Source organism: Acomys russatus, chromosome 3 (genome assembly GCF_903995435.1).
Source record: "Acomys russatus chromosome 3, mAcoRus1.1, whole genome shotgun sequence".
NCBI classification, from domain to species: Eukaryota; Metazoa; Chordata; class Mammalia; order Rodentia; family Muridae; genus Acomys; species Acomys russatus.
The window spans coordinates 59,160,794-59,230,856 of record NC_067139.1 but is presented as its reverse complement, the minus strand read 5'-3'; the positions used below and the strand labels follow the sequence as shown (position 1 = coordinate 59,230,856).

Below are 70,063 nucleotides of genomic sequence, written 5' to 3'. Positions count from 1 at the left end.
CTAGGCACATAGAATAAGCGTGTTCCACAAATACAAGAGATTGTCATCATTTCGTCATATTTACATCAACAGAGCTGACATTATTTCCTCCCTTGGATGTTGAAACACATTTAATATTTTTGAACCTCTGGGTTCCATTCCCTCAAGATTGCTTTTTTGTTTTTGTTTTGTTTGTTTGTTTGTTTGTTGTTTGTTTTCTTCTTTGGTACAGGATCTCAGTATGTAGCCCTGGATAGAGTGAAACAAACTATGTGGATCAGGCTGTCCTCAAACTCAGAGATTCGCCTGCCTCTGCCTCCTGAGTGCTGGGATTAAAGGCGTGCGCCACCACCATCTGGCTAACCAGCCTTTCTTTTCCTCCTTCCCTCCCTCCTTCCCTTTGCCCTTTCCTTCTCTTCCTGTCTCTTCTTTCTCAAGCTCATTTTGCAGGCATATAGTTTTTGAATGGCTGTTCCACATTCATGGTTGATGGACTTGTGAGTTGTTCCCACATTTTTACTGTTATGAATAATGTTGTGTTATGAATTTCTGTGTACAGGTTTTGATGTGGACATCTGTGTTCAGTTCTCTAGAAGTGGGATAGCTAGGTCTTATGGTGACTCATGTTACTACTGAGGAGCTGCCAAGTTGTTTTCCACAGTGGCTGTGCAATTGAAATTGCTATTCACAAAAAAAAAAAAAAAAGAAGAAGAAGAAGAAATTGCTATTCACAACGCATAAGGTCTCCAGTCTCTCCGCAGCCTTCCTATTACTCACCCCTTCTTTGTGTTTGTGTGTTTGTGTGTGTGTGTTTGTGAATGCACATGTAAGTGTTTGAGTGCATGTGGTAGGTATTTTTATTCCTCCATTGCTCTCCACCTTATGTACTGAGGCAGTGGTGTCTCTGGATGAGCCCAGAGGCCTCTTGCTCCATTTCCGATAGTCTGAGCAGGCAGCTTACTGTGGTGCTGGGTAACGGCAGGCCACCACACCCACCTAGCTTTTTTGTGGTTTTTAGGGATCCAAATTCTTGAGTGTGAGTGGCAAATGATTTCCCTGCTGAGTTATCTCTCCAGTCTCCTACTTTCCATCTTTTGGCCACAGACATCCTAGTGGGTGTGAAATGGTATTTTATTATGGTTTTGATTTGCATTTCTCTAGTGACTAGTGAGGTTTGGGCACCTTCTTATGTTCTTATGGTCATTTGACTATCTTGTTTGGATACATGTACATTTAAATTTTTAGTACCCATTTAAATTCTTCTGGTTTTCGCCAACACTTACTAAGTGGCTGATTATGTTGCAACCTGCCGGGGAATGGGAAGGGAGACACAAAGCCAGGACCCTGCTTACTGCGTGAGGGCTTGCCCTACTCCGCTTTCCTGGGCTGCTGTACGGGGAGAGACAGTACGCCTAAAAGGAAAGACGTGCAGGGAGCTCGGGTTTCAGAGGCTCTGTCTGTACAATCAATCCACCGTCCCTGAGGTCCGCCTCACCACACCCGACCCTGCTTCGATCAAAACCTGGCCTTCAGAAGCTGATCGGGTACAGCAGCTACCCATGGAAGCAACAGGGCAGGCATCCTCCATGCATACATCCTTGAGACAGCTTAATTCCACCACCACCAACCAGTCAGTCACACAACCCTTAGCCATCTCCCCGCGTCGATGCAAGGGGAGGACTAGAGATCGTGGGGTGTTGGAGAATGGAATGGCAGAAGGACCCCATCCTGCCCTGGCTGGCGAGTACCTACGCATGCCCCTTGGTCACGCTGAGCCTCGCTTGGGTTTCTAATCTGTGAAACTGCAGAATAATGGTATAACCAGCCCATTCATTACGAAGCTGAAAGGAGAAGGGGTTACATGCACAGGTCCTCAGGTATGTTAGAGCAAAGGAAATGATCATGAAATACAACTCTTATTTTTAACCATCTAAAACTTTAGAGAGACCAGAAGATCTACAATGCCTTATTTAAAAACAAAACAACAACAAAACCCAAACAAATGAACAAACAAACAAAAAACAAGGTGCTAAGTGGGCAGGAGCGACCCCAGGTCGGATGGAAGGAAGGGGGGGGGCTGGGGGGAGTGCAATACTTCCTTCAGCTATAGCTGCTTCTGTGAGGATGAAGTAAAGTGTTTTACACACACACACACACACACACACACACACACACACACACACACACACACGTGCCGTGCCGCCAGACCACCGGAGGGAACTTTCCTGCCTCCATCGTAGACCTTAGGCCTCCCAGCCCACAACATGGCAACTAGGACTCTCTCACTGAACTGCCAAGCTCATGGCCAAGGGGAAATATGTTTCCAGATAGGGTGAAAAATAGATCCCTCTCCAAATATGCTCATCATAGCTAAGAAAAATAAATAGAACCAAGAGGGAAAAGAGAGCAGGGGCAAGCTGCCCATGGGAGGGGCTTGGGCTAATGCAGTAGAAGAGGATGTGCATGTGCAAATGTGTCTGTGAGTGTTCCAGTGTATAATTGTGTGTGTGTGTGCATATGACCAAATGAGTTTATGTGTTTCTAGATGCCTGAGCATATGCAATAATAAATGCATGTATCAATGTATATGTTCATGTGTAAAAGGTGTGTGTCCTGTATGCATAGTAGTGTGTGTGTGTGTGTGTGTGTCCCAAGTCATATGCTATGGCTGCCCCAAGGGAAGGGAAAATTCTCTGGGCTTAGTCACTGATGGCCCAGACACAGACATTCTGAGAAAATATTTCAAAATAAATACACTTGTATTTGTCATGGCAACTTCTGCCTCACAGTAGCCAACAAGGCTTCCTAGAGTTACAGCCTGGTAGGGGCCTCTCAGAGGCACAGAATATCAGGACCTAGGAGGTCTTGAAACCCATATCCCCAAAGACCTAATGATATCAATGGAGAGACTGAGAGCGCAGGTCCCCTAGATATCGAAGGCAGAGCTAGGCCTGGAATCCAGGCTGTCTGCGTTCCTACCTGCTGTTCTTGTACCTCCATCCAATGTGAACCTTCGCCCCTGCCCCACTGTTTACCATTTGCTCATTCAGCAAATATTTGTTAGTGCCCATTAGGTAATAAGCACCAACCAGACTGCTCTAAGATACACTCAAGGAGCCTGAATCAAGGCACTTTCTACAGGTGCTAGAAGTCAGACAATAAACTAAGAACTATCACCAAGCCAATACAGTAATTACAGGTCCAGATAAGTGTCTTGAAGCAAGAAGGCAGGTGCGGTCTGGAGGAATACTTTAGCTGGGGACTCCATGAGTGACTCTGCAGATTGGCAATGGAGCTGAGACACGATAGAAGGAGCCAAGGCCTCACAACTGGGTGTCCTGACCCACATCCTGATTGACCTAGTGAAGGAAGTGGTAGCATTGGCCAAAGAGCCAAAGGTCAGGAGGCTCTGGCCACACCCCTAATGCTATTCAGCAATGAAGAAGCTCTCTTCCCTGGGAGTACTAGAGGAGTTTTCCTCCAGCAAAAACAGAAGCTGGGGGCATTGGTCTCTGGACCAGCTCACAGATACTATAGTGACCACAGGTATTAAATCATCATCATCCTTGTCATTTGGTATGCAGAAGATAGCCCTGTGTGCCTGGGTGACACTTTTAAGAAGGAACAGAAATGGCTTTCATACACAGGCTAGAGCCCCTGAGCCTGTCCCCAGTTATTATGGTCTGACCTTCATGTCTCTCTGACATGATACGAGTACTCGTGGCTGCCCTAGCCCCTTGGGATCACCTTTGTTGTCGTCCTACCAACTTGGCCTTCAGGACCTGCCGAGAAGTTTTGAATCATGCCTCATTTTTTTTTACAGGCCCTTGTCATTTTCTTTGTGTACCTAACTATGCTCCAGGAGTATTTGGACTTGTACATGTCCAATCACGGTCCTCACCAGAGTCCTTCAAGGTCTGTCTTGTGCATCTCCTCTTACAGCTTAGGAGGTGACACAGTTAGCTTAAGGCTACGTGACTATAGAAAGGAATCAAGTGACCCAACCCCAGAGCTTGACTGTCCCCTATGCCTTCCCAATGACCAAGAGCTCAGCCTTTGTTCTCTTCATTTAAGCTTCGAAATATGTGACTCTTTCCCAGCACCAGCCTTGACTTGGGCAGGACTCAAATTCTGCCTCAGTGATGCTAAGACAAAAAAAAAAAAAAAAAAAAAAAGCCTGATCTTTGAAGTCATTCTCAAACCCTTGAAACCCTAAATGTTGACATGGCGAATGCCAAGGGCTCTCCGTGTCTGTACTTTAGGGCTGTGAGAGAAGAAATATAAAATTGCTCAGCTCCATCCTAGTGTAACTTGACTCTGTAGGGCCTCTGTTTTTCTGTATTCAAAACGGAGTTATATAATAGTATTCACCTTCCAAGATTGGAATCAAGTAAAACTGTAACCAGACTTTGCTACTTTATGAGGTCTTTTTTCCACCCTTCCCCACCCCTTTCCTTTCTTTCTTTCTTTCTTTTTCTTTTTCTTTTTTTTTTTTTTCGTTTGTTTGTTTTGCTTTTCGAGACAGGGTTTCTCTGTGTAGCCCTGCCTGCCCTGGACTCACTTTGTAGACCAGGCTGGCCTGGAACTCATGGCTATCCGCCTGCCTCTGCCTTCCGAGTGCTGGGATTAAAGGCGTGCGCCACCATGCCTGGCCCCCACCTCCCCCTTTTTTTACACCCTTTCAACCCCCTAACACTAGATAAGAGAGAAAAAAGGATAGAGAGGAAAAGAAAGAGATCCCTGAGTAAAGTCAGGGGCCGGAAAGGGGGTGACATTGTAGTTAGACTACTTCCTGCTGATTAGGGGCATTGAGTTCCTTGGAACAGCTTGTTTTTCCCTGTCAGGATATGTCATTTCTTCTTGTTGTTTCTTCTTTGTGCGACCAACAATGACCAACAACAGCCAACCAACTAACAACCCCCTGAACAATCAACACCCAACAACGAAGCCTTTGAGGACCCTAGCATTTACACACCCTCTGGAAAGTTCTCCAGAATTCCAAATGTCACACAATTGCAGAAACTATCTGCAGCTGGCAAAATCACACCTATGTTAGAGCATCAAGCAAATCATAGTCAGCTGCTGTGAAGCAGCCCCATAGCCCACAGCTGGGATTAAAACAAAAACATATCCTTATAATAGTTATGGTTTTTGTTGGTTGGTTGGTTAGTTTGTTGGTTGGTTGGTTGGACACGGTTTCTCTGTGTAGCCCTGGCTATCCTGGATTCGCTTTTGTAGAAGTTGGCCTTGAACTCATAGAGATCTGCCTGCTTCTGCCTCTGAGGGCAGGCACCACCACACTCAGTTTCTGTGTGTGTGTTTAAACACCAAAATTCCACAATTCTTACTATATAAAACTAAGACACTAATGCAGTACCCGGCACACTGCAGACTCTTAATAAAGATCTGTGGGTCCTTTGGATGGCTGAAAATTGGCCTAAAGACTGAGTAGGGTGGGCATGGTGGTGCATACTTATGATGCCAGCATTCCGGAGGCTGAGGCAGAAGAATGGTAAGACCAAGACCAGCCTGGGCTATACAGTGAGACCCTGTTTCTACAACAACAAAAAGCAAAAAGTCTGGGTGACTGGTGTTGTATTTCACAGGGTAGAGATTTTGATTCCCTGGGTTTCAAGAATTTTGCTCAAAGGGTCATGGTCCTCAGCTATATCCTTGAGTTCTTGGTGTTAGAGTTCAGCAGACCCTGCTCTTCTTGGGCATAACAGACCAGAGGGGCAGTGACATGGGGCCCTAGTTTCTCCAGCAACCCTGCAGGGGAAGCAGTGGGCTTTCCAGCTAGTTGCACCTGCAGGGCTACAGCCATGGAGGGAAGTGAACCCTCAGTGCAGGAAGTTCCTGCCGAAACTGCTGCTGAGAAACGTGGCAAGAAAACTCCCTAAGCTGCCATTGCAGACCTCCAGGGTTAACTCTACACACACACTCTCTCTCTCTCTCTCTCTCTCTCTCTCTCTCTCTCTCTCTCTCTCTCTCATTTGTTCCCTTCAGCTTCCTCTCTGGGCCTTTCCATTTCTCAGAGTGTCTCCACTCTTCTACCACTTGAACAACGGGTTCCCTATATTCAACTCTATCAAAGTATAAAGTGTTGAAGAACGGCTTCTCTTCTGCTGGCACCTGGTGTAGTGGTTGGGAGCCCTGCCATAGACAAAGACCAAAGCAGGGCAAGGACATGAGTGACTTGTGGCAAACAGGCTTGGAGGGGGTACCTTCCCTGCTGGCTAACTGGGCTGGAAGACTGCACGGTCTTCTAACTGGAAGTCCACAAATCAAGAACTGTTAGAGCTAGGACACAACTTACCCAATTTTTGGTCCCATTTTTATATGGCCTTACGATCCCTCTTCTCTCTGTCCTTAGTGTTCTCAGTGGAGATGTTGGTGAGGTGGTCCAAGATGGCCTGGGAAAAGTCCCTGGGTGTGTGGGCTGACTTCTTGGCTACATCCAGAATGGGAAGCTACTTTCAGGACTCTGCAGACCTCATCATCCTTGTCCTCCTGACATCGGCTCCATCCTGCTGCCCCATGCTGGAGCCCTCAAGTCTTGGGCTCACTTTCCCCCTGGTCTCCATAAGCCTGTGAGCCAAGGGTCTAGGTCCCCACTTTCTGGAGCCATCAATTCCAGCTGCACAGAACTCCAAGTCTGCCTGGACTGAGAGGCCCTCTCCCCTCAGGGAGTTAGATACACCTCATGGCCCATGCTTCCCCTTGCACCCTTAGATTCCTGCCTTTCCCTGGAGTGAGGGATACAGGTATGTTCGAAGAGTCTGAGGGCCTGGCCTACTGGTCCACTTGAATACCACCCTCTCTCCCTTCTCATGAGTGGATTGCAAGTTCAAGGCCTGCCTGACCTATAGAGTGAGTTCAAGGATAACCCAGACAATTTAGTGAGACTTGTCTCAAAAAATGGACTGTGGTGTTGGGGAGTGGTACTCAGTTGGTGCCGTGTAAGCCAAGAAGCTGAGTTTGAATCTGTAGCATCCTTATGAAAGCTGAGCACAATTGTAACTCCAATGTTGGAGGACAAGGGAGTTAGGTGGATCCCAGGAGCTTGTTGGCTAGCCAGCAGAGCCAATAGGTGAGCTCCAGATTCAATGAGAGTTCCTGTCTCAAAATTCAAAAACTGAGGTGGAAAACAACTAAGGAAGACACTTGACATCAGCTTCTGGCCTACACACACACACACACACACACACACACACACACACACTCATACACACTCACACACATACACACACCACACTTACACATACACAGGCACATACATAGGCACATACTCACACATACACATATACTTACACGTACACACACACTCACACACATATACACACAGACACATACACTCACACACAGAAACACACAAACAACAAAACAAAGAAGTTACCATGTTGTTGTTAGCCCCATTTTACCATATAGAAACCAGAAGCTGGGCATGGCGGCACAGGCCTTTAATCCTAGCACTCTGGGTGGCAAAGGCAGGTAGATTCCTGTGAGTTTGAGGACAACCTGGTTTACAAAGCGAGTACAGTACAGCCAGGTCTACACAGAGACACAGAGAAACAAACTGTCTCAAAAAACAAAACAAAAGGTGAAAGAAGAAGAAGAAGAAGAAGAAGAAGAAGAAGAAGAAGAAGAAGAAGAAGAAGAAGAAGAAGAAGAGAAGAAGAAGAGTCCAGCAGGCTGTCCAGGACCACATGGCCAGGTGATGCTGAGGTGCCATTTTGTCTTTGCTCTGCAACAGGCCTCTCCCCACAGCCTGACCTTTGTCTGTGCTTTCCATTGCACTCTTAGATTCTTGGCTTTCCTTGGAGTCCTTTGGGTGGGAACCTCAGACCTGCTGGTACCAAGCCTCCCTCTGCCAGTGCCCTGGGTCCCCTCCCATGGGTGACCTGCAGAGCTCACAGTTTACCTGGCAGGAGCCCAAAGATAAGAAAACAAACATTACAGATGATCAGGAAGCCATGTAAATATTTTATAGCCAGGGCAGTAAATAATACAGCTCTCTGGCTACGCCTGACCCAGTTTGTCTGTTCCATATCCAGGACAATCTGCCTGGGTTCCTGCCTTGGATTGATTATTTATTTATTCTTTATTTATTTATGTTCTTTGAGATACAGCCTTACTCTAAAACCAAGGCTGGCCTTGAACTTGCAGCAATCCTCCTGCTTCAGCCTCCTGAGTGCTGAGATTACAGGTTTGGGCCACTGGACTGGGCCTGACGTATAGTTTTTAAATATATGCTCTGTATAGGACTAAGTGCCTTCATATACACCAGCAGTTCTCAACCTGGGGGCGGGTCACATATCAGATATCTTGCTTTTTTGTTTGTTTGTTTTGATTTTTGGTTTTTCTCTTTTCTTTTTCTTTCTTTCTTTTCTTTCTTTCTTTCTTTTTTTTTTTTTTTTTTTTTTTAGCTTTTCAAGACAGGGTTTCTCTGTGTGTCCTTGGCTGTCCTCGACTCGCTTTGTAGACCAGGCTGGCCTCGAACTCACAGTGATCTATCTGCCTGCCTCTGGCTCTCAAGAGCTGGGATCAAAGGCGTGCGCCACCACACCTGCCCAGATATCTTGCATAGCAGACACTTACATTATAGTTCATAACAGTGGCAACACTACAATTATGAAGTAGCAAGGAGAAGAATTTTATGGTTGGGGGGTCACCACAACATGAGGAACTGCATTAAAGGGTGGCAGCATTAGGAAGGCTGAGGACCACTGATATACCCCATGGTCACCCCCTCACCTTTGCCGGGGCCTGGGCTACCCTTCTCCTTTATCCTTTTGGAGCCATTCCTTCAGAAGTCTTCCTTTGACTTCCTGGGTGGGAACAGAGTGTCTCATGATCCTAGGGTGCCCCACCGGGGCTCTGCTCACTCTACGTGGTCATTTCCTGCCTCTTATGATGTGATTCCTGGTGACTTGTCTGCTCTTTTTCTTTCTCAGCTCCAAAAGAGTAGTCACCTCCCTGGGGGCTGAATGCAAAGGGTGTTGTGTCATGGGTGCTCATCAACAATGTGGATGGTAGAAGAGATTGCCTTGTTTAATTTAATTTTTCAATTTTTGTGGTGCTGGGACGAAACCCAGGGCCTCACATGTGCCAGGCAAACAGTCTACCACTAGGAGACAAGTGTTATTGTGTGAATCTTTATTTTACAGGTCAGAAAACGTAGGCCCAAGTGACAGGGCAGGGCTTGAGCTTACTGGATCCAATCCAAATCTAATTCTTTCTCAAGAATCCTTCTGAGAAGACCGGGCAGTGGTGGTGCACGCCTTTAATCCCAGAACTTGGGATGCAGAGTCAGGCAGATCATTGTGAGTTCGAGGCCAGCCTGGTCTACAATGTGAATCTAGAACAGTCAAGGCTACACAGAGAAACCCTGTCTCAAAAACCACACACACACACACACACAAAAAAAAAAAAAAAAAAAAAAAAAAGAAAAGAAAAGAAAGAAAGAAAGAAAGGAGAATCCTTCTGAGAGAGCTGGACATGGTGGCACACACCTCTAATCCTGGCACTCAAGAGGCTGAAGCGGGAGGCTTGCTATGACTGATGTCTACATGGACTATATGGGGAGTTCAAGGCCAGCCTCAATAAAACAAAAGAATCCATTTGAGAGCTTGCTTCTTTCCCTTACAGACCTCTCTCTCTAGGACCTTGAGTCAGGCCTCTCTGCTTCTCAGGGAGACTTGAGCCCTGCTTCCCCACCCCCACACATGAGTAAACAGTTGAGTTCTGATTCACATATTTGAAGGGTTGAAACTGCAGGGAAGGGAGAAGGCAACTGCCGGCTTTTCCTGGGAGCAAGCCGGTTGCTCTGCTTTGTTCAGGTGGCTGGTCCTCCGGGCGGTGCTATCCTCAGGCCCCAGAGCAACTCTGTGAAGATTTGCATCAGCCCGAAAGCCCAAGATGGAGACAGGGCAAAGGCTGTGAAGGCTCTCTGACACAGTTGTCTAAAGGTACTGTGCCACTCTGGGGCCCTGTCCCCAAACCAGGCTATCATAGCCTTACAGGAACCTGAGTCAAGAAGACAGATGATCCTGTCTGCCTTTCCCCGTCCTGGGTCAGGCAGTGAGAATGAGGACAGAAATCAGGGCACCGGCACTGTGAGGTGGCCCAGGACAAGGACAGCATTACACAAGAAGCCCTGGCCGGAGCCTGGCCTCAATTCTTGGTAGGAGGTGGGGTATACAGAAGGGAGGGTAAAGGCTTTTATTTTCATGTGTGGCACCTGGAGCTGCAAGAGAAGGATGCTGAGCTATATTCCTGAAGGATTGGCAATAAATGCAGTAATCAGTTAGCATGGGTGCCCATGTAGACATTTAGACCCCCTTTCTTCCACTCAGCAGCAGGCCGCACAGAGTAGGTACTCAGCAGGAGTTCTGTGTCCCTTATTGATTGGTAACAAGGTCAGTGCGGAGGTCATTTGGAGATACCATTTAGTGTGGAGACAAGAAATATGAACACGGGCTCTTTTTACTCTAACATTACTGTGAGCCAGGAAGGGAATCGGGAATAAGAGGATGGAAGTCAATGTCATGCAACAAGGAGTCAGTTATTAATAGATGACCGGAAGACTCTCCCAGCATTAGGGACTGAAATCCTGAGCCCGGAGTCAAGGGCGGTCAGAGCTTGGCCCTCACTCGTCAGTGGGGACCAGGAGTACTTCAAGGCAAATTCCAAAGATAAATCTTGGCAGAGGCTGAGGCAGAGAGTCCTGTGCCAGAGGAGGCAGGCCCTAAGGCTCTATGCCCGTCAGACTTAGGCATCCCTGCTAGGCCGCCCAGGTAATGTGAACGCAAAGGTGTCCTGGATAGAGACTCTCTCACAGGAGACAAACCAGGAGGAGGCTCCTGAACTCTGGGGCAGGCTCAAAGGAGGTGGCACAGCAGGGAGGGCAAGCAATAAGGAAGCCAAACAAGTTGTTTTGTTGTCTCTGCCACTCTGTCACCTCCTCCAAACACTAACTCACCGTGCCACCTAAGCCTTTATAGTCAAGGTGCACCCCTCAAGGCCAACAGTTCCATCTGTCCCCTCCAGCTATGGATACTGCTGGGCCACTCACTTGTCTTCCTCCATCCTCCCCAGGTACCTGTTCACATTTGCCCCTGTGGCTTCAGAGACAAGCTAGCCTGGTGGTTGTGAACTCTGGCCTGAAACTCAGCACGGGTTAGGATGGGAAGCCCACTCTGACTCTGGCTATCTACCAGATGTGTCATTTGGACTCCCTGGACCTCAGCCTCTCCTCTAAAATGAGGCTAATGATAGTACCTACAACACAAGGGTTTTGTGGGCAGCTTGTGAACTCAATGGCAGGTGTAAGTTGAGAGACTGTCAGGTAGTAAGCACCCTGTCTGTGGTGCTCACAGAGGGAAGTTGGAATTACTGGGTTTTTAAAAAAAGATTTCTTTATTATTATATATACAGTGTTCTGTCTGCATGTATATCTGCAGGTCAGAAGAGGGCATCAGATTACATTATAGATGCTTGTGAGCCACCATGTGGTTGCTGGGACTTGAACTCGGGGCCTTTGGAAGAGCAGGCTGTGCTCTTAACTACTGAGCCATCTCTCCAGCCCGGGAATTGCTGTTTTTAGTAGGGATTCAGAACTCATATTCTGGGGTTAGGAATTTAGCTCAGTGGTAGAGCGCTTGCCTAGCAAGCACAAGGCCCTGGGTTTGGTCCTCAGCTCTTGGGGGGGGGGGTGGGGAGGGGAAAACAAAGTAACAAAACTCACATTCTCCATATCTTCTTCAGAGTTTAGAGTTCACCCAGACACGCAAGGGATCCCTGACAAAATGCAGGGCTGGGGGAGGTGGGGCATGTGAGCTGATAGAAGGCATCAAAGCTGAGGACTTTGGATGCTTGGATCCTAAAGGCCTGAAACAGAATAGGAGAAGGGAGGGGAGAGCTCCATACAGCCCTTGCCCTGGGCCCAGGAAGCTCAGAACTGTGGGTAGAGCTGGCCATCCCAGGCCACCTATAATTACCTTTCAGCAGAATTCTGCAGTACTGGGCAGGGCCAGCATTTTTCAGGTTTTATTTGGATGCCCTAAGGCAGCCATGTGCCAGCTAGCTGCTCCCACATGGGAACAAAGGCTGGTGTTTTGTTTGTTTGTTTGTTTGTTTTTGTTTGGAAGACTATCCTTCCAAAGAGGCTGGTCTGCATAGAGACCCTGTTGTCCTGTTCTTGCCTCTGCTCTCCTCTTTAGAGAGACAAAGGAAGCCTGAAAAGCCAGTAAGAAACACTCCAGGCTTTGTAGGATATAGCACAAAGCAAGTAGAAAAAGCCAGGAGAGAGATAGTGGGCTGGGCTCTCTATCCTAGCTGTCCCTAATTCTGTCCCTTTCCTTCTTCCCTCAAATGCACAGGTCTTGGCTAACTTTGGCCTTTCTTTCTTTCTTTCTTTTCTTTCTTTCCTTTTTTTTTTTTTTTTTTTTTTTTTTTTTTTTTTTTTTTTACAGCATCACTAGCCCTGGCTGCCCTAATACTATGTCACTGAAGATGATCTCAAATTGAGGATTATTCTCCTGCCTCAGCCTCCCGAGGGCTAGGATGGTAAGTGTACATAACATCTGGCTGGCAGAGGTTTCACTGGGATGATATAGAGCACCTTAAGGGCATTTTTAGGGCCATGTTTGCACCTGGCCTTTCTCCTGCCCTCCTGCATTGCTGTCCTCAATTCTCTCTCCCACTAAGAATGCATGAACAAATGCGCTCGCTTACCCATCCATTACGCCAAGGAAGAAAGAGACGGTAGGCAGGAAGCCCAGGAGTCAGATTCCAGGGGGACAAGTTCTCCATGTGTGCCTATGTGGTTTTGGACACTCACAGACATTAACACCAACAGGCCTCATGTATTGTTGCTCCCCCAATTGCTTGAGTAAGTAAGTACCTGCTTGCAGTATCTGAGCCCTTGGCAGATCCCTGATGTTCCTGGGTCAAAGAGGCTTCCAGGACAAGGCCCTCCTCCTGCACAGCTCAGTGCAGAGAGCCACAGAGATGCAGACCAACCCCATCCATTTTAACTTCCATGATAAGACACTCATTGGCACTTTCTGCACAACACCCAGCACGCTGGAGAAGACAACAAACATGTTGACAAATGTTACTGGGAGGCCAGCGTGGGAAGCTGGCCGGTCTGGAGCAGCTGCTTGTATTCATCCCATATAGGGTGAGAGACAAGTGGATGGTGGCAACGGGAGTGATCAGGAGGAGAGGACAGGACACTCAGGCATGGGGTGGGGGTGAGGCAGCTACAGCTGTGGAGGGAACAAAGGCAGCTGGCAGGACATTGGCCCCTGAGAACCCAGAGACACATAAACTCAGTTTTAGAATTGACAGCAGCCTAAAGATATATAGCTCAGCGGTAAAGTGAGTGCATGGAGGTAAGTTCCATCCCCAGCAAGGGAGGGAAGGGGAAAGGGCAGGATGAAGAGGAACAAAAGGAAAAAAAAAAAAAAAAAAAAAGAATAGACAATAGAGAAAATGGAAAGAATTGGTAGGAAAGGAAAGAAAGAGGTTTCGAGGCAGTCCTGGAACTCCACACACATGGTTCCCTTACCTGTTAGTCACCATGGGTCTCCTTGCCAGACTCCCACCGGTCCATCGTTAAGGGCTGAGCCAGCTAAGCTCTCTGAGCAAAGGTCAGAAGGGCAAAGACTGAAAAAGCCTCCCTGGACTCACTCATGTGTGCCCTTTTATGTGGGCAAGTGTGCTTCCAGAACGGGCTGTGGTCGCCTTAGCACTTCCCTTGGCAAGGGCAACTGGATGTGTGTGTGTGTGTGTGTGTGTGTGTGTGTGTGTGTGTGTGTGTGTGTGTGTGTGTAGAGGTGCGCAGGTAGAGGAGTCAGCTGTTAGTTTCCAGTCTTGCACTGCCTATGAGGGAGGGCACCCTGTCCCAGCTCTGGTGGCTGTGAGACCGTAAGTTGTAAAGGCTGTGCCTAACCACTCCCTCAGTCCAGGGCCCAGCACACTCACAAGAGCTGGGTTTGCCCTTCTTGCAGCTTCTGCCTGGAAAACCCCTTTTCCATGGTTTCATTTCTCAATCTTTTCAATGCATACCCGGGCATCTGTGTGGCATTCTAGGTCACTGAGGGTGCCCTCCTCACTGTCCACTGGGTGAAACTCAGGCCCCAGGCCTCAGTCTACCCAATCTACCTCCACCCTTCCCCCTGGTATCTAGAATGGGCAATTCTACAGCTGCTGTATTGCTCTCAGGTCTCTGCCTGGGCTGTTTCTTCCACATGGAATGTTTTCTCAGCTTTCCCACCCCTGCCTCTAAGGAATTCCTTCCTGCTGGGCATGGTGGCACATGCCTTTTATCCCAGCACTTGGGAGGCAGAGGCAGGTGTATTGCTGTAAGTTAGAGGCCAGCCTGATCTACAAAGTGAGTCCAAGACAGCCAGGGCTACACAGAGAAACTTTGTCTTGAGGAAAAAAAGAAAAGGAATTCCTTCCAGATCATCCTGGCTAGTGCCAGGGTTACCCTTCCCCAGAGCCTGCCCAGCTTGGTTAGCCCTAGCACAGAAACTGGTACCCAGTGGGTACTTATTCTTGACTCCACTGAATGAAGTCTCCTATTGGGAAGTCACTTTGCTTCTTGGGGCCTTAATCTCCCTAGTTTGCAGGAGGTTCTGATGGAGACTAACCTGTCAGGATTTTCAGTCAGCATCTACAAGCCTGACACAAAGGGCTTCAGACAGTGTCTCACTTCAAAACGTACCTTGCTGATAACTATACAGAAGCCCAATAACAGAGCCAACAGCAACTATGGAACATGTACTCTGAGATAGGCACTAGGCTAACCCCTTCTCTTCCGGGTTCCTGGGACTTATGGGGCAGGGGGAGGGGGGATACTAGTAGCTTCATCTGCAGATAAGGAAGTTGAAGCCAGAGAGGGAAAGTGACTTGTCCAAGGTCACATAGCTCTTCAATAGAAGATAATGTTCTGCTCTGCAGTCCTAGGAGACTCCTGGCCTTGGCCACTTCCTTTCAATAAAACCTATAAGGCTGGGACAGGCCCTCACATACCTTCTTCTGACTCCTTCAGGAAGCTTAGGCTCCAGGGCGTGGGAAGGAATGAGGGAGCCCCTGGAAGATAGTGAGTGAGTCATGGAGAAGAGTCCAGCTACAATGCATACAGACAGAGGAGCAGGCCAAGGAACGCAGACAAACACAGAACCTGGACTTTAGCCTCTGTCCCCTGTAACAACCTGTGTGGCCTCAGACAAGGATTTACCCAGGCCTTGCTTTCTTCACCTCTGGCATGAGTGGGAATGCCCCAGGGGTAGGCCATTAGTTAGGCAGCAGTTAGGTCTCTTATCTAGCCATCTGCAGTCCCCTCTGCCCGGGACACTGCCTAGATTGCCCTCACGGGGCCTGGGAGAGGCTCCTTGCCGAGGGCCAAGAGGACAGAGGCAAGAGGAGCTGCAGGCAGCTGCGCAGCTCCCTCCTGTCAGGTTCCAGCACTAACTGAGGAGGGAGGGAGAGGTAGAAAAAGGATGTGGCTACCCTCCTCCTTCCCACCCTCACTCTGTTCTCACCTCATGAGCACTCAGTTGAGCCTCTCATCCTCTTCGCCTTTAGAGAAGCTACCGCCTGAGGTCACATAGTAAGGGGTGCTGAGCTGGGAGGGAGGTTACACATAGACTGGGCATCTCTGCCTCTGAAGCCAGCGGGTCTCTGGTCTGATATCTGGGAAATGTGGCCTTCACAGACAGAAGGGGATGTGGCTGGGCCACCTGACCTACAGAATGGCCCTGAACACAACTTTCTGTGCCTTGGGGTCTTCAAGGCTACTCTGACTGGGCAGGTTGTCCTGAGCACTAAACCAGCTGAAGAGCCTGGTCAAATATCCATATCTACTGCCCTGTCATCTGCTAGCATGGTCCTATAGGTTACCCAGAATGCCTCTTGTGGGAAGCACCTCAGGCTCTCTGGGAATGCCATGCCTTCACTTTTTCCTGGATGTTCACTCTTTCTCAGTAACCTGGGGTGGAGCGTCAGGCTGGGGCTTGGCAGCTGGGCAGGGATGTTGACAGAGGCAGAAGTGGGAGGCCTTGGGCTGTGCTGAGGGATGGACAAACATTTTACCTTCTTTGACCTGGAGGAGTCATCACTTAGCTAGCACCCAGTTAAACACAAAGAAAGGCTTAGCTAGGTGTTATATCACAGGTAAAACAAATGCCGAGTGCAAAGGCCCAGAGGTGAGGCGTTGTGGGGTCTGTGTGTCCTGTCCCTGGAGTTTGGAGGCTGACTGGAGAGGAAGGAAAGATTAGGTCACATGGGCTAGTGGCAGGTCAGAACTTTGGACCTCTTTATAAGAGCTCCAGGACCAGCCTCAGGACCAAAGAGTGAGTCCTGAATGCTTTATAAGATGACCACATAGCTGCCATGAGGAGAAAAGATTGTCAGGCCTGAGGGAGGAAGTCTCTTGAGTAGATGGGGCTGCAAAGTGGCCAGACATGAGATGAAGGGCACTGTGGTGAAAGTGAGGACAAAGGAATGAACAGAGATACTGAGCAAGAGGGTGATGGAGATTCGTACAAGCTCCCACAGTGAATGGGGGTTGACTCAGGTAGGGTCCATTGTGGGGGTTAAGGTTGAGAATATGGGCCAGGGCAGAAGACTGACCAGTGTGGGCCTATTGCTGTCTGGCCAGGGCCTGGGAACCCTGGCCACGGATGCCCTCTGAATTGTCGAAGGCTTAGGTCTGAGGGAAGACAGTCCATCCTGTATTGCTCAAGGTTATAGCTGTACTGTGCATCCACGTGTGGTACCCTACGGGGGCTGTGATGACACTGAACCTTTTTGAATGTTTGAGGGAGGGAGAAACTGTCTTGGGGCTTCAGTGTCTGATTTGGATTGTGTGGAAGGGGAACTTTTGAGACCCAAGGGGGAAGGTGGGGTGCTCCCACAATCTCTCTTCCTGCTAACTCTGCCACACACAGACACCTGCAGGCACCTCAGTACACATGCATGACCTCACTTCTGCTGCAGCCCCTGGAGGCCAGCCCTGGGGCCCACTGGTCCTCTTCTGTGGTCCCTCCTCAACTTTCTACCCTCCAAATAATACCTCAATCCCCACCACAGCCAGAAGTAGTCCACACCCAGGGAATCATCCTTACCCTCTGCCAAGCCAGCAGGGTTGTTCTAGGAACATGAAGGAGCTAGGGCAAACCTCAGCATGAACTTCCCAAGCATCTAGGTTATAAAACCAGAGGACAAATCAAAAGTTTACTCACCACCACCCCCCTCCAGCCCAGAGCTTTCAACTGGGTCCTAGATCTCTTCTTCATCTAGAAACTTCCATGATCCTGGGTCTGGTACCTGTGGCTGAGGTCTCATTTCCAAAGCTCACCTTGAGGAAGCCTGGTATGGCTCAATGTCAGAAACCAGCTGAGTCCATATCCTCCATGTGGCCTACTTGAAGGCTTTAAATTCTGTACTCCAGCCCTTGACCCAAATTCTACCCTGTACCCAGAAATGATAGCTTTCTCACCATTTGCTCTGTTGTCATAGGTCCTGAGATGCTGGCCTGGATATTGACTCTGTGTGTGTTTTTTTGTTTTTGTTTTTTTTTTGTGTGTGTGTGTGTGTTTTGTTTTTTGGTGTTTGTGTTTTTGTGTGTGTGTGTGTGTGTGTGTGTGTGTGTGTGTGTGTGTGTTTTGTTTTGTTTTGTTTTACCTCAAGGGCTTACAATTCCTCCTGCCCAAGCCTGTTCAGCAGGCTGGCTGGCTGCCTGGCCTCTGTGGCCAAGATGGTCACAGCCTGTGCCCACAAAAGGCTGTGGGCAGAGACTTGGCCCAGACCTGTGAAGGTGATGGGTTGGGGCTGGGTGGGCAGCAGCTGGTGAGTGGGACACATTCTACACTATGTGGGCTCCTCCCTGCTTACCATAAGCTGCTGGGATTGGCAGATGGGGCAGTGTGGGGCACAGGGACAGACAATCTAGCTGCCTGTTTCTAGTGCTGGACACAGGGCTAAGCTCTCTGTGGCTAATGTTAAGTTAGTCTTGAGGCAGTCTTGGGGAGTGAAGATCTTACAGCTGAGGAAATGGAGCCTGAGAGGGGGCTGGCACTTGCTTCAGGTCACACAGCCAGCCAACCTGGTGGCTGTGTACTGGTTCTTCCCTGCCTGGGACCTCTGCCTGAGGTGGGGCAGGGTCAGGGTATGCTTCAGAAGAGTCTGCGAAGGCTGTACTTGGGGTGAGCTTATGAGAAGCAAAGGCTCTCTGCAAAAGGCCTGTTTGTGTGGGGTCTTGTTAGATACTAAGAGCTGGATAGAAAGACATTCTAAGGGCAAAATACAAAGCAAGCAGAGACTGGGATGTGGAGAGAGGGCAGGGGCATGGCAGAAGTGCCCCAGGGCCTCTCATACCACTGGAGGCCTTGACTGTAGGCTGCTGGGTCGGGCTCTGCTGGTCCAACTGGCCCAACCACTTCTCTTGGGCACAACCCACTGCCACTGCACAGAGCCCTGCCAGGAGATGCCAGTTGAAGTCTGTCAGGGGGCTCAGCGCCACTTGCCAGTGTCAAGACAAAGGTAAAGAGATCCTAATCTCTAGGCTGCTCTGTTCAGTCTGCAGGGGTAGGAGGCAGCCATTTCCTTCTGAGGAGAGGTGTGGGCAGATCTGTCTGTGGAAATCTGTGCAGTTACAAAAGACTTGTACTTTCTTCTGCAAATGGGACTGTTCCATTTACTTTAAAGGACACATCCCTTTTTTCCATCAAAACAGCCAATGGGTCTTTATATTTTTAGGTTTCAGTGGCTCTCCCTGCCTGTCTGCCATCTCCAGCTCTGGGTCCTCACCAGGCTCCATCCTCATGATCACGGGCAAGGCAATGCCAGGGCAGGTGTCGGTGTCTTGGCAGCCTCCAGGTGGCTATACGACCCAGGAATAGAGCCAGGTCTCTTATAGTCAAGCCAGAATCACGTGGAAGTTCTGGCACCTCTCCATCCCTGCTGTGAAATACTTCCCTAGGGCAGGGCGGGGCAAGGCTGCAAGCCTGTTCTTACCAGTGCGCAATGCCAGTGAAGCTAGGGGAGGGTGTCTGCCAAGGTGGTGGTGGTGGTACAGCAGAAGGGTGCAGGGGAGGGAGGGGGGTTGCTGTTGTCAGTGAGAGCTTCTGTGGCTTGGGTCCCCTGGAGCGTATGTCTATAGCCCTTGGCATCTCCAAGGACCTTCTTTTATCTCAGGGCTACCTCATCCCCTGTCCTCAGTTTCCAGTAGGCCACAGAAGGTTCAGTGAGCCATCCTCTGAGGGGGACTGAAGCACCTACGCAACAGCAAGTGAGGGGTTGGTGAGGCCATCCCTGCCTCACTCTCCTGGCCTTCACCCTCTGTGGTAGGACACTAGTGTAAACCCCAGCAGAGGCAAATCAATTTGCTTCTGGGGAGATCAGCACAGGAGACCTGGTTTTTCCTTCATGTCTCTAGCTGTCACTGGTGACCAGCCCTAGCAATTCTGCCCCTCCTTGCCACTCCCAGGTCCCTGTGAGGAACTGGGACAGAGGAGCCTGCTCACAAGACAGCCCGGCCATAACTGTGCTAAGGTCAGTGTTGAGCCGGGACAGTCTAGGGCTGTACTCATGAGAGCCACAGGAAAGCCCTGTACCCTGCTGTCCCCAAGCGCTTTGCCCATTTCTCTCCAGGAATTCCTCAAGTTTCACTAAACAAACTTAGGGAAGAGGGTTCCCAGCCTTGCTGACTTTGTGCTGACAGTTGGAACCCACCCAGACTGAGCTTGCTTCTCTGGTCTCAGCAGCTCCATCTCAGCCACAAGATGTCCTCATTAGCATCTCCATTCCACAGATGAGGAAGCCTGTGCAGAGTAAAATCGTGAGTCCAGAGCAGAGTGGAGCAATAACCTGGCCCTTTCCACACTTCCATGCCATGTGGCATTACCCGTGAGACCTTCTGAGCTTCACTTTACTTGCCCTTCACCTAGTGCCAGAGGCTGAAATTTTGGTGGCAGCCTTTGTGGCCTGAGGCAGAGGCATGCCCCTAGTACCCTTCTCACCTCACTGCCCCCCAAAAAACACTGCCAGGCTCCCCTGTCCCCAGCAGTTATCCAAATATATCATTCCTGCTGCCTGTGTTTCCTGTTCCAGAAACTTGAGTCCATCTTCTCTTGACCAGGCCAATGCTCTGGGTGTGGTAGAGATGGCTACCCTGGGCCAGAATGGTAACACAGGCAGAGACAGAGCGAATGGTACTGAGTCTAGGACAAGAACTAGCTACAGGCAGAGATCACATGCGAGATCCTGTCCTGTCTTCAGCTGGTGGGCCTCAGGGAAAATGGGGGTTGGGTGGGTGTCTTTTCAGGTTGCTTGCTTAGATCCCAGACCTCTTCTTCAGAGGTTTTAGGACTCTATTTTACTCATGGTTTTGGACAGTGCTAGGGTGGCAGGAGTCTTCTCTGGACAAGCCCTCTAGAGAACCACAGAGGACCAGCCCTGAGCAGTTGCTGCTCGGTTCCACCCACATCTCATCCCTGGGCTTTTTGTTAACTAGGATGAGGAGAGGAAAGAGAGGAAGGGAAGGGGGAAGAAAGAAAGAATCACTTCTGGTGGCTGCTTTGAGCCCAGTCTTGCTCGAGGATTGAAACTCTGTGTCATGAGAGACAGTCCAGGACCCTTTCGATGCTGAGAGCCTGTGGCTTAGCACAATGGTCATGCCTGTAACCCTGAACATAAAAACATACAGACCAAATCTTTAGAGATATCCACTCTGGCTGGGACTCTGCTATATTCTCTCTCTCTCTCTCTCTCTCTCTCTCTCTCTCTGTGTGTGTGTGTGTGTGTGTGTGTCTGTCTTTCTGTCTGTCTGTCTGTTTGTGTCTGTTTCTCTTTCCTTATGCAGCCTTTTTCATAGGTGAGAACTTAGTCTGGGAGGGATGTGGTCATGATACAGTCAGTTCCATTGAGTCAGCATGTGGTACGGGCAATGTTTCCTTCGAGGCCTCAGTAGGCATTAGAGTGGCTCTAGACAACCTGAACCTGAAGTCCCTGACCCCCACACAAGCCTGTCTTCTCTGAGGCACTTGGGCCAGTCACTAAATAGAAGCATCTCTCTTCTTCTCCTCCTCCTCCTCCTTCTCCTCCTCCCCTCTTCCTTCTCCTCCTCCTTCTTCTATACAAAAACAACCAACATGTTTTTATTTAATATACATTGTTAAGGGTTCAATCAGACTTTATTTATTTATTTATTTTTAATATTTCTTCTTTTTTTCAGACTTAAAAAAAAAAAACAAATAAAACAAAAATATCACCACAACTTAGAAATAAGGAAAGGACAGACCATCTAAGAACAAAGAGGACCACACAAAGGAGAACTGCACAGCCTGCATCAGGGCTCCTGACTGGAGAGCTGCTTTGAATAGTTTTCTTGCGGGTACTACTTAAATACTGTGGGGTTTTCCTAGAGTTAGGCAGCATTTGTGTTCAAAGGGCTATCGATGTTGGGTTCTCCTAGCAGGCTCTGGATAGAGAGCAAAATGGTCCTGACATCATATAGCGTGGACCACTTATCCTTGAGAATGTCCAGGCAGATGTTGCCCTGGGTGTCCACATTGGGGGTGGTAGCAGGTGAGGAACTTCACTGTGGGTGCGTTGTAAGGATAGCCGCTGGGGAACTCTAGGGAGAGTTTATACCTCAGGTCTTCATATACTGTGCCAGCTGCTCCGTGAATGGTTCCTATCCATTTGAACAGGTTGTCTGATTCAGGGAAGGCGGAAATTCCTTTGTCACCAGACGTCATGAGGGTCACCAGCTCCTGCTGTAGCCTCTTGCCCACAGAGCCCTGGGCGGCTCCCCCACTGGGCTCGGCTCCCTTGTCAACTAACGGCAAACGGCGATGCTGGCAGCAGCTGGGTTGCGGTTTTAAGAGGTCATCCCAGGAGCGCTGGCACCGAGACAGAGTGCGGAAACTAAAGGGCAACTGCGGGGCTGGGAGCCGCCGCCCGCGTTGTTTGAATCCTTCTTCTTCTTCTTCTTCTTCTTCTTCTTCTTCTTCTTCTTCTTCTTCTTCTTCTTCTTCTTCTTCTTCTTCTTCTTCTTCTTCTTCTTCTTCTTCTTCTTCTCTTTCTTCTTCTTTTTTTCTTCCTCTTCCTCTTCTTAATATTTATTTTTTTAAATCACTGTGTATACAGTGCTCTGTCTGCATGTACACCTGCAGACCAGAAGAGGGCGTCAGATCACACTATAGGTGGTTGTGAGCGGCTCGCTTGTATGCTTGCCAGAGCATGGCCAGGTCTGTCTTAGCCGTTCTTCATCTCACGACATCACAGTTCCTCTTGCTAGTCACCAAAGTTGGCACTCATGGTGGTCCTCACTCCTTGGGTGCTTGAAGACCAAATGCAGGATACATACATCTGGCACCTACGACGGACCCCAACACACAATGGAGCCCAGGAGGCACCGGTGGGGCTTCCCCAACTACTTGCGCCCATGCCCAGGACCGTAGACCCCCGTCACCAATCACCAGTATTCTTCATCTCCTTTTTTCATGGCAGGAAGCAGCATGTGGGAAGACTGGACCTCGAGCTCCCGGGCTGCTGCTGGCTCTCCCTCTGTGGTCCCTGGCACAGGGTAGGTCCATTGTTGATGTTGAGGGAGAGGCTGGGTTGGCTGCTGTGGTTCTAGAATAAGAATCAGATAGGGTGAAACCTGACTCCAGGTGGGCAAAGGTCACCTAAAGCTCACCTTGCACGCCTTTTCCTTCTGCTCAAGCAGTTACCTTTCCCAGGTGAACTAAAGACTAGGATCCTTTAGCTGAAGGAGAGGCCATGGATTACACCTGGAGCATCAAGGAGGAGAGGCCTGGGAGGGGACAAGTAGAGAAATGTTGGTGCGCAATGACCCAGGAAACAGCATGCTGGGAAGCCTGAGGTGAGGAGAAAAGGGGCTGCCTTTCCAAGAGGAACCAATTGGGCCAGAGTCAGCTTTGTGGGAAGAATCCACTGTTGCAGGATGGGGACAGTTATCAGGACTAGGGACCTACATGCTAACTTTCAAACTGGTACCCCCCTTCTTCCAGGGTAGGGGGAATCAGGAGTCTTCCTCTTTCTATAGAAGAGCGAGTCATTGTGGTTTTCGCTCCCTAGCTCAATCCCCAATGTGTAGTTAAAATGAGGTTTGGGGTTATACATTTTCGTCAGGGTCCCCCATTCCTGGAAATCTCAAACCTCCATGGTAGGAGGGGGAGCACTTCTCTTGAGCCTCAGATGGCAAAAAGCTGTCTAGACTTTTATTCCTTCTAGGTGGGTCCCCCAGAAATACCTCAGGAACCTCAGGATTCTAGAACCCTCTTTTAGCCTCCTGGGAAGGGCCATCTTTTGTTTTGTTTTGTTTTGTTTTGTTTTGCTTTTTGAGACAGGGTCTCAAATGCCCAGGCTGGCTTCCACTTGCTAAAACTGAACTTGAATTCACGATTCTCCTGCCTTCTCTGCCTGAGTACTGGAGTATCGTTCAGAGTCTTCATCTGTGCTTTACTCTGTGGTGGGGATCAAACACAGCTTTCTGCATGCTAGACAAACTATCATCTGCTCAGTCCAGGAAGTGATTCTTTGGCTAAGTACAACGTAATACCCTAGTGTTCTGGGCTTTGGGGACAAACGAATGGGCTCCTTGGCTCCCATTTGGTGCTCAGACTTTGGGCCCAGGGACCCTTAATGAACGGATGAATGAATGAGTTACAGCTGACAATCAAGTTCCTTTTATGTTCCTGACTGAGGCAAGTGGAGCTCTGGACCGTGGGGCACAGGAGAGAGACTGGGAAGACTTGGGGTAGCGGTAATTCCCACAACTGTCTGAGAAGCAGTGCCGAGACAGACTGGCTAGAGCCTTTTGCCCTGGAGACCTCCCAGCTCCTTCTCTCGGCCAGGGTTGGACCGGGCAGGCCTGGCGGTGGGCACTGAACCCGTCCGTGGCCCCACTCAAGCCAACAGGAAGAGGAATGAGGCCAGGCGAGGCGGGCCAGCTGGCCAGTGGGGAGTCCTGGGCGTGGGCGCAAGTAGTTGGGGAAGCCCCGCCAGTGCCTCCTGGGCTCCATTGTGTGTGCTGTGCCCCCCAACTTGGCCTCGGAGTCCTCCTTTATAAAATAGTCCCCTGAGATGGGATGGCTAGCGTGCTACTGGCAGGAGGGCCGCGACGGGAGCCAGGAGACAGCTAAGAGATCTGGGGACAGAGAGACCAGCACCGAAAGAGGCGGAGTCGAACTGGACCCCTAGCTCTCGTGGGCGGAGCTTCTAAGGGGGCGGGCGTCCGTGGGGCGGGTTCTGGGTGGGGGCGGGACCGGGGCCGGCACCTGGGTGAGGTCGCGCAGCCCCGCCCCCTTGCACTTCCGTGTGCCGCGGCGCCAGAGCAGGAGGCGGCGGCTGCGGGATCCCCCGAGCGGCCCCTGGACATCTACCCTCCGTGCCGGGACCCGGGCGGTCCTCACTGGCCGCCGGTCCTGTCCTGATCAGACCCGTGCCGACCTCCCCGTCCACGCGCATCCGGGAGAGCCGCGCCACTAGACAGACCCCGGCCCGGCCCGCCGGGACCCCTGGCGCCTGGCCCTGTGTCGAGAGGTGAGTGCGAGCTGGGCCCGGGCGCGGGGTCTCAACTAACTCGAAGGCGCAGCGGCCTTTCCCCCCCAGCCCCTTCTTCCCCTGGTAGCCTCCTTCCCCCTCCTTGCTTCCTCGGTTCTCGGTTCTGAAACTGAGAAACTGAGCCTCGCGCAGCCAAAGTCCTGCGGAGCACGGAGACCCGCCGGTGCCTCGGTCCCCGGGTTGGTCTGACCCTCTCTTAGACGGCAGGAGCCCACGCCCGGACTACTCCCGGCATCTTTACCCCCCTGTGTGTCTTCAGCCCCTTCGAGGGTCCGTCCAATCTTCTTGAATCTTCCTGGGGCCTCTGCACTTTCGTCGGTCCCCACCCCTTTCTTGTCTGATACTCCGCTCCTAGGCCAGGTCTGTCTGCCCTTCTCTGTCCGAGAACTCCGTCTCCCCACCCCCACCAGGCCCTCCACCCCCTCGACCCAGTCCTCCGAGAGCCGCGCCCCCGGCCCACGCTCGCCAGCCCCTGCCTGTCCAGCCTCCTCCGGTCCTTTCCACCACCGACGGAGGCTGGGCCGGGCCGCCGGTAGCCCTAGCCTCCTGTGCTTGAGTCCCCGCGCGCGGCGCCGCCTCCTCCTCGTACTATCTCTTCTTTCAGTCTCGGTGTCTTTCTTGGCTCTCCATCTGTCTCTGGGCTGGGCGTGGCTCCAGCCTCCACCACGCTCCTGCCCTCTCCACCCCTCTGAGCCCCCTATCCGGGTAGCCTCTGCCTGGTGCTGTCAGTCTCGGTCCCTCTGGAGAGCCGCACCCCCTCTGGGGGCCCAGTGTGGTGATGAAGGCAGCGGTGATGGGAGTGCCCTGGAGTGGAGAGGGAGGCCGAGAGCACCAGCACAACTGCTGTTACTTCCCCAACTCCCTTGGTGGAGGGGAGGGGAGGGGAGGGGAGGGAAGGGAGCCTCATTAAGCACCCTACTCCAACCTGGTTGGGAGGATTTAGACCGAGTGAGGGAGATTTCTTTCTCCTCTGGCCCCTACCCTGGCCCCTCAGAGGAGCCTGGTGTCTTGCTGTGGTATCTGCGGCTGGTCCTGTGGGTAATGCTATGTCTCCTTGTGTGTTGTTCATCACAGCGGGACTTCCCCTGTGAATGTGTCCTTTTTCACATGTGACTTGTTTGTACATATACGGCTCTCTGAGTGTTCTGAGGCTCTTTGCATGCCCCTTGCAACTTCATACGTCATGTCTTGGTGAGTTGTCACTGGTCTCCCTTCTGTATTTTGTGTTTTTACTTGCTCATGTATCAGTGACCTTGCGTGTCCCAAAAGTCGTATGTGTGTTGCATCGTGGTGATCAGCGGGCCATGAGTACATTAGACCCTTTAATTGTGGGGGCTCACACTATTGGTGTGCCAACCCATTTAGGTCATGTGTGAGTGTGTCTGGGTAAGTGTGCATGTGATCATATTTGGCTCTTCTTCCTCAGCTGCTGGTCTTCTGTGACCAAGCTGATCTTGTACAGAGGGGAGGGGACCGGACCTAAGGTTTCCTCATTCCTGGTATGGATTAGGCTGGGGTGTGGCAGACAGGCCAGCAGAGGGCAGCTGTGGTGTGCCCGTGGTGGTGGTGGTGGTGGTGGTGGTAGTGGTGGTGGTGTGTGTGTGTGTGTGTGTGTGTGTGTGTGTGTGTGTGTGTGTGTGTTTTCTCGGTGATAGTATTTTTGATGTTTGTTGTAAAAGCTCTGGTATATGACAGGACTGTGGGGAAGGTGACACTGGCAGTACATAGCTGTGGTGGGAGAGGGTGACTGGTAGGAGACTTGCAGTCTGACAACATGAAACTGTAGGTGTATGTCTAGGAGTGACAGTGGCTGAGGGTGGGTGACAGCAACAGGAGGGGCGTGAGAGGGTATGTGGTGGTGGGACTGGGAGGGAAGGTGAGTGCCTAGCTGCGTGCGAGCTTATGGGAGAACAGGAGGTGCTGGGTGTGTGCTCAGCCCGGCCCCTGGCTCCTGGAGAGATGGAGAAAGCTAGGGGCAAGTTCTGAGGTTGTGGTGATAGGATTGAGACCTCAGGGTCTGGACCAAGAGAGCATCAGATCTTTACCACACCTTTTAAGAGCAGGTGTCCTAAACCCGGCTTCTGTGGGGAGTTTGCTTTGTGAGGTGGGCAGTGAGGGCCCAGGGGTCAGTGGTTCTTCAGCCGTCTTGGCACATACTGAGAGTGGTGCGAAACATGTGAACTGTTATGTGGGGACTGTCCCTGGCTGTGTGTCCCACTCTTCTGGACTCTAGGATGAATGAAAACCTGGAGAGCTCCCAGGCCATATTTCTCACATACAGTGTGTTTGTTGCCTCTCCTGTTGCCCTGACTCGGCTCCCTGCCTAGTTTCTTCACAGAGTGCCAGGCCCCAGTCAACCCCACTCTAGTCTCTGCAGCTGTCATGGGGGATAAGGGGGGTGACTCAGAACTGTGACTACGGCAGGGCTCTGACACCCTTTAGCTGGCACAACGAATTGGAATTTAAATTTAAACTAGAAATGATTGAAGAACTGATGGAAAGATAAAGCCCGAGGCTGCTGCTGCCTGCAGGAAGTAGCGGTGGGGGGACTCTTGGGGAGTGGGACCTTTTGAGGAGACCTAGCTTGCAGTGGAAATGCCTAAGCCAAGGCGCTGGGCTGCGTTTGCCATGCCTCCTGTTCAGGATGCCTCTAGGCCTCAGTGTTTCCAGCTGTATAATTGTGCAGCAGTAATGTGAGAGCCACCTGAAATGACAAAACAGGGACTAAGATGGGTCACTAGGGCCACTATCTCCTCCCCCTTGCATTTTTTGGTAGCACCAATGATTAAACCCAAGGCCTTGCTTGGAAGCGCCGCTGAACTGCATTCTAAACTCTTTATTTATTTATTTATTTATTTATTTGATTTTTGAGACAGTGTCTCATTAGGCTACTCAGGCTGGCCTTGAACTTTCCATGTAGCCCAGGCTAGCCTTGAACTTTTGCTTTTTATGCCTTAGCCTTACAGATATGTTCCACTGTATCCCGGTCACCCCTTGCTTTTACTGTGAAAGCCTTGGAGCCACCTTGGCAGTGGAGCAGCAACATTTTCCTCCACTTAAAAAAAAATAGGCTTAGAGGCCAGGCGTGGTGGCGCATGCCTTTAATCCCAGCACCCAGGAAGCAGAAGCAGGCAGATTTCTCTAAGTTCGAGGCCAGCCGGACTACAAAGTGAGTCCAGGACAGCCAAGGCTACACAGAGAAACCCTGTCTCAAGAAACAAAAACAAAACAAAAAGACTTAGAGCTGGGCCCAGTGACACATGCCTTTAATCCCAGCATTTAGGAGGCAGAGGCAGAGGCAGGCGGATCACTGTGAGTTAGAGCTCAGCAGCTCAGCCTGGTCTACAAAGCGAGCCCAGGACAGTCAAGGCTACACATAGAAACCCTGTCTCAAAATCCAAAAAACCAAACCAAACCAAACCAAAAACAAAAAAACAAAACAAAACAAAAAACCCAGCACCCAAGAGGCAGAGGTAGGTGGGTACACAGAGACCCAGCCCCCCCCCCCCAAAAAAAAAGGCTCAAAGGAATTGTCTGAGGTTTGTGCTTGATTGATTATAGCCTGGAACTCCAAAACCTTTAGGGCCACCTACTTGACAGAAAGGTCAGAACAGGTATCCACTCCCCCCCCTCCACTGTGTTCCATGACCTCCCTGACATGCTAGAAATGTCATTCTAAGGGCAAGGACACAGTGTTCTAGACCCTAACATGGAAGGGGACACAAAGCTGGTTCCCAAGAGAATTCACAGAAGAGAAAGTCAAGCCCAGGGAAGCCCGAGCCCCTTCACCCAGCAGAGCGGCCTGTGCTGGCCGTGCGGGAGCTGCTGGTGCTGGCGTGGCCATGCTTCCCAGCTCCACTGTTTTCTCCTGTTCTACAAGTCTATGGGGAATTGTCCCAGGCAAGGGCATCAGGCCTGCTTACTTCTGGTGGTTACTGAGTGGCCGCAGCTCAGCAGGAGCCAGGAGCTGGGAGGCCCAGGTAGGATGGGTATTTCTGGCAGATGGGCATTGTGCCAGGGACCCTTCCTCTTCAAGATTTGTCCTCTTCCACTAGCACTGGCTGGTTCCCGGGGTACGTTCAGAAGCTGTATGAAGTCCAGGGGAGGTGCCCTCTGCTTTGTACATAAGGGGTTTGCCACCTGATACCTGGCTGTGGCTTTGGCCTTGGAGCTCAGAGGATGATGACGCTGTCTTTGGTCAGTTGGAGGGAGCATAGTGTGTAAGCCAGGGGTTAGGGTGGAGGTGTCAGCTTTTCCGTGGTCCTCAAACTGAACTCATGTCACATGGAAGCAGGGCCACCTGTGTCCCGTGCTGGGTTAGATGCTGGGCTGGGAATAGAATGGAGACTCCCAGAAGGACTGAAGCTCTCCCTCTAACTCCTCAGCCCCCTGACTCAGGGCGGGGCTTGGCTACACATTGTTTTTGAGGAATGCCCGAGGAAGGCAGCCAGTCTCTTCCTTGAGCCCCTGTTGCCATAAAGTCTTGTGACCCTGGTGTTGTAGCACTCTGTGCTTAGCCTGTGTGAAGCCCCAGAACCCAAAACAAACAAAAAAGAAGGAAGAGACACAGAGAAGGAGGGAGGAAGGAAGGAAGTAGCTCTGTGTGTGGCTAGAGGCGCTCCGGTGATCAGAGGTCTGCGTGTGTGACACACACACATGTATGGATGTGTGTATAGGGGGTATGGATGTATGTAATGGAATCTGGGGACAGGCTGAGACAGGCTGGCAAGGATGGTCTCCCTCCAGGAATCCCCCATGACCAGTCCCCCTTCCTGCCCTTCTGGTTGCTAGCCACAGTTAGTGTGGGGGTGTTAGAAGCTTCCTCAGTGGGGGTAGGACATGGGCTTTTTTTTTTCCCCCTTTGGTTTTTCGAGATAGGGTTTCTCTCTGTGTAGCTTTGACTGTCCTGGGCTCACTTTGTAGACCAGGCTGGCCTCGAACTCACAGCGACCCACCTGCCTCTGCCTTGTAAGTACTGGGATTAAAGACGTGAGCCACCACACCCGGCTTTCTATACATCCTACCCCAAACCTGGTGGGGTTCTCAGCTGCCTGAAGTAAGGGAAGCCAGCTCTTCCCCATTGCCTAGCCTTGGAACCCCGCCTACTGCAAACTCTCAAACATCACCTGTCCTCCAGGCAGAGGCAGGCACACACGTGCTCACACAGGCAGACAAAGCCAGGCTGCACTAGGCATAGTCGCCCCAGGCACACACAGCCTACACATAAGCACACCGTGTTCACATGCATCTCCTTAAGGGACACACTCAGACACTCATACAGAGGTTTACTTCCTTCTATGAATGCTCACACGCCATCACATTGTGCCCATGCCCGGTGAGGATCATTATCCACTCTGGCAGCCAGAGTCTGTCACCTGATGATGAGGTTCCAAATGTAGCTAAGCTTACCAGGGCTAGCTGGGTGGTAGTGTCACTTTAATCCCCGGCACTCAAAAGGAAGAAGCCGGTAGAGCTCCATGAGTTTGAGGCCAGCCTGGTCTAAAGAGTGAATTCTAGGACACAGAGAAACGCTATCTCGAAAACAACAACAAAAAAACAACATCAACAAAAACAAAACAGAAGGGGGAAAAAAAAAAGATTACCAGGGTTGGAGGAAGTTAGGCCACACTGATCCACATGACCTGGGCCCCCAGGCAGACAAGGGTTTGATGTTGGAGATAGGGGTACAAGTGTGGAGGAGGGGTCCTGTCAGCTGCTGCAAGCTGTGGCTGCTGCCACAGAAGAGGAAGTGAGTGGGCTGTTTGGTCCTGGGGACAAGATGATCATAGGCCAAGGTGGACCTACAGCTGCGCTGTCTACCCACTATGCCTGAAGAGAGTGGAGTTGCCTAGCCCTGGAGCCTGTCTGGTGGGGCATTTTTCTCCTGGGGTCCACTCTTCATGTCTTGAGCCCAGGGGAGAGACCCTGCTGGTCTAAGATGTTTCCAGAGACTGACTTCCTCTAGGCTACCCAGGAAGTGGTTTCAGAGGACTGACCAGCTCCGCCTGTGGCTTGCCTCACCCCTCTCTGCCTGTGAGGGAAGCAACGGCTGGCCTGTGGGTTAGGTCCATTGACCAGGCTTTCCATACCAAGACTGTCCAGGCTTGTCTGAAACTCCAGTGGAAGACAGGGGTCTGAGGCCAATAAGTCTCCTGCAACCCCACTACCCCAGCTTCTCCCTTGTTCCAAGCCTGTAAGCTAAAGCACAGGAGCTTTAGCACCACTAGGCACAACCCCCTTGGGGGTGGCAGTGACTCTCCTGCGGTCCAAAAGCACAGAGCAGCTGGATGGATAAATCTGTGTAAGTGTTTTTCACACTCAGTTCCTTGGTTTCCCTACCTGACAAAATCAAGTTTAAATCCACTTTTATGAGTCATTTGGGAAACAGAAGATAATATATGCAAAATAGCAGTAACATGCCTTTAATCCCAGCACTTGGGAGGCAGAGGCAGGTGGATCTCTGTGAGTTCGAGGCCAGCCTGGTCTACAGAGTGAGTTCCAGGACAGCCAGGGCTACACAGAGAAACCCTGTCCTGAGAAAAAAACAAAAACAAAAACAAAATAGCAGGAACTGAGAGCATTTAAAACACATAGTGCCTGATGCAGAGTAACTATTCAAACCTAGCAAGTGATGCTGGTAATGTGTCATTATTGATGAGCTGGCACTGGCCTGGTGTCACGTGGCTATGGAACCCAGCTGAGAAGTCGGGCCCCCTACTCCCTCCATTCTGTCGGCTCTGCTTCTGCCCACAGCACTAGGCACTGGGGCGGGCTCTGCTGATTCAGTGAGTCCCGTGTTCTGGTCAGGAGCTCAGGGTAGAGTAGCTGTGCGCAATCAGCAGCCCAGCCCGCTCCTACTTGTGTCCCCTTCGCTCCCTTTCACCGTGAGGCAAATAGATCTCAGAACAGTGGGTGAAGAGAGGGGAAAGGCAGCACCCTCCCGTAGTTGGTTGGGGCTCCCTCCAGCTCCTCTCTGCTTGCCCCCCGACCCCGTAGGACTTTGGGTTTAGCTTGGGGAGGTGGGTGGCAAGCCCTCCTGCCAGGCTGCCCGTCCTTGGGACCCCTGGAGTCAGGGAAGTGTTGGGTATCTGGGACTCATTCGGTTGCAAAGTGGGACAAGTCTGTCTATCCATGTTGCATCACTGGCATGTGGCAGCTGGTGGGAGGGGCCTTCGTGTCCCAGGAATACAGAGAAGGTCAGCTCATCTGTGCCCACTGCTGTTTGGGACCAAGAAGCTGGGAGTGTCTGGTGATGAAGAATCGTGGTGTAGCATCCAGGCCCAGAAGGTTGGAGGGCTGGAGATCAATGCAAACCTGTATAGAGTGTGAGGGAGGACATCCGGAAGGTTCAGGGGCAAGACCTCTGCAACACCAGGCATTGTCTGAGGTAGTTATTCGTACCCAAGCCAGAAACTAGACTGCTCTCAGCCTCTGATGCCTCATCTGTGAAATGGGCAGAGCAGGGGTGTCCATGTGAGACTTGAATGACGGGAAGGTATTGGGGGTAGTGTGTAGGAAGACAGAACACTGCCCACAGAGGCTCCCTGTAGAAGGAACTTAGCTGTCAGGGAAGTGAAAGGGGTCCCTGTAGCCAGGGCACGGGAGTGAGGAGAAGGCAGCTGCCTAGGTCAGGGAGGCCAAAGCTTTAGGCTGATGGACCTGCTGTGAAACGCTAAGAGCCGAGTCACAGATGACAGGGTTTGCTTTACTGTCTTAAAAGTCTTCAAAGCCCTGTTTGGAGCTGGGGCAAAGTAGGAGAGGGTGAGCAGTAGGCAGGCAGCGGTTTAGTCTGGGCGCAGCAGTAGGAACCATTTTTGGGTAGGAGGCAGAGACAGAGGCAGGAGAGGCCTTGAGGCTTGCTACAAAGGTGGCGGACTTGGGAGTGGGCTGCGTGGGGGCCAAGGCAGGCAAGCAGAAAGCAGGCCCCAGGTTTCTGGCCTGATGGCTGAGCGTGGGTGCTCCTGGTAGATGCAAACACATGGAAGCGGGACATCAGTAGGTTGTTGTGGGCTGATCTGAGTATTTTTTGACTCACTCATGTGGTGAGGTTGGACAGCCAGGTGGGCACATAAGCCTACAGTGCAGGGTTCTAGGTCCAAAGTGAGACCTGACGATCCAAAGCTAGCTTGGGGGAGGAGAGGACCTCCCCTTGGTGGGGAAGCTTGAAAGACCTCCGATACAAGCTAGAAGAGCTGTCCCTCAAAGGTCCCTGCCTAGGGGCCAGGAGGGTAGGCCTGTGGTCACTAAGCTGCTTGTTTTCACAACAGCCCCGGAAGCTTTGGATCATATCTGTAGCCATGTTGCATAAACAGGCCAGTCATTAGGCCGAGGTCGGATCAGATGTCTATGTGGTATAGACTGGGTACATGGTAGGAGGCTCTCTGGAGTCCATCAGTGGCAGAGCCAGAGAAAGCTTAGGGGGCTAGATTATCAGGAGACTGTTAGGCCATGACCTGGTGCTGACCTGGGCTTTTTTGCCCGTCGACTCATCTATACTGGCCTCCATGGGATCCTAGAGTAACAGCAGCCTGGGGCATCCCACAGCTGGATTAACCCCAAGAGGACCAAGGATGGTGGATATGGGTAGTGGGGCAGGTAGGAGAGGGCCAGGCTTGCGGATAGCAGGGTTGACAGCTTCTGAGTATATCACTGCCTCATCCCAGGCCCTGTGTTCAGCACGGTCTATGAGTAAGGTCATTCCCATTACAGATGGGGACACTAGAGAGGCTTGGCCACATCTGAACTGCATTCACCCAGCCCGCTTAGGCCAGAGCTCACCAGTTTCTCCACTTATTAGTTGTGAGGTGATGGCACACCTTTGAGGATGTTCCTGATTCTTCCAGCTTTCTCTAGATCCCTGAGGTCCTGGGTGCACTGCCCAACTTGGAGGTTATAGACAGATAGCAAAAGACCGAAGTGGCCATTTTGCCTTCTCCCAGACACAAAACAGTTTATGGTTATAAGTCTGAACATTCTGGGGACCCTCACTGAGGACAGGGGAAGGAGAGAAGGTGTAAGACATGGGCTTAGGACCAACAGCTAGGGGCCAGTGGAGCAGTCCCCATCTACCAACATAGCCCCTCCCTCTTAAAAGTCTGATGGGCAGCTCTAAGACTCTGGGAGACTGTTTCTCCCTCCCCCTCCTGGCCACGTTGGCTTTGTGGCTTTGGTTTAATTGCTCAACCTCTTGGTCATCTTCTGTGAGCCTAGGGCTCATAGAGGTCATGTGTGGGCAGCCCCCAACACAGCGCTTAGAGCCCTTCCTTCATTTGCCTGGCCTGTGACTGCCACCTGTGAGCTCTATCTTCAGCATTGGCTCACTTCCCCTCAGGGCCCTGCAGGCCAGTGGGCAGGCTGAGGCCTGCCTAGGGATGTGCCTGACCAGCCTGTCCCTTCTCTTCCATATTTTGAACTTCTCTTTGGACCTCCTGAAGAGGCAAGTCCATCTTGGCCTGGTTCCCTGCTATCCTTTCCAGTCCCTCCTTTTCTTCCCAGCCCTTGTGCCCAAGGGTCCTGTGACAGGAAAAACTATATTTGGTACCAGAACCTAACCATGTATGCAAGGTCCTTCCAGGCCTCTGTGGTCATCTCTTTGTCTAGAGTGTGTCTGTTGTCCATATGTATATTATGGCTTATCACACCATGTGGTTGTTGTATGTGTGTGGTTGTATGTGTGTGGTTGTATGTGTGTGGTTGTGTGTGTGCAAGTGCACATGCCTGGCTCTGTGTTGACATGTGACAGTTGTGGTTGAGTGGGAGAAGTTCCTCTGTGTATCATCCTAGGGCTGTGTGTGCACCTCTGTGTGTCTACCTTCTAAGGAGTCTCCCCATGCCGGACTTTATTCAAGTTTGTTGGCGCACCATATGTGTACATGTGTGTGGTTGTTTTTGGAGAGTCCTGGATGTTCCACCTCCCCCTGGTTCCTTACAGAGAACCTCTCATCCTCAAAGGAGCTGCTGGCTCCTGGCTGGCTTGGCCCGTGATGGGCCTTCATTTCTCCCTCATGGGTACCTGGAACTCTCTCTCTCTCTCTCTCTCTCTCTCTCTCGCTCGTCTCTCTCTCTCTCTCTCGGTCTCCTCTCTCCTCTCTCTCTCTCTCTCTCTCTCTCTGGCTGAGCTCAGAGATCCCTGATCTGGGGGCCAGCTAGATGACTACTATTCTGTGCCTGATGTAGGCTGTGCCCTTGAAGAGTTCCTGCCTCATGTGTGTTGGCCAAGGGCTTGCAAGCCCGTTGACAGCCAGGAACCCTAGTCCTGGCTCTAACCCATCTAGACCCTCTGGCAGGGTTGGCTGTGATATCACTCAGGCTAAAGACTCTCCCACCACCCCAGCCAGGAGCCCTTTGTTGCTCCATTTTTACCTCAGCCCTCTCATTCCTGATACTCAATGCCTGAGCAAAGCTTACTTTCATCCTTAGTAATCCTTGGTCCTCCAGCAGCCTGCTGTCTCTGTGCGACTCACCATGTGGGACTCATTGACCTGGGGCTGGGACAGATTTTTGTGGCCCTAGCTTCCTCCCTGTTTTGTGCAGAATAATGGGCAGACAATAAGCATGCATGTTTTCTTGAGCAAAGACACCAGCTTTCACTTGGTTCCTAGGGTAGCCCGAGTCTTGTGTGGTTAAAGAGGTATGATTATGCCATGCGGTTCCACTTCCTATGCCTTTGGACTGTGTTTGGATTTTTTTTTTTTTTTTTTTTTTTTTTTTTTTTTGAGGGAGGGTCCTTCTGTAGCCCAGGCTAACCTGGAATTCCCAATTCTGCTGAGTGCTGGAATTGCCAACAGGGCCCATCACCCTTGCATGCAATTAATCCTGGTTTTCATGTTTTGTGATTTTGTGTGTGTGTGTGTGTGTGTGTGTGTGTGTGTGTGTGTGTGTGTATTCGCTAAGGAGTCAATCTGTGGTCTTATGTATACTAGCAAGTATTCCACACTGAGCTCCACCAGCAGCTCTTAGTAGTGGGATTACTGAGTGGCCATCATGTATCCAGGACTGAGATGACTAAGCTAGAGACCAGGGGACGCCACCCCACCTCCCACCTACAACCACCCCAAGTTCTCAGATACCAGATGGCACAGGTTACCAGCAGGGAAGCAGCTGCCTTCCTCGGGAGTGGGGAAAGATTACCAGGGATGCTTTTGGAACAATCTAGATGGATATATTAGAAGGCTGCCATTCTGGCTAAGGGGACATGTACAGGTTTATGGGGGGGGGCTGGAAAGTGAGGTGCTAAACATCCAGGGGGATTTGAGGTGGAGAAGAGGATGGGGCCAGGATGTGGGGAGCCTTAAAGCCAGGTTGACGCCTCTGGCTTCTTCTAGAACAGTGTTAGCCGAGAAGGTTCCATGCTGTGGCAGAGTCAGAGCTGGGAGAGGGCTGAGAGGAATGGTATTGAAGCGCTGGGGCAGGGGAGTACATGGGCAGTAGCTGGTCCCATGGAGGGAGGGGGAGGGGTAGGAGGAGGAACCGTGGCAAAGACATGAGTGCAGTCCCATGGAAGACATTCCTGTTCTGAGGACCTGGCTATGATGTGAGACGGTAGGCTCTGGTAGAGGCTTTCTCTCTCTGCCTGCGATCCCGGCTGGGCCTATTTCCTAAGCTGTGAAGGTCAGTGGCCTCCTTGACTTGGTTCTGTCTGGGAATTCCACCATGGAGGTCAGCCTCCCAACCAGATACTTCCTGCCTGGGTCACAGGCCTGGCCTGGTTCTTCTTCATCCTACCCCTTGTTCTTTACGAGCACAGGACCAGCATCCTCTTCACCTGCTTGTCACATCACCTCTCAATCCATCCTATGGCTGCTCTTCTCTCCTTCACTCATCCCTCCAAGACCCGTGCACCAGGTGGAGTGGCAGCCCCAGGAGGCACCATTTTGCTGCCATCTGCACCTAACCTAGTCTTGGCAGCAGATGGCACCTTCAGTGGGCAGGCAGTGGATGCCAGGCAGGTTGGGCAGGTGTGGGTAGGAGAGGGCTAAATGAGACCTCTGTTCCCAGGAATCTGTTGAAGAAATCAGATTGACCCACCAGGGCCCTCAGCTCATGTTTTCTTGGGCCCGTTCACTTTGCCATAGAAGTCTGACCTTGGTTCCTCTTTTCCACCCCCAGCCCAAGCTTTCCCCTTTGTCCAGTGGACACAACCCTGTGGCCTTTGAGGCAGAATCAGACCAAGGTAGAGGGAAATCTATGAGAGCTTGGGACCCTTCGTGCGAACCTTGGCCTTAGTTTTCCCTCTGTCCCGTTAGGAGGTAGACATGTCAGCCTCTGCTCCCTTCCTCACCATATGTGGAGCCACCCAGGGGGACCGCCAACACTGCCTCCCTGGTCACCTTGAGGCTAGCCTCTCTCAGCGCTCTGGGCTGGCTGCAAACAGGTTTTTATTTGCTCTGGAGAAGGTGACCTGCCTGCTGCGGCTTGGCCACTGCCTTCTTCACCTCAAGGCCTCTGGTCTCTGGCAAGGATAGAGACCTGGGCCAGTTTCCCACGTTTTCAGAAACGGAGGAGAGAAAACAGTTCAGGGGTCTGCACTACCCTTGCGCAAGAGGAGAGGAGTGCCCTTCAGGATGAGTGTAGGTCAGGCACAGGGTTCTGCACTCTGACCTCGCTTTTCTGCCTTCGTAAGTGTTTGTGCTAGCTCTGCTATATTTATCTGCCTCCATTCCCACCTCCCTTCCTCTTCTTCATCTTCCCTCGGCAGAGTCTACTAGAAAGACCATGGACTACAGCATTCTACAGGCCTACATTCAAATCTCCCGCCCCTTTCCTCACTACTTACTGACTGTGTGACCTTGAGTAAGTCACTTACCTTCCTTGGACCTTGATTTCTTCGTGCAGAAAACACTTCCTGGGGCTACACAGGGATGAAGTGAGCTAATGTAATTACAAGGCTTAATGCAGTAATGTTGTCATCTTGGCCAGGACAGTCTTTCTCAGAAGTGGGTGAGCTGCGATCGACAGCTTGGCTGTTTGACTCTTTCCCCAGCTCTCTTCCTCATAGATAGACTGGAGGAGCAGGAATAGGGAGACTCAGTGCCCCCAACAGTGGGGAAGGCCTGCCTACTCCCTGTGGAGTGCTGTGAGGATAGCTCAGCTGTCCCCTGGGTCTGCAAAGCCCAGGGCCAAGCCATTGTCCTTCTCTTGGGGCCTGTGGACCTGGACCTATTTACATGGGGCTTATAAATGCTGTGCTTCCCAGCATTGCTCGGACACAGCAAGGTTGTGGGGCAGACTGACTTACTTCACTGTGCAGATGGACGCCGTTGCCCAGAGTCTATCTCAGGGTCACACTGAGATGGAGGTAGATGCTAGCTAGCTCTTGTGTCTTGTTTCCCTCCTGGGGTCTAAGTGCTGCAAGTGGGTATCTGCACCAGCAGGGCCATAGTTTTCCTCATTTTTGGCTCAGGAATTTGGAGCAAAGTGATCTGACCCCTGAATGATGGTTGGGTAGTCCCATGGCAGCCCACAAAGACCACGGCTCCCCTGTGCTGGTAGCACTGTGGCCTGGATGCAGGTTTAGGGCTGGGGCTCAGACCTGCTGTGGTTGTGGTTTTCCCTCCAGTGGCTTATAACAGTAGGCGGCTGTGAGTGTGATTGAGCCTAAGCACAGGCCTCGAGGGCAGCCCACGGGTCAGGTCCTGAGCCCTGCATCACCTTCCTGTGGTTGCTCTGACCCCTTGTCTCTTTCACACAGCTCTGAGAGCCCTGGACAAGCTAGGGGCCAGGAAAGCTGTGGGCCTGCAGACAGAGCTAGACACCAGAGGGAGCTGTGAGGAGAGGCTAGCCTGCAAGTGCCTCCCAGAGCAGGATGACTTGCCACATGTTCCTGCAGACATGATTTTCCTGTCTCAGAAATAGTGACCGTTTCCCACCTCTCCCTAACTGGTGGGCAGGTAGAGGAGACACGGTGGGATATGAGTGGACTCAGAGAGGGTGTGCTGCAGGGCATGAGGGCAGCATTAGCCAGAGGGTATGACCTAGGCCTGTCAGGGTGAGGCTGGCCCTTATCCTAGTGGGCTGCTTTTGTTTTCCCCCTCTGAGACAGGGTTTCTCTGTGTAGCCTTGGCTGTCCTGGACTTGCTTTGGAGACCAGGCTGGCCTCAAACTCACAGTGATCCGCCTGTGTCTGCCTCCCGAGTGCTAGGATTAAAGGCGTGCGCCACCATGTCCAGCTCCTAGTGGGCTTCTTATCATTATGACAGCCTACAGACCAGGGACAAGTCCTCATCTGGAATATGGGGTTCAGAGACTCAGAGTCCAGGAGGCCTGCAGAGCCACATAGCCAAGCAGCGGTGGCGGTCAGGGATCCACATCCAGCCAGACTTGCCATTCTGCTGCCTGGATGGCTCTAATTTCCTGTCCCCAAGGAGCCTAGGCCCCTTCTCTTTTTTCTCTGCCTATTCAGCTTTACTGTCTGAGTTACTAAGGAAAGCTGACCACTGCCCTATTTTGTTTCTGGGTTATCTCATTGAGAGGCAGGAGGCGGAGCTGTGGCCACTGTGATCTGGCCTTTGGTATGTGGACACAGGCCCCATGGCAAATGTGTGCTGTGAGGGGCTCTGCTTATCTCTCCAGTCCCTGGAAGCACTCACTGGGGCGCTGTATGCCTTGGATTCTGAGGTCACTAGGAGATCCAAGATGCCTCCCCACACACACACACACTTGGGGATTTGGGACATCCAACCAAGACTGCTACATGTGACCAATGCCAGGCCTATGTAGCGTGCTTTTTATTGCACCATTTGCTGACCTCCCATCATGCTGTGCCCTCCCATGGCCTCACCTCACAGGCACACACACTTCCATGATGGTGTAAGTCCTTATGCTGCTTAGGTTTAGGGTTTTGTGAGCTTAACACAATCTGGGATCCTCTGAGAAGAGGGAACCTCACTTGAGAAAATGCCTCCATCAGATTGGCCAGTAGGCAAGCCTGCAGGGCGTCTTCTTGGTTGATGTGAGAGGGCCCTGCTCACTGTGGACAGTGCCACAGTGGGAGGTGTAAGAAAGGAAGCAACTTCTCTGACCAGCTCCTGCATCCAGGTTCCTGCACTGGCTGCAAGCTTTAAGATGAAATTAACCCTTTCCTGCTCAGGTTGCTTTGGTCATGGTGTTTATCACAGCAACAGAGAGCAAACTAGGATAGGACTCTTGTAGACCTATCGCCCTGCACTACCACACAGGCTCATAGCATGCTGCAGGCCAGAAGGAGCCCACAGCTGCAGCTCCTTTTTTGTCTGGGTTGAGCACTCAGCGTTTGCCCACCTGCTGGTTTCAGGCCGGACACGTGGGGACTTGAGCGCAGGCTGAGAATGCACACCTGCTTTCACTTTTACTGAGGAGGAACCAGACCAGGGTAGGTTTGGAGGGATGGGCCTCTCTAGTCTGCCTGCTCTACTCTGGCGTGGGCCCTGAGCTCTGGCTGGGCACACTGGGATGGCCGCAGGCTGAGGTCAGTGTTTCCTCTGAGCTCATCTGGACTTGGAGCTCCAGGCAGACCTGGCAGCTGTCCTGGCTGCCCTGCTGAGGAGCTGGAAGGAGCTGCTTCAGGCTGGCAGCTGTGTTGTTGTTGTTTGGTGGTGGTGGTGGTGGTGGTGGTGTGTGTGGGGGGGTGTGGGTGCCTTGGGTCCAGCTTTATATATTACACTCAACATTAAAATAGTTTTATATTTGGAGAAAAATATGAAACTGCCTCCCCTTTTCACATCCCCCCCCTACTGTGTTCCTCCCTACCTGCTTGGTTACTGCCTCCATTCTCAGTTTGAAAGGGCAGGAAATCTAAAGAGACAGGAGTCATGTGACCCTGAGGGGCTTTTGTTCAGAAGGATGGGGTATGCTGAGCAAAGTCTGGGCAGAGTTGGCAGAGCTCTAGCTTTCAGTTCTGGCTCAGCGTGAGGCTCAGTTTCCCCATCTAAAGAGTGGGGAATCCTTGGCTGATGAAACAGGATGGTTTGACCATCCTCCTGTGCCCTCGTGATTATGAGCAAAATCATCAGAGACTCAAGGGCTGCTTCAAGAGCCCAGTAAAAGGGCAGCTGTTGCCACTGAGGCACTGAGCCCAGCACATACTAGGTCCCTGGCATGCAGAGGTGTCCAGTAACTGGCCATGAGCAGGTTACTGAGTGACTCCCCAAGTGACTGTCTAAGGATCACAGGTTCAAATGCCTCTAGGGCCCAGTTCAGGAATGGGGACAGTGCCCTGGCCTGATAGACTGACAAAAAAAGCAACCGCCACAGTGGCAGTGCTCAACAGTCTGGTTTCCCATCTTTTCATTTTACCAGAGGTACCCCAAGTCCAGACTTCTGTTAGACTGCCCCTCTTTGCCCATTGACCCTAGGGACAAGTACATTTGGTGTACCATGTGGGTCAGGTCCAGTGGTGCGAGCTCTGTGGGGGCTGAGTGCCTGAGCATCCCTGGCAGCTGCATCTCTCTCCACTTCCTCTTCTCTGCCACCTTGACTTCATCCCTTCCTGTGCACAGTTTCACTGCAGGCTTCACCATGGCGCCATTCCTGCGCATTTCCTTCAATTCCTACGAGCTGGGCTCCCTGCAGGCCGAGGACGAGGCAAGCCAGCCGTTCTGTGCTGTGAAGATGAAGGAGGCGCTCAGTACAGGTACGGTTGGAAGCTAGTCCCTAGAGGGGCATGGGGCTCAGAGTGGAAGGAGGCTTCCCTTCTTCTCTGGACCCTTGTCTCCCTAAGCAGCCCAGCAGAGGACGCAGGAAGCCAGGAACCACCCAGTTCTCCACACTTGACCTTGGTTAAATTGAGCCTCCCACAGCTTGGGTTTCACCCTACGATTTCCACATGTCTGCCTGGGCCAGGCTCTGAGCTGGACACTGAGGCTATTGTAGTGGTCCTGGACTGACTCAGCCTTGCCTTATTCCCCAGCAGGGGGAGCTGGACAGGTCACAGCAAATGAGTCCTGTGCTGAGGGAGCCTAGGGAAGGCCTTGTCCCAGCCTAAGGTCAGGATGGTTTACTGGAGGAGGCACCTTTCACTCTAGTCTCACCTTCTGCTCCCTGCTGGCTACCGCCTACAAACCTCTTAGGTTCTAGCTGAGCTGCCCCTGAATCCTAGGGTTGGGCCACTTGATTTAAAACACATCACATCACAGCTGCAACTTAGTGGCTACCTGAGGAATGCAGTGGTTTATGTCTCTGTCTGGGACTTGAGACAGGGCCAGACGATGTCGCTTGCCACCAGTCCGTGGCTGGCATGTGGCAGCTCTTACAGATCGCAGGGTGAATGCAGACAGAGAGGGGAGTTGAAATGGAGCTAGAGCAAAAGGGTTACAGGAAAGGGAACAGTAAAAGGACTAGAGGTGGGACCTACCAGAGCACCCAGAAGGCACTAGAGGCTGCTGGGTGTCCAGTAGGATCCTGAAAGCCATAGCACATCCTCAGGGCCAGAGAGAAAGTAGACTGTGTAGATCTGAAGGGGTGAGGAGGTCCAGGAAGGGGGCATTAGTCCCAGCCTGACTTCCTGCCTGGTCCTGTCGCAGAGCGAGGGAAGACCCTGGTACAGAAGAAGCCCACCATGTACCCCGAGTGGAAGACAACCTTCGACGCCCACATCTATGAAGGCCGTGTCATCCAGATCGTGCTGATGCGGGCGGCTGAAGACCCCATGTCTGAGGTGACTGTGGGTGTGTCAGTGCTGGCCGAGCGCTGCAAGAAGAACAATGGCAAGGCTGAGTTCTGGGTGAGGCTTGTGATCCAGGGTCTTGTATGTTAGTGGGTGGGGACTTGGTGAGCGAGCACTTCAGGACCCATCATCACCAGGACACCTCTGTAGCCACTGGGCCTGGGCTTGAATCCTCAGCCCCTTTGAGCTATTCCTACTTCCATTAAAAGGAGTAAAAACATCTTACTTCAAGGTCCCTTGTTAGATAAAATGAGCACTAATGACAAATGTCTATTGCAAGTCAATTGTGGTGTCCCAGGTTTATAATCCTATGTCCTTGAGATGGTCACAAGTTCAAGACTTGCTGGGTAACTTTTTGTTGTTGTTTCTTTGTTTTTTTCTATAAGTACCATGTACTAACGAATTGTGCTACTGGAGCATTCACTGTTGTTTTTTGTTTGGTTGGTTTTGGTTTTTTTTTGTTTGTTTGTTTGTTTTTCAAGTCAGGATTTCACTTGTATTCCTAGCTGTCCTGGACTTGCTTTGTAGACCAGGCTGGCCTTGAACTCACAGATATCTGCTTGCCTCTGCCTCTGCTTGGATTAAAGGCGTGCATCACCATGCCCAGCCCTGCAGGGTAACTTAATGAGATCCCATCTCAAATATTTTAAGTGTAAAGTTAGAGTTGGGGACGTGGCTCAGTGGTAGAGTGCTTGTCTCCAGCACCACAGAGTCTGGAGACCCTGCAGACGCTGACACCGTGCAGATGTTGAAGGAAGTTATCTTGATTATCGCTCCGACTTCTCCCCACCTGTTCGCTTTGAAAAGGCAGAATATGCATCGCAAAGTGGTGTGATCCTGCCCTGGCTCCAGGCTCCCTTCTCAGAGGCACCCATTTTTCCTATTTTGGGGTGCGTTTTGAAGATATTACAGGTCTAGCCAGGCATGGAACCAACATTATGACATTTAGCGGCAAAGAGATAGAAGAAAGCTGGCAGTGGGTCCACTCACTAGGCTGGAACTAGGACTCTGTGCACATGCCCATGGCTACATGCATCTGTGGTAGTATTCTTGGTGGCAGCAGAATGCCAGTGCCAATACAATCCTGTAGACTTCAGCAGCTAAAATGTCTTCCTAAAAAGGCTCAGAGACCGTTGGAAGCTCCTTCAATGAGGAATGAAGGAGCCCAGATGGAAGAGAGGATAACACAGGGCTGCTCAACTCTTAGTTGAGCAGGGATAGAGGAGCCTCCTGGCCGTTTGTTCTCCCTGAGGAAATGTCACAGAATCTAGATCCTGCTAGAGGCTTGGGCCCTTCCCTCTGGATTGTCTAGGCTAGCAAAGAACCTGTCACAGAGTGCACAGTGTGCGTGTCTCAGGCATGGTGGTGTGGCGTCTGCATGTGCATATGGGGGTGGGGTGGGGAGTTTCCCTCCTCACTACTCCTGGATATGTGGCCTAGCAGGGTGTGGGCTGGATCCTTTCACTTCCCCAAATGTAATAATACCCTGGGTGCAGAGTGGGGCGGGGCCTGGGCGGGGCCCTGCCCATCCTGGACAGGCAGGTGTCTGGCCAGGCTCTAGGGTCCCTGCCCCTTGGCCTTGGGGGAGAGCCATGGGGTGGGTTCTGAGTCTCATCTGGCCCAGGCCGATTTGACACCCGCCTCCCACCCCTGCAGCTGGACCTGCAGCCTCAGGCCAAGGTGCTGATGTCTGTGCAGTATTTCCTAGAGGATGGCGGTAAGACTTCCACTGGGCATGGGCAAGCTCATCTGCCAGATCAGAGGCAGCGCTTGCAGGAATATGGAAGCGACTCCCATGGGGATATGTCAGGGCCATCTTGGGAGGGAATGAAATGGGGGCTACCTTTCACGGACTGGGGCTGACTTCACCATATGGCTTGTAGATTGCAAACAGTCTATGCGTAGTGAGGAGGAGGCCAAGTTCCCAACCATGAACCGCCGTGGAGCCATTAAGCAGGCTAAAATCCACTACATCAAGAACCACGAGTTCATTGCCACCTTCTTTGGGCAGCCCACCTTCTGTTCTGTGTGCAAAGAGTTTGTCTGGTAAGGGCTGGCGACACCTGCTGGGGGTGGCGCAGGGAGGGAAGGACCAAACTGCAGCACCTTCACTCAATCCACTGGCTTTGCCTTCCAGGGGCCTCAACAAGCAAGGCTACAAATGCAGGCGTAAGTCTTTCCTCTATTCAGTGTGTGCACCCGTATGTGCTGACGCATGCTGTTGCTTGTGTCCCTGGGTCTGTATAGCAAGTCTGGATGAGAGCCCTGTGTACATGAGTGTGTGCGCTCAAGTCAGTTAGTGCCAGGCTGGCTTGTTGCAGCTGGCCAGAGCCAGTTCTGCGCATGCCTTCCCAACTCTGTGCATATTCTCAGGTTGTGGCCCAACGTAGGCTGTTGTAGAGATTTACACAGAAACCAGCCACAAACTAACCAGGGACACACATGAGGTCTCTGGCCCTGGGGCTTGGGGTGAGATCGTCACTAGCTCTCCCCTGACTTGGTGTGCTTGCCTCGGAAGCAAGTGTCTCTGGTGCCCAAGTGCATGCACACCTTTCACCATGACAGGAAGTAGGGAGCGGGCTCTGCAGATTGTAGGTGTGAGCAGGCACAGGCCACTTCACCATTCACTCACTGTACAGCCTTGGTCAAGTGCCTCTGTTTCCTTGTCCATAAACTAGAGATAATATTAAGATTCAAGTGTGAAGAGCCACTGGATAAGTTATGTAAGCTATGTCTTAAGGGCTTAGTAGGTGGTAAGCGGTCAGTAAAAGACATTTATTGTTATGATTATATGCGCTTTGCGCTTTACGTGGATGGAGAGTGTCTTCGTCCTGGGTTGTGTCATGTGTAAATATGAAAGAGAACTTAGCAGCTATTTGCTGGCCTGGAATAAAGAAATAGGAAATAGGGGCTCTTCTACCCCTACAGATCCTCTCTTATCCCACCCCTACCCCCTTAGATTGGCCCACCTCTTGCCCATGCTTTCCAGGCCCCTCTGTAAGAGCTAGCAGGAGGAGGGAAAAATAAAACCCTAGGCTGAGGCCTGTGTAGGGTGAGGGTGTGGGCGGCCAGCGAGAAGGCTGGCTTTGTGTAAAGGGCTGTATTTGGCCAGCAATGCCAGCTCAGACTCTGCCTCTCTTGGTGCTTCCCCTCCCCGTACTGGGCCTGCGCCCCTTCAAGAATGCAATGCTGCCATCCACAAGAAATGCATTGACAAGATCATCGGCCGCTGCACTGGCACTGCTGCCAATAGCCGGGACACCATTGTGAGCTGGGCCCAGGGATTGGGGGTCTGGGGATTGGACAGATGGGAGGGCCGTGGGTACCCTAGACTCTGGGTGGGGCTCATCCTCTTTTCTCTCGTTCTTTCACCTTTCCTTGCTTGGGCTCCTTGGGCCTTTGGGCTTCCCAGCCCCTGGTGGAAGCGCTGTTATGAATCTGACAGCTATTTTGGGGAGAGCTGGCACGTGATCTCTGACTTTTAATCCCCTTCCCCTCCAGTTCCAGAAAGAACGCTTCAACATTGACATGCCACACCGGTTCAAGGTTTACAACTACATGAGCCCCACCTTCTGTGACCACTGCGGCAGTTTGCTCTGGGGCCTGGTGAAGCAGGGGTTAAAGTGTGAAGGTGTGTGCTACCCAGATCCCAGCTGCCCCCAAGCCTCCTCAGCCCCTGTACCCTCCATGATGCCTTCACTCCTTACCCTGAGACTTCTTGCCCTGACCCTTACTTTCTGTTTACCCTTCACTAGCTGTCCTGACTGTCAGGAGGCCTAAGGCTCCATCCCTCTGAGCTATGTGCTGAGGAGCAAGTGGCCTGAAGTGCTTACACAAGAGTTGGCATGCATTAGTAGGCCCTGCTCCCAGGCTCCCCTTAGGAGAAGCTCAAGGCCCCGAGGAAAGCTGCCTATCTCGCTTATCCCAGATGTGAAAGAGGCTATGGTTAGCTGCCTTCCTCCCTCTCCCTCTCCCTCTCTTTCTCCCTCCCACCCTTCCTCCTCTTCTCTCTTTTTCCTCCCTCCTTCCTTTCCTTCCTTCATATCTCTTTACCCCCATCTGTCGCTCCCCCCGCCCCCTTTCTCTTTCTTTCTTTGACCAGGGTCTTACGCAGTAGTCAAGGCTGGTTTGGAATTCAGAGCAGTCCTCCTGCCTCAGCCTCCCAGTTGCTGGGATTCTGGCTGTGAGTTACTATATCCAGCTATTTTCTTTTTCTTTATTTAAACCATGAAATATTCAAAATGCTCACAATAGTTTCAGATGCCCTCATCCCCAGAAGCTCAACAGCCCAAAAACTCCTCTTGTCTCCTCTCCTCCCTGCCCGTTTTTGAGACCTAACACTTCCGGCTCTGCCTCTGCAGACTGTGGCATGAATGTGCACCACAAATGCCGGGAGAAGGTGGCCAACCTGTGTGGTATCAACCAGAAGCTCCTGGCTGAGGCCTTGAACCAAGTGAGCCAGGTAGGCATTCGCCTATGGGATCTGGACATAGGGCAGTGGAAGCCGAGGGTATCAGGGCTGAGAGCATGCCAGGGGAGCCTCAGGTAGGTGAGGCTTCTGGAAAACAATCGATGAGTGTAGGCAGCAGAGAGAGGCGGTCCTGTCATCTTGGGAAATTCATCATTCAGGCAGTTTGTTACGTGAGAGGAGTCAGGGGCTGCAGAGGTGACTGTTGGGACATCTTGAGCAAGGCCTAGATTTATGTTATGTATGTATCATATATGGTGTGTTTTGTGTGGTATGTGTGTATAGGATATGTAGAGTATGGGTGTTGTGTATGTGAGACATGTGTGCGTGTATATGTGTGCGTGTGGTATTTGTGTACACATGGAATTTGGTATGTGGTATTTAGGGGTGGGTGGTGTATGGAGTATGCAGTGTGTGCATGGGTATACTGTGTGTGCATGGGTATACTGTGTGTGCATAGCATACATGTTTACACTGTGTGTATGCAGTGTGTGATATACAAGGATGAGTGCCGTGTAGGTTATGTGGCATATGGAGTGTATGCTATGTGTGCATATCTGTGCTGTATGTGCGTAACATATATGGGGGTGTGTGTATGTGTGTGTGTGTGTGTCTGGAACTGAATGGATAATGCAAAATTTTAGAGTGAAATTTTAGAGTCAGAACTGAAGCTACTGGCTGGCAAGATGTTTCAGTGGGTAAAGGCACTTTCCACTCAGCCTGAGAGACTGAGTTCCTTCCATAGAACCCACAGAACAGGAGAGAGACAGATCTCACAGGTTGTCCTCTGTTCTCCACGTGCGCCCTGTGGCATATGCATGTGTACACATGTGTGTATACACATACACAGAAATACATGTAAACACAGTTTTTGTTTTTAGATTTATTTATTTATTATTTATACAGTATTTTGCATGCATGTGTGCCTGCAGGCCAGAAGAGGGCATCAGATCTCATATAGGTGGTTGTGAGCCACAATGTGGTTGCCGAGAATTGAACTCAGGACCTTTGGAAAAACAACCAGTGCTCTTAATCTCTGATCCATCTCTCCAGCCTGCAAAAACTGTTTTGTTTTTGCTTTTGTTTTTGAGACAGGGTTTCTCTATGTAGCCCTTTGCTGTCCTGGACTCGCTTTGTAGACTAGGCTGGCCTTGAATTTGCAGCAATCCGCCTGCCTCTGCCTCCCAAGTGCTGGGATTACAGGCGTGCGCCACCACGCCCAGCTCATAAAAACTGTTTTTAAGAACGAGGTTAAATGATTTATTAAATGCTTAGGAAGGAGCTGGGCGTGGTGCTGCACACCTTTAGTCCCAGCACTTAGGAGGCCGAGGCAGGTGGATCACTGTGAGTTTGAGGCCAGCCTGGTCTACAAAAAGCAGGTTCAGGATAGCCAAGACTGTTACACAGAGAAACCCTGTCTTGAAAAACCTAAAAAGAAAAAAAAAAAAAAAAAGCTTAGGAAGGTATGGTTCAGTTTGCTAGATTTCTGCTCAAAGAGTGTGCCTTTCAGATCTCCGGGCCAGGGGAAGGGTGGAACGAGGCCTGGAAGGCCTGGGCTCTGCCCTTCTGACATCATTGGAATTGAGGGTCCTCTGCCTGGCCTGAGACTTCTGACAGTGGTTTTACCATTTGGCTTCCTTCTTATGCCCTTTCCCTAGAGATCTTTGCGGAAGCTGGACTCGGGATCTTCAGAGAATGTCGGAATATACCAGGGATTCGAGAAGAAGGCAGGGATCTCTGGGGACGACATTCCAGGTGACGCTGGGTCAAATATCCCCTTTAAAGATCCTATCCCCCAACAGGGCCAGGAAAGGGGACAGTCTTCCTTGCCCAGTGAGTCCTGGGATAAGGTACTGAGCCCCTCTCTCCAAGGCCCCTTCCTTCCCCAGCCCACCCTTGAGGCTCCAGTAAGTCCTTCTCTCTGCCTGGTAAGTCCTAGAAAGAGCTGCCACCCTCACCTAGGCAGTGGGCCCTTTCTCTCCTCTCCAAGGCCCCTTGCCTAGTCCGCTCCTGACCCCTGGGGCGGGGGTTGTGTCGACTGAGACCTTAGTCTCTCTTTCTCTCTAACAGACAACAACGGGACCTATGGCAAGATCTGGGAAGGCAGCACCCGGTGCAGCATTGAGAACTTCACCTTCCACAAAGTGCTGGGCAAAGGCAGCTTTGGCAAGGTGAGGGCGGCCTGAGGACCAGGGGTTTCCTGTTAGAGGCTGGGTGCTGGTACCCTCCTGGGCCTTTGCTCAGCATCCTGCCTGTTGGTAGGTACTGCTTGCAGAGCTGAAGGGCAAAGATCAGTTCTTTGCAGTCAAGTACCTGAAAAAGGACGTGGTGTTGATCGACGATGACGTGGAGTGCACCATGGTGGAAAAGCGGGTGCTGGCGCTCGCCTGGGAGAATCCCTTTCTCACCCACCTCATCTGTACCTTCCAGACCAAGGTTCTTGGACTCCCCCCATCATTGCCTCTGCCCCAACCCTGTCATCTTCCCCATGGTGGGGCTGTGTCTGTTCTAGTCACCTCTCCTAAGTTGTCCCCTTCAGCCCAGGTTCTGTGCCCTGTGTTTCCTGTTGGAGCGCTGTGATCTTTTGCAAGGCTACCCCCTACTTGTCCCTTTACCTCTGCTCACTCCTTGCCCCACTCTAGGACCACCTGTTCTTCGTGATGGAGTTTCTTAATGGAGGTGACCTCATGTACCACATTCAGGACAAAGGCCGCTTCGAGCTCTACAGGGCTACGTACGTGAGGGCCCTGTGTATGGAGAGGGGCTTTGGCTGAGTGTATAGCCAGTCTGTCCTTTATTTTTTCTCTCCTCTTCCCAAGAAAAGCTTGAGTTAGGATAGAGCTAGCTAGCACTGGGGAGACTTGGGACGATGTGTGGGGAGCAAATTCTGGTTGTGAGGCCAGCACAGGTGCTCCAGGTCCTGTCCTCTCCTCAGGCCTCGCCAGACAGCAGAATGGACAGTGCCCTGCATAACATTGGACCCTGGTGTGTGCACTAGACTACAGTAGTAATGCTGTCAAAAATTTGTGTACCCCTAAACTACTGGCATGTGTTTGCACATTTGTATCCACAGAAATCCTTCCCACAGCAGAGCTTTGGCTTTATTGAGCTTTCAGCTCAAACTTTGCCGCCCAGGCTCTCAGCCCCCACATACCTGATAAAAATGCACTTGGTTGGGTCCATGGTGTTGGTAGAGTTACATATAGCATTTCCTGCCCTGGGGTGGTGGTGGTGATGGGACTGGTGGGCAGAGTCCTGGAACACTGTCTCTCGCTCAGGTTTTATGCAGCTGAGATCATCTGTGGGCTGCAGTTTCTACACAGCAAAGGCATCATTTACAGGTAGGTATTGGTGGTGCCCGGCTGTGGGGACTTCTGGGAAGGGTGGTACCTGGCCTGGTCACAGTTCCACCACTACTGGGAGTGCATCTTAGGCTGAGTATTGGGTGCAAGAGCTTTTCTGCTCCTTCGGCTGAGGCTGGTGCAGCTCCTAGAGCTGAGAGCTCACTGCGCGTCCTCAGTACTGTTGGAAAGAGGGGGCTCACTGCGCGTCCTCGGTACTGTTGGGAAGAGGGGGCTCACTGCGCGTCCTCAGTACTGTTGGAAAGAGGGGGCTCACTGCGCGTCCTCAGTACTGTTGGAAAGAGGGGGCTCACTGCGCATCCTCGGTACTGTTGGAAAGAGGGGACTCACTGCGCGTCCTCAGTACTGTTGGAAAGAGGGGGCTCACTGCGCGTCCTCAGTACTGTTGGGAAGAGGGGGACTCACTGCGCGTCCTCGGTACTGTTGGAAAGAGGGGACTCACTGCGCATCCTCGGTACTGTTGGAAAGAGGGGGGCTCACTGCGCATCCTCGGTACTGTTGGAAAGAGGGGGCTCACTGCGCATCCTCGGTACTGTTGGGAAGAGGGGGCTCACTGCGCATCCTCGGTACTGTTGGAAAGAGGGGGCTCACTGCGCGTCCTCGGTACTGTTGGAAAGAGGGGGCTCACTGCGCATCCTCGGTACTGTTGGGAAGAGGGGGGCTCACTGCGCGTCCTCGGTACTGTTGGGAAGAGGAGCAACACTGGCAGATGCAGGGTCTCCGTACTTGATGCTCATCATTCTTACTGCAGAGCTGCAGTTGAGCAATCTAAGATTTCACCAATATGAACTGGTTCCTTAAGTCTTCATCCAGCACATATGCTCATCCTGGGGCAGAACACCACACTCTCACCGGAAGGGCTGAGGCTGCACCCTGTGTGTTGATGTGAAATGATACTGAACTGTTTATCAGGCAGAAATTAACCTGCAGAACCAAGTTGTGGCTTTACACCTCTGTAATCGCAGCACTTGGGAGGCAGAGGCAGGCAGATCTCTGGGAATTTGAGGCCAGCCTGGTCTACAGTTCACTGGCCCCAAGGAATGAGGCCAGAGAAGTCACCACGGGGAGGGAGACAGAGGCAGAGCAAGAGAAAGTATGTACAGGCAGGAAGAGAGAATGCAGAGAGGGAGGGAACCAAAATGTCTGGATTGTGTAGGGAAGCCGAGCTCCTGGGCTGTCAAGTTCAGGGTGGAGCGTAGGATATGCCAGCCATGCCCTGTAACAGGTAGGGACTGAAGGATGCTGGGAGAACCTGGAGGCCAGGTCCACTTTGGTATGTTAAATATGCACCTCAGCCACTTGTCCTGGGTCTAAAACCCAAGGGGGAAAATCAGCCTGGGCTGCATATTTATACCCTGTCTCACAAAATGAAAAGAAATCTATCAAACCAAGCCACGTGACAATGTGTATCTTATACTGGTGTTACAGTGAGGAGCTGGAGCGATGGCTTACCTGCTGTTTAGAGCACCTGCTGTTCTTGCAGGGTAGGGTTCTTAGCCTTCATGTCCAGAAGTTCACAACTGCTCGTAGCTCTAGCTGCAGGGATCTGACGCCCTCTTCTGGCCTCTGTGGGCGCTTCCACTCATGTGTACTTGCCCACACAGACACACATACATATGTGTAAATTGGAAAAAGTAATAAATAAGAAGTGGGCGTGAGATACATCTTCCAATGTGCTTGTCCATGCCTAGAATCACTAAGGGCTTTCTGGTGGTTGAAGTTGGTAGAGATAGACCTTGTATTGTGTGTACACTTGCATTACTTATTCCCATGTTATCTATTCAAATGACTAATGACAGAAACCAACATGGTCCCTGCCCTTGTTGAGTCAGACAAACCTCAGCTGGGTGGAAGGGGGTGGGACATATCTGCCAGCCAGTTAGGTGACAAGGGACAAGTGACATCAGCACTCTTGAACTTCACGCAAGGCTTCAGGGAGTAGGGTACTGTATTTCCTACATTTAGCATAGTGGGTGACTGCCAAAGGGGTCTGTGTGTTAGCTCCCCGAGTTCTTCTTTCTCCTCTGTGTTCTCCTGTGCTCCAAGGGAACGTTGCGGACTTGCAGGGATGAAATCCAGCGTGTGGCAGCAAGACTAGGCAGGATTAGAACTTGCACCCAGGGATATTCTGCCCTAACCTCTCCTCAGGGACCTCAAGCTGGACAATGTCATGCTGGACCGGGATGGCCACATCAAGATCGCTGATTTTGGTATGTGCAAAGAGAATATATTTGGGGAGAACCGGGCCAGCACGTTCTGCGGCACCCCCGACTACATCGCCCCTGAGGTGAGTGGGTGCAGCTATGCATTTGGCTTTGGGAGGGTGGGGCCAGAAATGCTCCCTGAAGAAGGCTGGTACCTTACTCTGATCATTGTTGCCCCTAGATCCTACAGGGCCTGAAGTACACATTCTCCGTGGACTGGTGGTCCTTTGGGGTCCTGCTCTATGAGATGCTCATTGGCCAGTCCCCCTTCCATGGTGATGATGAGGATGAACTCTTTGAGTCTATTCGGGTGGACACACCGCACTATCCTCGTTGGATCACCAAGGAGTCCAAGGACATCATGGAGAAGGTGCGCCTTGCTGATACATGCCCTTGGGGTTTCAGGAGAGCCTGTCTCTGGAATAGGGGCTCCCTGGGGTCCATGCCTGACACATCCCAAGCCTTACTCTATCCCTGTTCCCAGGCACTCCATTCTGAGTTCCCTGCCTGGAATCGGCAAGGTGTGGTGACTAAGGGCTAAGGGTCAGGAGACAAGACAAACCTGAGGCCAAGTCCTGGCTCCGTCTGACGAGCTGGTGACCTTTTGGCGGGTCACTTAACCTCCTTCTCCTTATCTTCAAACTGCCCCAGAATGGCTGGCAGCACATAGAAAGCCATCAGTGTTCAGTGCCTAGGAAAACACACAGCATTACCCTCAGCCCCAGAATTCCCTGGGCTGAGCCTGTCCAGTCTTGGGGGCCCTTGGGCTGTCAGCCATTTTCAGGGCTCCAGTTTCCCATGGCCTTAAGTCCTGACCAAGGCCCCTGTGCGTTGCAGCTGTTCGAGAGGGAGCCTGTCAAGAGGCTGGGAATGACAGGAAACATCAGGATTCACCCCTTTTTCAAGACTATCAACTGGCCACTACTGGAGAAGCGGAAGGTGGAGCCGCCCTTTAAGCCCAAAGTGGTATGTCAACCCCAGCCCTGCCCCAAGCCTGGCCCCTCCCTTGCTCTGCTCCTTTCCCTTCCTGCCAGCCGGCTTCCTGATCTCCCCTGGCGTGCTACATACCACAGCCTCTCCTCTTGCATTCTCATAATCTCAGTAGACATTTGGAACTATGGCTGGGGAATATACTAGGTTGAGTGGCAGTGCACTTAACCTAGTATGTACAAGGCCCCAGGTTTTCTCCTCAGCAGCAGAAACAGAAACAGGCAGGCCTGGTAGAGCACACCTACAATACCAGTACTTGGGAGGCAGGAGCAGGAGAGTAGCCACAAGTTTGAGGCCAGCCTAGTCTTCATGGTCAGTCCCCAGCTGGCCAGAGCTACATAGTGGGACTCCGGTTCAAAACAACAAAAAGTGACATGTGCCTGTAATCCCAGTGGAGGTGACAGCAGTGGTGGCTGCGGCCAGACACCTAGTGCTGAGATAAGTGATCATCTTAAGTCCAGGTCAGCCAGGGCTGCATAGGAAGATTCTGTCTAAGACAGACAGAGACTGAGAGAGAGAGGACCTCACGGTGTTGCTCAGTTGACTCATAAGCCTGGACTTAAGCTCTCCTGCAGGTACACAGCACCATGCATGTACATCACGTGGTGATATCAGCCATGCTTGTAGCTAAATTCTACAGGACCCTGCATTCCGGGAACTACGTTTTGGCCACCAGAGTTAGGGCTTCATTTTCATCCTCTACCAATCTTCACCAGTCACATCCATTGCCAATCAATATTGGACATGCTGAGTCCTTGTTGGGTGCAGAACACTGTGCCGGGCTTTAGTGAGGTGCCCAGAGGAACCCAGACGAGACATTTGCACTCTGGTGGCAATCGGTAATAGAAGACAATAGTATGGGAGATAGCACGGGGCGCACTTGGCATGGGTTGCTTTGCGGAGGGTATAGCAGCGAGAGTCCGGAATGCGGAGAGCAGAGTGCTCTGCGAGGCCCAGGCTGTCAGGACAGGCAGAGGGCACCCAGGTAGAGAGATGGTTTGCGCAGCAGCCACTGGCAGTTTCTGAGGCAAGTAGATTATGTCGCTGGGAAGTTGGAACTTGCTGGTATGTACGTCTGTACACTTGTAATCCTAATGCTCAGCTAGACACAGGAGGTTCTCCACTGCAAGCCCAGGCTACACAGCATGGTCCTGTCTCTTAAAAAAAAAAAAAAAAAAAAAAAAGAAGTAGTTAGGGCACAGTGTCCCTCTTGAGATCATAGCTCCTTCTCTGGCTGTCTTCCTCTCACTCACTCTCTGTTCTCTGCTGGGACGTACTGTTCTCATTGGGCAGTCTCTGTGGCATGCCCCACATTTGTGCTTTGAGACAGCAGAGCGCTTCCCCTTGTGGCTCTCACATTCAGAGGCTCCCTGAGCAGGTGACAAGCTGTAAGAGCAGCATGTGGCTCTCGCTCCTAAGAGTGGTTTCTTCCTCTACCATCTAGGCTGCTGTGGTGAACAAACAGCCTATGCGGGGATTGGTGTGTGTGTGTGTGTGTGTGTGTGTGTGTGTGTGTGTGTGTGTGTGTGTGTGTGTGTGTGTGTGTCAGGGTGGAGGTGGGGTGTGGTGAGGTCGGAAAATGACAAGGCAGGTATGGTAGTAGGGCAGTGGGCTCTCAGCCCCAAGGATGGGCCTGCCAGGAAGTGAGCCCTACAGCTCTAGTGTAGCTAGCTCAGTGGCAGAATGCTCCCCTAGCATGCCAGTGCCTCCCAAGTAAAGGTAAAATAAAAGACCAGGCATGGCAGTACACATCTGTAATCCTAGCCCTCTCGGGTTGGGGGTAGGGGGTGAGGTGGGGTGGAAGCAGGAAGAACAGGGGTTCAGGCAGGAAGAACAGGGGTTCAGGGCCAGCCTCAGTTGCATGAGACTGTCTTGAAAGAGCAAAACAAAAACAAAAACCTGTTTCCAATCTTTTGCCCATCAAATCTCTGGCCTAATGTCTCTGAGCCTGTTTTTCTGCAAATGGGATAGTAACGTTTATCTCTGGGGCTACGGTAAGGGATAAGATGAAGGAAGGAAGTGACTCCGGGGCTCTCCTAATGCGCCAGTTTTCAAAAGAAGCCAGAAATATGAATTTCCATGTTAAAAAATATTGCTTTAGATTTTATCAAAACCCAGCACCGAGGGCTAGGCATGCAGCTCAGTTGGGGAACCCTTACTTGCTTAACACACACAAGGCCCCGATTCTTGACAACTTACCAACCAAAACTGTGCCAGCTCAAATGCTTGTGACCTCTAGCTCAGTTTGGCCCAAGGATCACAAGAGACCTGTAACTATCTCATCCGGTCCTCAGGGGCAGTGATTTAGGAACTTTCTTTATAAACAGCTTGGGAATAAATATTTAGAGTTTTATAGGCCCCGTGCTCTCAGTGCAGCCATACTCTGAGTGTCAACCGATGAGGGTGGTTGGTTGTATAGTCATAAAACTTGATTTGTGGGCACAGAAATCTACATTTCACTTCATTTTCATACGCTGTTGGAGAGCCTTGTTCTTTTCTTTCTTTCCTTTTTTTTTTTTTTTTTTTTTTTCAACCATTTAAAATCATAGAGGCTGGAGCTGGGAGTGAGTGGTACTTGGCTATGATCCCAGCAATTGGGAGGCTGAGGCAGGAGGATCATGAATGTGTAGACAGCCTGGGCTACATAATGAGACTTTGTTTCAAAGATACCAAAACCAAAACCAACCAACCAAAGATAGAAAAAGTTATTCTTAGCTTATAGGCCCCTATTAAAAGCAGAGCGGGAAGCCGGGCATGGTGGCGCACACCTTTGATTCTAGCACAGAGGCAGAGACAGGTGGATCACTGTGAGCTCAAGGCCAGCCTGGTCTACAGAGTGAGTCCAGGACAGCCAGGATGACACAACAAAACCTTGTCTTGAAAAACCAAAAGTAAAAAAAAAAAAAAAAAAAGCAGAGCAGGAGGTATGTGGTCCACAGACATGGTCCATAGTTCCCAGGCCTGTTCTGAGGACATCCCCTGTGCTCCTGCCTTCCTTCCTTCTTTCCTCATCCCTCAGGAAATAGCATTCCCCTGTGTTGGGGCTCCCTTAGGCTACCAGTAACATCCTCTTTCCCCACTGAGCAGACTGCCCTGGCCTGCCCCCACCAGGGCCCCCTAGAGGCCCAGGCACCTGCCGTGCCTTTGAAGGCAGACCTTGGGGACACCCCTGCAGTCACACTCACACACTGCTGCCTTCTCCTCACAGAAATCCCCTGCAGACTATAGCAACTTTGACCAAGAGTTCCTGAGTGAGAAGCCCCGCCTTTCCTACAGTGACAAGAACCTCATCGACTCTATGGACCAGGCAGCCTTCCATGGCTTCTCCTTTGTGAACCCCAAATTTGAGCAGCTCCTGGACAAGTGAGCTCCCAGACCTGCTTTAAAGGCGCCAGCAGAGCAGGCCGGTGTGCCCTGGTTTGCGTCCGCACTGCCCCTGGAGAACAGCGGGTGACTGGGTGATTTCTGCTGCTGCCCCCTTCATCCTCAGAGGGTTCAGCTCCTGTTGGCGGGGCTCACAGTGCTTCCTCTGTGAACTGTTTGTGAATTTGCTTTCCCTTTGCCATCAGAGGGGAACTGTAAATCCTGTGTTTCATTACTTGAATGTAGTTATTGAAATATATATTATATATATGCACATATATATAATAGGCTGTATATATTGCTCAGTATAGAAAGCATGTAGGGGACTGGTATGTGTTGACCTTTTTTTTTTAAGTGTATATGTATGTATATACATATATACACATGCATATGTATGTATGTACGTATGTATGTATGTATGTATGTATGTATATGACCAAAAGGAAAAAAAAAAGCACAAACTGTCTGAACCACAAGGTTCTTTTATGTGTGTCTAAATAAACACTGAATGGTACCAACCTGGCTGTGGGGACGTTTATGTCCCAGGAAGCTGGTGGCCAGGTGCTCCTGCCACTGTTGATTGCAGTCACAGACCCCTGGGTCTTCATGCAAATGTGTTTGTGTTTAGGGGTTTCCTTCTGCTTCAGGGCCCTGGGACTGCAGGAACCCCAGATGTCTCTCTGGGGTACATGGTAAGAGGTGAGAGACTGGTTATAATCTGTCTCAAGGCGGAGAGGGCCAGCCCAGAAAAGTTCAGAGAGGTGGAAAGCCAGGCCTGAGAGCAGAGGCAGAGAGCTGGGAGTGTGTGTCGGAGTTAGAGTGTTTGCTTAGCTCCATCACTGCATGCACACATGCATGCACACACACACACACACACACACACACACACACACACACACACACACTTATGCATGCCTGAGGGATATGGTTCAGTTAGTAGAGTGCTGGCCTAACATGCACGAGGCCCCATCCCCCATCAGTGGATAAGCCTGAGATTTGGGAGGAGGAAGCAGGCAGATCAGATGTCCAAGTCTGTTCTCAGCCACACAGGGAGTTTTGAGGCCAGCCTGGGCTATACGAAACCCTGTCTTAAAAATAATAATTCAAAAAATGATTGAGAGACTGGCCCCAGATTAGGCGGGAAGACGGAAAGGAAAAAAAGCCTTTAGGCATATCTGGATTCAAATCCCAAAGTAGCTAGCCAAAAAAGGCCATGCCCTTTGTTTGTTTTAAGCCTCAATATCCTCATCTGTGAGTGGTGGGGGCAGGGCAAAGAGGTGACAGTTTTAACTGCAAAGCTGTTCTCAAGCTTGCTCTGTAGACCAGGCTGGCCTCACAGATCCTTCTGCCTCTGCCTCCTGAGCAGTGGGATTAAAGGTGTGCATGCCATCACGCCCACCTGAAACTGCACATCTCATTACTGTTAAACTCAATTCTCAGGAGAGGAGTCAGCATCCAAGTTCTAGAATTATTCCACAGGAGTCCTTGCCTGCCTGGAGAAAGGGAGAGGGGCAGGGTAGGAGATAAAATGTTTAGTGCCTGAGTGGGGTGCTGAGGCGTGCCCCATTATGTTAACCAAACCCTAACAGTCAAGGACTCAGGCTCCGAGACACAGCACCTGCCTGCGAGTCAGGGACACCCTGACTGGGCTCTCCTCGCTGTCTCCATGCCTCCCATGCTACCAGCGTCCAGTTTGTCCCTACCTCCTGTGTGCTGCCAGGGGCACAAGTTTCAGACATGGCCTTCCCTGGCCCCCTGCCCCCACCCCCACCCCGCTCTTTGTCCTGGGTGTGGATGAAGGCGGTGCTAGCTCCTGATTGGCTGGTCACAGCAGCCGCGTGCTCACTGCCAGCAGTTCATTCTTCTGGGCTGAGGTACAAGTTTCCACAGCCTGGGAAGGCGAGATGGACTGAAACTGGCCCAGGGAGAGGCCTGTGGGGATGGGAGCATAGTTCTGCCTGTTTTCTCCATACTGTCTCGCACTGTGCCTGTGCTGGGCCAGCCTAGACACCCAAAGCAAGGCGTTCATCTTCACAGTGTGACCCCATGGGGTGTGCTGGAGAACACCGGGATAAAGGAAGTCCAGAGGGAGGTGCCTAGGGTCCCCAGTGTCCTGCTCCTGCTACAACACGCCAAGGCCTCCTGAATCTCCGTGAGGCCATGGCCAATGACTGTAGAGTAGAAGTAGTGTTGGTGCTTGGGGCCGCCACCTACCGTCCTGCCGCTCTGAAGCAGAGCCTTGCCCACAGCTTTACATGCAGAGATGGGTTCCTTCCCCTGAGGAAGGGAGAGCAGAGTTGGTTTGTCAGCTTGAGGCAGTAAGGAGTGGTGAGAGAACACAGTATCCGGAAAGGAAGCCTTAGGTTTCAGTTTCACTTAGGCTACCCACATAGTGGCTCAGTTTCTTATCAGTGTCAGTCTCCTCACCTGGGCAGTAGAAACACCAATCCGTGCTGCCTCACGGAGCAGCTGCCTCAGGCAGGCTTCATAATGGCCAGTGCCTGATGCCTGGCCGTGTAGTCTAAGGGTTGTGGGATCTGCCTCAGGAAGCCCGATTCCCTGTGGGAAGCAGCCCTCAGGGACACTGACTCTACCTGACCACGCACATCTCTAACACTGCTCCCAGCTTTTGAGTAGGTGCCAGGCCTGGCCCAGTGGCCTTAGGAAATGCCTCTCATGCTAGGCTCAAAGCCACTTTCCCTGGCATGTAGGGACCTGGAAGCAAGCAGACTGCCCTTTCATTTGCCAAGGGGGTATGCAAGCACCGGGAAGCTCAGCCCCCATTGTAAAGGACAGAGCAAGCACCCCACTCCCTGCTGGACTGAGGAACCAGATGCTCTGGAGCCCGGGGGCAGAAGCACACGCCCTGCAGTCAAAATGCCCTGGTTTTAAATGCTCTGTGTCCTAGTGACCTCAACAAGTGACAACCTCCCAGAGCCTCACTTTCGTTTCCTCCACTGGAAAATGGAGGGTGATACTGCTGTTGTCTAGGATGGCACATTGGTATGTATATGAATGGCATTGACTCAGTAAACAGCGGGCACTGTGACCCCGCCCCTCATGGGACTCCTAGGTGCTTCTGATTGGACGGCAGGTAGGTAGTCACTCCCCCTTCAGACGGAGGTACTCAAGAACCTCATGCCCTAACTTGCCAGAGTGCCTACTTCCGCATGTCTCAACTGAAGGAAACAAGAAGCAAGCAGAAGCCTGGGCATTTGGGGAGCTGTTTCAGAATTTTCCTGATAGTAGGGCCAAGAATTTTGAAAAAAAGATCAGGAAAAAAAAAAAAAAAAAACAAAAAACTAGTGGTTCACTGGTGTTCCACCTTATTGCTTCCATGTACTTGCTTTAAAATATATTTTTTATTTGTGTGTGTGTGTGCGCGCGCGCGCACGCCCGTGTGCGAGTGCAGGTGTCCTCACAGGCCACAGGAATTGGGTCCCCTGGGGGCTAGAATTACAGGGAATTGTGAGGCACCTATTTTGGGTGTTGGGAGTCAGGCTTGGGTCCTCTGGAAGAGAAGTACATGCTCTTAACCAGTGAGCCACTTCTCTAGCCGCAGATGTGCCTGCCTTTGAGGGCACTGGCATCTGGGGGTACAGGGTGGAGCTACAGAAAAGAAAGATGCATGAGTGGGTGGGTAAATGTTTGCATGGATGGATGCATGGCTGGGAAGACCAGCTAGACTCTAAATGTCTGTTAGACCACCTGGAATGCAAGGGTGTCAGGCGGTGCTTCTTGAATCCAGGATACATCAGCTCGCGTACTGATAAAAGGTACAAATCTTTCAGGCCAAGTTCTAAGCAGGGATCCCAGACCCTGGCTGAGCCATGGAACCCAAAACCCAGGTTAGCCAGGCGGGGTTTATTACATTGTGATCTTGGAGGAGGCCCAGACATCGTTATGTGGAAAGCTCTCCTGATGTCTATGTGCAGCAGGATGGAGAGCAAGTTAGGCAAGGTAAGAATCTGCATATTGCCCTGTGAAGCTAGGGAAAAAAGCTGCTTCAAAAAAAAAAAAAAAAAAAAAAAAAAAAAGCCACACCTTGGAAATCAAGTCACCTATTAGCACTGCCAAGCCAGCCCTTGTGTGGAGGAGGCTCGTGTCTTGAACCCCTAGAGCATAGCTTTGTGTTCAGGACCGCAGACAGAAAAATCGGTGGGTCTGTGAGGCGGCCACTTGGCAGGGTAACATTGCCCACTGCCTGGCTGGGCTACATCGCCCCCTGGTGGAGGCCGTCTAGCAGGCGTTGCAGAGACTCAGCCCTCAGCCAGTCTTCACGCCAGACACCATGCTCAATACTTCCTCACTTTAACCTGTCTCTGGCTGCTGAAGACCCAGAGATACAGAGGCAATACCTCTCCTTGCATAAACAACTATCTGTTTTGTCTCAGAGAATGGTATCCATCCTCAAATGCTGGCCATATTCCCCAACACATCATTACTGTGTGGACAACTGATACAAGCTGGAGGCACATATTCTTTGTGGATTCTAATAAGAGGAAATAAGGATACATTCAGAATTTGCCAGGGTGTGAAGGGCTTGGGCGGCGGGGGGGGGGGGCAGCAGGACTTCCCATGGCTGCCTTGGCCTCACTTTAGCAAGACCCCCCATCTACGGCTTTCCCAGGCACCTGCCTCCACTTCAGAACCATCAAGGCTGGATGGGACCTCTGGATCCTGCCCCTCCCCCTGCCCGATCCCGCAACTGCACCTTGGATGGCTGCATATGGGACACCAGAGGTTGGATAGCTGGGTTTGCTCTGAATCCTGACATCCGGCCAAAGCCGTTTTATCCCCTTTGAGGACGGAGGACATCACATGAAAGATCTGAAAACAAAGAAGGGGCCCAAGGACAATGAAAGGCTTACAAAGTGGGGAGCCTGGCCTGAGTCACCATGACCCAGATGGCATCAGGCTCCTGAGGTCTGAGGTGTCCTCAGATCGTCTGATCGACCTCACCTCTCCACAGCTATGGCTTCTGTGATTTCAGTCTTCGAACCTTAATGTCTGTTCCTAAATCTGGCTTTTAAGTGGGCCTTAGAAGACCCACAGTTTCCTCCCTCTGCCTGTGTTAAATACATACCCAGAAAGCCCTGACATTTGCTGCTCAGCCCACATTAAGTGCTGCACAAAGGCCAGGGCACTGTGGGAAAGTCCTTTCTTCCGAAAGGCCTGTTGGGAGTCGATCTTTCTACTGATGTCACTTGGGATGGTGGGCACATGTGCTGTGGGTGGCGTTGATGTGCGTGCTATCTGCCTGAGTTCTTACCCTCCTTGGCAAGAGCAGGTGCCTGCTGTGTGCCAGGAGCTCGACAGGTATCGCTCAGAGCCACCACTCAGCAGATATGAATGAATAGGCCTGGCATGCACTGTGTGTGGCCCACAGGCTCATGACAATGGCTCTAGGTCGAGCTCTGTACTTACCATTTCCCCCGCGTTGTGGCCTGTAATTAGTCTTCACAAATGCGCGCCCCTGAGGAAATGGCCATTGCTGGCTGTTAAGCTCCAAGCTTCACCAATGAGTCAGCAGAGGGTCTGAGGAATGGGGGATTTGCCCCTGAGCTCTGGGAGACTGTGGGTTGCTTTCCTTGTCATGCTCTCTTTGGCAATGAGCATAATTGCTCACAGGCTGCTGGGCTTGCTCAATGCTGGTCAGGAGGAGGATGAGAAGATGCCCTTCCCTGGTTCAAGAGGCCCCAGGAAAAGAGAAAAGGAGCTGGAGCTACAGCTAGCTAGGAGAGGCACAGTTTGGCTTGGCCCTGGAAAGCCTTTGGAGATTATAGATGCCCAGTGGGTGTCTTTGTGGGCTCATAATTTGATAACTGGAGCCAGAGAGGAAGGGGGTGGGAGTGAGCCAGGTTTGCATGAGTAGGCAGTCACAGGGTCATACGGAAAACCTTCGAAAGCGACAGTCTAGCTGTATCCTCAACATGGCCCCTCTGGTGTAGGTCAGAAGCCTGGCTCCTCCTTCCTGCCTTCTGCAGGTTCACAGGCAGCACAGCGAGCTGAGATCACAGGCAGAGGTCAGGAAATGTGTCCAAACGAGTTTGGGCAAATGAATGAGAGCACAGGACCGGACAACAGAGAACAAGGCCCTGCCCTTACTCTGCTCTTTCCCCTTACTGCACTAGAAGGGTGCAGCAGGTGGAAGCAGAGTTGATCTCCTGGGACATTAACAGCGACAGGTGATTCAAGGCCAAGCCCTCGGTAGGTGATGTCCTTCAGCTGGTAGAAGCTCACTGCCCCAGCTGAGGATTGGATTCTGGTTCAGGAGCATAGCATCTACCAGAGGCCCCAGCATATGAGACACCTGTTGCCTATGGCTCCGCAAGGCTTCTCGAAGCCACTTGCTGAGTTTTAAGTCATGGGTTCAAAAATAAGCCAATCAAACACTCTCTGCCTCTGCCTCAATAGTGAGTCAAAAATAACACAGTTCCAGAATAGATTTTGTTGGCTTAATTGTCCTTAACTATCTGGTTTGGAAACAAGGCTTCTTGTTTGTTTGTTTTTTAGGTTTTTGTTTGTTTGTTTGTTTGTTTTGAGACAGGGTTTCTCTGTGTAGCCTTGGCTGTCCTGGGTTGTCTTTGTAGACCAGGCTGGCCTCAAACTCACAAAGATCCACCTGCCTCTGCCTCCCAAGCGCTGGGATTAAAGATTTTATGTTTTAAAAATTGAAAAGATGTTTTAAAACTCTGGCTCAGCGATATCTATAACAGCTCAGCAGTGAAGGCCTTGTTGATAACGGACTCAGTTGCCACCTGGCACATCCAGGAGTCAGCATTGCTGATGGCCAAACTGTAGAAAACTAATTAGAAGCCGGTACACTTGCCTGCTGCATCTGAGTGTAAGGCCCTAGCTTCCAGCCCTAGCAGGTTCCTTGGTGCTATTGTTTGGGTTTTAACTAGTTTCTAAAGGCTCCTGAGGAGGAGTTTTGTTCGCTTCTTTAAAAGTTATGTTTATTTTTTAATAGTGTGTACATGTGCATATATGCATGCAGATGTGTCATGGCATGCCTGTGGACATCAGAATACAACTTAAGGGTATTGGTTCTCTCTCTTCCCACCGTGTGGGGTCCAGGAATAGAACTCAGGTTATCAGTCTTGGTAGCAAGTAGCCTTATCTGCTGAGCTATCTTGTAGGTCCTGTTTCTTTCTTTTTAAAATTTATTCTCTCTCTCTCTCTCTCTCTCTCTCTCTCTCTCTCTCTCTCTCTCTCCCTCCCACCCCTCCCTCCCCTCCTGTGTGTGTGCAAGTGTGTATGTGCATGTGTGCAGGTACCCATGGAGGCCAGAGGTGTGGCATTGGATCCCCTTGGGCTGCAGTTCCTGGCAGTTGTGAGCTGTCTGCTGTGGGTGCTGGGAAATGGACTCCGTTCCCTTACAAGAGTAGCAAGTCCTCTTAACCTCTGAGTTGTCTCTTCAGCTCCTCTCCTCTTCCTCCTCCTCCTCCTCTTCCTCCTCCTCTTTTGTCTCCTTCTTCTTCTTTGAGATAGTTTTACCCAGGCTGGCCCTAAACTCATAATTCTCCTGACCCATCCTTCCAAATGCCGGGATAACAGGTATATGCACCACACTGCCTAGTTCCGTGTTCGAGGCTTGCTCCAGGCCATGGACTCACACAGGAAGGTGGAGGAATCTTTAGGAGGTGGTCTTAGGAAACGGAAATGAGGGCCCCAAACACGGACCCGACCCCTCTCTGCTCCTCTGTTTTCAGCCATCACGAAGTCAACAGACTTCTTATATCAAGCACTCCTGCCACGAGGCACAGTGACACTACAGACCCAGAGCAAGAAGCCTAAGTGACTGCAGACGTGAATCCTCAGTGCCGTCATCTATAGCAAGCACAGACAGTGCCCCCTGTGTGGGAGTCTTACAGGCATTACAGAAAATTCTCTGTGCTGCTTGAGACCCAGCCCCTCTAACACTCTACAAACATTAGATGGTTCTTTTTTTTTTTTTTTTTTTTGTATATGAGTGCTTTGTATGCAGAAGAGGGCATCATATCATATCACAGACAGTTGTGAGCCACCATGTGGTTGCTGGGAATTGAACTCAGGACCTCTGGAAGGGCAGGCGGCACTCTTAACCACTGAGCCATCTCTCCAGCCCCATTAGATGGGTCTTATTCTTAACTCCATGAGCATTTTAAATGTTTTCAGCCAAATATGCATACGTATAAGGTATGGCTGGGCTTAGTGTTGTGGGGAATCCTGCCAGAGGAGGAGGGGGCACTTCCCAGGCACGGCAATGGGGTAAAGAGGCCTGGACTGGGCATCTGGAGTCTACGGCAGGGTCCTTCATGCACCCCCTCCCTCTCTGTGGACTTTTAGCTGTCAGCTAGCTCAACAGCAGGAAAATGAGGGCCCGAGGCTGAAAGGAACAGCAAATGGATCCCATGTGGCTTTAAATTATGAGAAAGAAAATGCGAATGTCAAATGTCCCAGTTCTTGGCACAGTTTAAAATAAAGTGATATGAAGGGTGGTAATTACCAGTCACGACACGCCATCGAAAGTGGCAGCAGCGGTAAGAGCAAGTGATGCCTGTGGTGTGGCCCCTTTTCTGTTCCTGTTTGGTTTTGTGACTCTTCACTCTCAAAACCTTCTCCTCCTGTTCCAAGAGCAGCGCCCCAGGACAGCCTGGAAGAGGCCTCCAGACCCCTGGCCAGGAGCACCCAAGACCTGGAGGCAAACATTGCTACAGTGTTTCTTGGACAGTTTTTAGAGGCAGACCCTGTGCTAGAGGCTTCCCTGGTACAGTAGGGGTCATGAGCCTGAAGGGAGGCCCAGACTTACTACTTGCCTTCTTGAGCAATTAGTAAGCACCAACTGTGTGTAAGGACTGTTCAGGATGAAGGGAGATGGGCAGATAAGGAGCTGACCTGGAGGGCTGCTGGGAAGGCAGGTGTGTAAGAACAGGGTTACAGCACAGGGGGTTCGTGGGCATGCTGAGGAGGTGCTGGCTTTTCTTGGGTAGGCACCAACAACCAAGGAAGGTTCCCTGAGAAGGCATACAGCTAGCTCCTGATAGCACCCCCAACTGGGCAAGTCCCACAGTGAGAGATATGTTAAGTCTAATAACACTAAGTGCTGGTAGGACGCAGAGCCTTGGCAACAGGGGGCTTAGAAATCGGCCTCTGTTCCCAAGAAAAGCAGTTTGGTATGGTCATGGAGCCTCCCAGTGACTCTGTTTAGTGGCAGCTTGGTGGTAAGCCTGGAACATCTCACAGGCAGAAATGCTGTGGTGAAATATTCCTAAGGGAACAATTAGAAATGACTGGAATGGAGCCAGGCACGGTGGCCCATGTCTGTAATCCCAGCACTCGGGAGGAAAGGGCAGGTGGATCTTTGTGAGTTCGAGGCCAGCCTGGTCTACAGAATGAGTCCAGGACAGCCAGGGCTGTTACACAGAGAAGCTCTGTCTTGAAAAACCAAAAAATAGAAGAAGAAGAAGAAGAAAAGAAAGGAAGGAAGGAAGTAGGGAAGGAAGGAAAGGACTGAAGTGTCAACAGGCCTAGAAGTGGTCTGCATTCTCTGAACAATAATGCTTTGCTCAATTTTGAGATCCAAGGAACAACGAAACCCCCTGCTTCAATTCCACTAACACCCCCAACCTCTGTTTTATTTATTTTGGGTTTTTTTTTTTTCTAGACAGGGTTTTTCTGTGTGTAACCTTGGCTGTCCTAGACTCACTATGTAGACCAGGCTGGCCTCGAACTCACAGGGATCCAACTGCCTCTGCCTCCTGAGTGCTGGGATTAAAGGTGTGTGCCACCACACCTGTCCAGCCCCAAGCTCTGTCAAAGGGCTGTTTCTTACCTGTAATCCTGGCTCTGTGAGTCTCAGCCAGCCTGTACTACGTAGTTAAACCATGTCCACAAAAACCTAAACTCGCAGCCAGGTGTGGTGGAGGATAATCCCAGCACTTGGGAGGCAGAAGCGGGTAGATCGCTGTGAGTTCAAGGCCAGCCTGGTCTACAAAGCAAGTCTAGGACAGCTAAGGCTATATAGAAAGACCCTATCTCCAAAAACCAAACAAAAAAGAAAAAAACCTAAACTCCCCCAAAACATTTTTCTTTATTTTTTCTTGAGACAGAGTTTCTCTGTGTTAGCCTTGGTTGTCCTAGAGTCACTTTGTAGACTAGGCTGGCCTCAAACTCACATCGATCGGCCTGCCTCTGCCTCAGGAATGCTAGGATTAAAGGACTGCGCCACCACCCAAAACGTATTTAAAGAGGGGAGGTGAGGCGGGAAGAAAGGGGAGGTGCATTGTGAAGCCCCTCCTCCTCCTCCCCTCCTCCTCCTCCTCCTTTTTCTAATGGATTTTCATTCTGTAGCCCAGTCTGACTTCAAACCTGTGATCCTACTGCCTCGGCCTCCTGCGGCGGGGACTGCAGGAGCCTGTCACTCCGTATGGCTTGTGATACTTTGTGATGCCTGCAGCCCAGGCACGAACATTCAGGAGACTGGGGTCCCCATGCGAATTCCAGCTCTAGAGGCGAAGGAGAGACCTGAGAGTCTGAGGGAACCTCCAGGCCTTGACTTCTTCTGTCAGTTACATTTCACCTATTAAAATCTGGAGTCTAGGGCTCCATGGTAGCTCAGCTGAGCAACAGAAAAGCCCTGGGTTCTAGTCTAGAAGAATGGAACATACAAGAAAAGCCATTAGACTTTCGCCCAGAACCGCCTCTGACATGAACTCTGGTACCCACATTTGACCACTTCCCCTTGGTGGGGAGCCTGGTGGCACACAGACAAAGGGGAAGCAGCCTATCCAGATGAGACCTGATAGGCTGTGATCATATGGTAGGGGAGGAGGCCCCCTTCTGTCAGAGGTCTAGGGGAGGGGGAATAGGACAGAAGAGGGAGGGAGAGCGGGATCGGGAAGATACAAGTGAGAGGATAACATTCAAGATATAATCGGAATACATTACAATAAATTAAAATAATAATAAAAAAACGAATTTAGCCCGGAGCACAGTGGGGGGTCTAAGGGTGTTTATTTTAGTTTCTGAGCTTGTCCATGTTCAAAAGTGCTCATGATTTAACAGTACTTTTTAAAGAACAGGCGTTCTAACTCTTGATCTGCCAGCTGGTTACCCAGGTCCTTTTATGAACGTTCCTTACAGGGCACTTTTGTTCTATGTGGTTTTCTTTATGGATGTGCCATTTCCAAGTTTTGAAACATTAAGAAGAGTGAGTAGGCGAGAGGCTGAGGTCAGAAAAGCAGCCAGAGGCAGAGAAGCTGCCCCAGCAGACAAGCCCTAGGGCTGGGTGTGAACAGTGTGACTACAGGGTCCCTGGAGGTACAGACGGTCCTGGTGGCTGCACTGTGTCTGCACAGTGCTGAGTTGGGTGCTGGCACTGATGTCACAGGCCTGGCAGTCTCATCTCGACCCTAGCTGGAGAGGTTTAAAATGGTTTAGTGTGGGGTGGTAAGAAATGGGCGTTTTGTGATAGGGATTATGAGCCTGGCACTTCTGGCCAGAGGTGATGACCACGCTCACATGGGAAGGAGCTCAGCTCCTGCAACAGTGGCCCCAGCCCCAGCTGCCTGTCCCCTGCCAATTCAAAGGCCTGCTCCAAAGCTTGTGCCAAGCTGGAAGAGATCAACACCTCAGGGGTACAGTGAAAGTGAAGATTTTTCCAGGAAAGCCAATAGCAAACTTTAACGCTAGAGGTCACAGCAGAGCATCTTATGTGTCCATGGCCTTTCTGAGTAGATGAAGAGAAAGTGAAAGAGAAAGGCCCTTGCATGGGCCTTCTACACATGAAAAGGGAAGGGGCCCCCGACATAAGGGGAGGTGGTGGCTCTTTCTGACGTGTGTGTGTGTGTGTGTGTGTGTGTGTGTGTGTGTGTGTGTGTGTATTTCAATTTTGAGACAGGGTTTTTCTGTGTAGCCTTGGCTGTCCTGGAGAGCACTCTGTGGACCAGGCTGGGCTTAAACTCAGATCCACCTTCCTCTGCCTCTCAAGTGCTGGGATTAGAGGCGTGCGTCACCAACACCCGGCCCAACAAATAAAATTGTTGAGCAAACTTTCAGATATTAAAAAAAAACTTATAGATAATGATTGTCCCAGATCAAGAAATAGAACACTGGAGATGTAATTTCAGCCCTTTTAATCTCCTACCCAACCTTCCCACAGCTCCAGGGAAAGGGGGGCGGCCTAGGCACACTCCATTTCCTCTTTTACCAGGAGCCCAGCACTGCTCTTAGTTTGTGGGGCTTTCTCTAGCCTGAGGCGCATGACTTTCAGGCGACGAGTCAACAAACACCTACTCACCTCAGATGACCTTGGCAAATGGGAAAAAAGGATTGCACCCAAGTCTATCCTGGTGAACTTATGAGTTTATTGGGGTTACTTGCAGGAGCCTGGTGACTCAAAGTCAGCTGTGTCACCAAAACATTCTGGTAAGGATGATGATTCAGGAAAGCTGTGTCCCTGAGTTACCTGCCAGACAACTCCAGGAAGACTCTCCCTCTGCAGCTGTTTGCCGCTTGTGTAACTTTGGGGAGGGTCTTGTAAGTCTTGTTAGTTTCTGAGCTTTCAAAGTCTTCTAAATGCTCTGAGTTTCCTGAGCTCCTAAATTTCTATTGTTTCCTCAGCCTGTTTTTTTTTTTTTTTTTTGGTTTTTTTGTTTGTTTTGTTTTTTTGTTTTTGTTTTTGTTTTCGAGACAGGGTTTCTCTGTGTAGCCTTGGTTGTCCTGGACTTGCTTTGTAGACCAGGCTGGCCTTGAACTCACAGCGATTTGCCTGCCTCTGTCTCCCTGAGTGCTGGGATTAAAGGCGTGTGCCACCACGTCTGGCTGTTTCCTCAGCCTTTTAAGCTTCATTTCAGAAGGGAAAGTTCTGCTCGAGAGGAAATGGCCCAACAACGCAGGCTAGAAAATCAGTATTTATTTATTTATTTGTGTGTGTGTGTGTGTGTGTGTGTGTTATTATGCCACAGTACAAGTCTGGAGGTCAGAGGACAAAAGGACAATTTACAGGAGATGGCTCTCTCCTACTCTATGAACCCTGGGGATTGAACTCAGGTCATTAGGCTTGGGGACAAGTGCCTTTATCCTCTGAGCCATCGCACCCCATCATGCACATTATTATTATTATTTAATGTACTCTCAGGCCTCATGTAAACAATGTATACATGCGTTCTCCCTCTAGCCTATGTAGACATGACACATACCCTAAGGCAGGTGGTGTCCTCTGTGTGTTTTTGACATTGGCCTTTGCCAAACCCACTCATGGGCTGAAGAGTTGGCTCAGGGTTTTCCCTGTAGAAGACAGAGATGCCATTCTCAGCAATCATATAGTAACTCTCTATCTGTAGCTGCAGGCTCAGTGAACTCAACGTTCTCTTCTGACCTCTGACGGCACCAGGTACACATGTGATGCACGTATGTGTAGGCAAAGCACTTACTCACACAAAATAGAGAAATCTTTTAAATTTTA

At 51.1% G+C, this 70,063-nt stretch overlaps 1 protein-coding gene and 1 pseudogene across 1 annotated transcript; one reads left to right on the top strand and one right to left on the bottom strand.

Moving 5' to 3' along the window:
• Positions 1-21,340: 21,340 nt before the first annotated feature.
• LOC127184592 (ubiquitin-conjugating enzyme E2 C-like) lies at positions 21,341-21,886 on the bottom strand (annotated as a pseudogene).
• Positions 21,887-24,320: 2,434 nt separating this feature from the next.
• Positions 24,321-56,963, top strand: Prkcd (protein kinase C delta). The gene is made up of 18 exons (XM_051140899.1): positions 24,321-24,564; positions 41,061-41,194; positions 42,084-42,283; positions 43,883-43,943; positions 44,110-44,272; positions 44,364-44,395; positions 45,407-45,492; positions 45,728-45,857; positions 46,588-46,688; positions 48,353-48,449; positions 48,765-48,865; positions 48,957-49,130; positions 49,337-49,428; positions 49,973-50,035; positions 52,205-52,343; positions 52,442-52,630; positions 53,098-53,226; positions 56,459-56,963. Exons 2-18 carry the CDS (start codon positions 41,080-41,082, stop codon positions 56,615-56,617), a joined length of 2,031 nt encoding a protein of 676 aa, XP_050996856.1. The 5' UTR covers positions 24,321-24,564; positions 41,061-41,079; the 3' UTR covers positions 56,618-56,963.
• Positions 56,964-70,063: the final 13,100 nt, after the last annotated feature.

Bases quoted from the DNA above. Each gene is read 5' to 3' on its own strand.
- Prkcd (XM_051140899.1), top strand. From the start codon at position 41,080: ATGGCGCCATTCCTGCGCATTTCCTTCAATTCCTACGAGCTGGGCTCC. The intron at 42,284-43,882 runs GTGAGGCTTGTG...CCACCCCTGCAG, and splicing joins ATGGCAAGGCTGAGTTCTGG to CTGGACCTGCAGCCTCAGGC. The intron at 44,396-45,406 runs GTAAGTCTTTCC...CGCCCCTTCAAG, and splicing joins GCAAGGCTACAAATGCAGGC to AATGCAATGCTGCCATCCAC.